Raw genomic sequence first — 71,224 nt, 5'->3', positions numbered from 1 at the left:
CACACGGGCCTACAACATTTCCGCCTCCATCGGAAATGCAGCCACCGCAGCCGGGATTCGAACCCGCGCCCTGCGGGTCAGCAGCCGAGTACCTTAGCCACTAGACCACCGCGGCGGGGCAGAAAGAGTACATTTATCAGCAATTCGAACAGGGAAACGTTGTGTTGGGGTTGTTCGTAGATTTTACGAAAGCTTTTGACCACATTAACTACAATTCACTTATAGAAAAACTGGAACGGTACGCTATTCGGGGAACGGCGGAATCATTAATACAGTCTTATTTGCAATACCGTAATCAGATTGTTAGCCTGGGTGGTTGCAATTCTGATTCTTTGTCAATCGTTGCAGGAGTTCCACAGGGAAGCATTTTGGGACCTTTCCTCTTCAATATTTACATTAATGATATCGTGAACATCTCCTCTAACGTAAAATTTATAATATATGCAGATGATACGAATATATTTTAACAGGAAAATCAGTGAACGAATTAATAACACATGCAAATCTACTGCTGATTAGATTAGAAAAATGCACAAGAGAAAACGGTCTAAAAATAAATGTTCCAAAGACTAAGGCTATGGTATTTCACGCTAAAAATAAAGCGGAAATTGTAAAACAAACGATCTTTTTAAATTCCACCCCTGTCGAGATAGTCCCTTCTCTTAAAATATTAGGAGTAATATTTCAAGAAACATTATCATGGGATCACCACATACACTTCTTAGCTACGAAGGTCTCTCAGGTAGTCGTCTTTGTGTACCGAAACAAGCACTTGCTTCTTCGGAATATTTTGTTGTTAATTTACAATACCTTATTTTTATCAAGAATCAATTACTGCCATCTAGTTTGGGCTCTAACTTCTAAAGAAAACATAAACAAACTTCATATCTTGCAAAAAAGGTTTGTACGGGCGGTAGAGAACGTGCCACGTACTTATCATACTCGTTCCTTATTTGAAAAATACAGCCTAATGCCAGTAATAAAAATGTATGATTTTCTTCTGTCCAAGAAATATAAGCAAGACATAAAAAACTCTAACCCGTTTTTAAAGCAGTTGGCAGATTTAATACTCAACCAGCCTAAGTATAATACCCGGAAAAATGAAGTGTGGGCTGTTCGAACCTTTAGAACCACATACGGTCTTCAATCGTTGCGAAATAAACTTCCAAGGTTACTAAATGAACTTAGGGTAACGAAATTGACTTAGAAAAAATCACCTTTTACCAACTGCGGAATCATTTCCTCCAGACGTCATGATCACTCGTTTCTGTTACTTGCAATTTTCTAAAGAATGTATTTTTGTATTTTGTTTTTGTTGACGTGTATTTTGTATACTGCTTTGTGTTTTTTTTTCACGATATGTTTCTTGATGTCTTGTTTGTTTTTTTCTGTTTTAGGAAATGAGTATGCATTTGTGGTGTTGCCAAAGCAATAAATTAGGCATATTCTTTTATGATGCTTTTTTCTGCGTTTTTGCAAGGCAAATGCGCCTGTATTTCACATTGCGAAAATATTTGTTTATAGCATTATATGTACCAATATGTTACACCTGTACAGTGTTGATTGCTCATTTTTGCCGTATACATGTTTGTATGCTTCGCTCGGATGTATTACGCAAATTCTTCCTTTTTTTAAGGCAAATACGCCAACATGTTTTGCATCTTTTGAAAAAGATTTTTTGTTGTTGTTGTTTAAGCATTAGACGTTTCGTTTTATCACACATGTGCAGTGATGATTTCTTTCTTGTCATAGACCTGTTTATTTAAGCGTATGATCCCGAATGTTTTTATGAAAGTGTTACCGCTGCTGCGATGTGTTGGGGGAGGGGTAAGGGGGGCCTGCGGCCTTGTCAAGCTGGCATCACGTCAGCTTTTTCTGCAGGTCTCCTGCATCATGTATCCTTGATGCGAAATGAAGTCATTATTATTATTATTATTATTATTATTAGTATTAGTAGTAGTAGTAGTAGTAGTAGTAGTAGTAGTGGTGGTAGTAGTTGTAGTAGTAGTAGTAGTAGTAGTAGAAGTAGAAGTAGAAGTAATAGTAGTAGTAGTAGTAGTGGTAGTGGTAGTAGTAGTCCCCACCACGGTGGTCTAGTGGCTAAGGTACTCGGCTGCTGACCCGCAGGTGGCGGGATCAAATCCCGGCTGTGGCGGCTGCATTTCCGATGGAGGCGGAAATGTTGTAGGCCCGCGTACTCAGATATGGGTGCACGTTAAAGAACCGCAGGTGGTCAAAATTTCCGGAGCCCTCGACTACGGCATCTCTCATAATCATATGGTGGTTTTGGGACGTTAAACCCCACAAATCAATCAGTAGTAGTAGTAGTAGTAGTAGTAGTAGTAGTAGTAGTAGTAGTAGTAGTAGTAGTAGTAGTAGCAGGAGGAGGAGGAGGTAGCCACCTCTCGTTTAGTCCTCAGAATATTCGCTAGATGGCGATATTCCTAATAGTGAATATTTCGGGCGTGAATATTTTCAGTATTTATTGGTGTGACAGTTCTGAACGAAAGGGGGGTGATGTCTTGATCGCGATAAATAATACACTGTCGCCGTTTCTGATTGATACTCACTCACCCCTCGAAATAGTTTGGGCTGCCTGCTTTTCCGCTTCATCAAAAATACCTATAGGCGCTTGCTACCGGCCACCTGACGCAGGTCCATCCTTTAGCGATGAACTCAGAGAGAGTATAGCGGCCGCTGTGCAAAGCTATCAGTGTGAAAACATTTACCTCCTCGGCGACTTTAACTTTCCCGATGTTGATTGGCCGTCCCTCTCTTCACCTAGTAATGCTTCTGTAGAATTTATAAATTTAACTCTGGATTTTAACTGTTGACGCACCTACACGTGGATCTAATTTATTAGATATAATTTTAAGTAACGCGCCTGAAACTATCGGGTCAATCACTTATCGGGACGGTCTAAGTGACCACAAGTTACTCCATTTTCCTATAAGTGTGCCATTTAGCCACACAGGTAAAGATAAAAAGATTATACGAGATTATAACAAGGCCGATTACGCAGCAATTAACTCAGACCTTGAAGTATTCCTTGTTGAAGGGATGACGCCCTTGTTCATTACTCGCACCGTCAACGAAAACTGGTGTATTTCCGGGACAAGGTTTGCGGGCTGGTCGATAACTTTGTTCCCATAGTTACCATAACGAATGACAGGTTGAACCCGTGGTTCACTAAGTCACTTCGTCGGCTCAGAAACAAAATAAAGCGGTTGTACAAAAACGCCAAAAATGGGCAAACTGAAGCTGCATGGAAAAAGTACGACGAGTGTGCGGAGAGCTACTGCTCTGCTATTAAGGATGCGAAAGGCAAATATTTTTCCCATGATCTCCTGTCTCTTTTGAAATCAAACCCTCGGAAGTTTTGGCAGTCGTTAACCCCAGGAACCGACCGACAGCATATCTCGTTACGTGGTGATGACGACAAACCCCTCTCCGATAGTGATTGTTCACTCGCATTTAACAGGTTCTTTTCTTCAGTATACACAAGAGAAGACCATTCCAACATACCATTCATCGCAGATTACGACAGGGCGTTTATGCAGCCAATAGCTCACACAGTCGAAGGTATTGCTTCCCTCATTGACCAACTTAAACTATCTACTTCATCGGGGCCCGACAACATTAACACAAAAATACTAAAGAACACAAAAATCGTATCGAGCAAATTCTTACTTCTCATCTTTCAACAGTCCTTTATGTCTGGTCAACTTCCAGATGATTGGCACATGGGTAAAGTGGTTCCCGTTTATAAAAGTGGAGGTAAACACTCACCTGATAATTATAGACCCATCTCGCTTACGTCAATCTGCTGCAAATTGCTGGAGCATATTATCGCTTCCCATGTTCGCCGCCACCTTGAATCAAATAATTTCTTTTTTCCTCACCAGCATGGTTTTCGGAAAGGCTTCTCGTGTGACACTCAATTGTTTGAATTAACAACCGAGGTCCATTTCAATATGAATGAAAATAAACAAACTGATTGCGTATTCATGGATTTTTCAAAGGCCTTTGACCGCGTTGCCCATTGCCGCCTAATATCTAAATTATTCGCACTTACACTCGATTCCTTAACCCTTTCGTGGATCCGCAATTTTCTTTCTTTTCGAAAACAATTCACTACGGTTAATAACTACGCCTCTACTCCCTCTGATGTCATCTCGGGTGTTCCACAGGGTAGTGTTCTCGGACCTATATTATTTCTCATCTACATAAATGATTTGCCAAATAATATATCTTCCAATATAAGACTATTCGCTGACGATTGCATAATATATCGAGCTATTAACAATGATGGCGACCACCTTACCCTTCAAACAGACCTTAACCTAATTAGTGACTGGTGTGACGTGTGGCAGATGTCTCTTAACTCTTCCAAGTACCGTGCTATGACCTTCAGTCGTAAACACAAAAACTCCAATTATTCCTACTCTATTAAAAATGATACAATAGTGCAGTGCTCTTCTTACAAATACTTAGGCGTCAATCTAACACCCAATCTTTCATGGTCGGCACACATTAGTGTTATTTGCGCGAAAGCCTCAAAAACAATAGGTTATCTCTGTCGTAATCTGCGAAAGTCTCCAACAAGCATCCGTAAACTGGTCTATTTCACTTATGTACGCCCCCAGCTAGAATTTGCATTTTCAGTCTGGTCCCCTTTCCAAGAATACCTAACCACATTGCTAGGGTCCATACAAAACAGAGCAGTCCGGTATATATCTCGCAATTATAGCACTCATTGCAGCGTAACAACATTAAAACAAGAACATTCTATTTCGCCATTGCATGTTCGTCGCTCTGTTGCACTGTTAGGTTTGCTGCAGAAATATATTCACAGCACAAGACGTTCTACGCTACCCCTAACAGCACCATTGCGTATGTCTAGACGCCTGCACAATCACCTTAGTTTCACTCGCATTTACGGCAAAACGAAGGCATTCAACTTATCAGCGCTTCCTAAGGCCATATCATTGTGGAACGACTTTCCCGACTGCATCGCCTCCATCACCGATCCAGATTCTTTTCGCGAACATGTTCGTAATCATTTTTCATCGCACAAATCGCTCTAACTTCACTGATGTTTGTAGCTGCAGCTGTGCCACTCACTTAGTTTCACACTTCTCTTTGGTTCTCTTTAGTTTTTGCAGTACCCACCGTTGTCTTGCAATTTATATTGGTAAACGCCTTCGTACGGCTAGCAGTATGTGTTTGGAAAATGCGTGCGTATGTTGTACACCTCGGCCATGTACCTTGAATTCATGTACCCTTAATTTCTTGTTATTCTAGCTTTTTGAATATCGGTAAGCATTCGCGTATTACATTTGTTTGAGTGTCAGTGACTAGACACGCTTTGTCACGATGTTGTGTTATTTTCTGTGTATTCCTTGTTATTGATGACCGCCCTATTACTCTTTGAAGTTTGTACCCCCCTTACTCAATGCTCTCATTTAGCTTGTAAGGTATCATAAATAAATAAATATATGATAAAAAGATGCGAGATGGTGGCACTTGAAGTTTTCACTAGATGGACGGGCTGACGGATGGACGCATGGACGAATAGACAGACAAGTAGACGCCCGCATTGATGGACGTGCGGCGAACGGATGGACAGACCGACAGAAAGACAGATGCATGGACCAACAAACGGATGGAAGCATGGACAGACTGACAGACACATGGAAGAAGGCACAGACGGACGCACGAATGGACGGGCGGATGAACGGGCGAATGGACGGGCGGATGCAAACACGGATGGTCGCACGGATGGCCGCATAGACGGGTGCATAGACGGATGGACGGACGCATGGATGAACGGACGGATGCGCGGACAGATGCGCGTTTGGATGCGCAGACGGGCCGACGGATGCATGGACAGACTGAAGCAAGCCACCGTTTCACTAGCTTCACATGTACCAAACTCGGGGTTACGCGACGCGAACGGTCGACATAGGTAAACGATATCTCCAAACATGATAATAGAGAGTTATAGTATACCGGGCTTACCGGGTTAACGGGTGTACCATGATACCGGAATCGAAGTGCGCATGCGCAGATACGTACGTCACCCTTACAGCTTCCCGTACGCGCGGTATTTTTCTGATTTCACGTTACCGTGGTAGCGTAAGTGTACGTAGTGTACGTAAATATGGCGGCGCTCTCAAACGCACGCTTCTAGGGAGCCTACATGAGCAGCCGTTTTTAGGGTGATGACCCACTACATGCCGCCAACGCACCGCCGCCCGCCAAAACACAATGTTGCCAGACAGCAACGCCGCGCTGTCACCCCATGTTGGTGCTCGCACTGCGTCTACGCCCAGTTGCGTTTAGTTCTCAATAATACGGCGTCGAACATTGCGGTAGCGTGTTAGACGCTGCCGGTGAAGCCTTAGAATGCCTGGATGCTGCGTACCGTTCTGCACTAACCACAACAGAAAGGGGGTGTGAATGTTCCGCTTCCCAGCGAGCCCTGGCCGACGACAACTATGGCTGGCTCAAGTGAAGCGAGACGGCTGGGAGCCCACCAGTGCGTCTCGTATTTGCTCTGTGAGTACTGCGTATTTCGTTCACTGTTTTTTTCTGCGGCACACGTATATGTGTTTCGCGGTGTTCGCGAATGAGTAGATAACCGAAGTTGTCGTTCCTGCGTCCACGCATTGCGAGTACGAAGCCCGCAAACGGGACGCGTCCGCGCGTTCGTACGGAGACGCGCTCGCTAGTCTGAGCTGTTGCCACGCTTGCGTTCGTGTCAGCGTAACCTCAGTATTATGACGCAAGTGTTTGTGTGTGGGCTGCGAATTTCTTCGTGCGCTCACTTTGAGAACTGGATCGCTTACACGGTCGGCTCCTTTTTGTTGCGCCGTACTTCGCGTAGCTGGAGGGAGCGGCGGCTGGCTCCAAAATGGCGGCGCACAGAAAACTATACTGAATTTGGTGGGAACTGGCAACAGCGTGCCCCGTTGCCTGCTGGTTTTGGCTGAGTTTCTTGAAGGCACTTATTAAGATGTCTCCACCCTAAAAACGGCCGTTCATGTAGGCTGTCTACACGCTTCGAAGTTATTTTGGCATAGTTGTTGAAAGATTCACTTCGCCCGCCGCAAACGACTGTTCAAAGTGGCTTCGCTTGCCTTCAGTTAGCTTCGATGACCGAGTATTACGCATAAGCTGGCTTAGTTTTTCATATAGTTTCCCACTTCGAACGCGCCTAAGCCTAACTACAAGATCGATGTAAACAAATCGGCAACGTAGATGTTTTCGCGTTTGGTGCGTGGTTCATATTTATTTACTTTGATTATCACTAAAATAAACTTCTAACAATGCTTCTTGCGGTGGCATAGGTAAACATTCTCGTTTTCGTTCCATTTTCAATGTGTAACTTATTATCCATATAATAGGTGGCACCACCATCCCAGCTGGGGCACGTAAACCACGTAAGCGCTATTCCGCTAAACTATAAGACGCTGCCCACAACGAACGGTTGCTGCACGGTAACGCCATTCCCTTAACCTATGCTATCACGCTAACGATAAACTATAACTGTCTAATTACGACTTGCGTGCCATGTAACATCACTACATGACACACTGATGATGCGCTCGCGGCGGTTTTGCTAGCTTCACATATGCCGAATTTGGTATTACGTAACGCCAATGAATGAGGAAAGTATGTGACTAGTGCAAACATGATAATCATGGGATCCTTGTCATGTGAGAACATGAATACATGCCACAGTCAAGCGCCAATACATATCGACGTGAGGCGTTGCGCATGCTGGCCGGCGTTCATTTCGTCGCGTCACGCCGGCGTTGCCACGCCATGCGCCAGTCCTTCCTTATACTCGAAGGTGCGCGCCGCGCTGCGTTGCTTTGCGGCATGTGCGTTTTAGCGCGTCTGGCGTCCCTCCGTCACGAAAATAGAGAGTCGCAGTGTTTTCTGGGTAACGCATCGGCGAGATATGCAGCATGTCGCATTTCGCGCTGGTTGCCGTCGGGCCGCACCGACAGACGCTGGTCGTGCCTGGCATCAGACTATTAGGTGCTCGCGTTTTTCTAACGTAGCGTCGTTGTGCCCAGCGTTCTGCGGGTCAACGCTACATCAGAGTATATGGCCTCTTCATGATGCACTCGCGGTCGTTTGGCTAGCTCCACGTGTACAGAATTTGGTGTTATACGTGGCGTCAATGAATGACGAAATATATGACTGGTGCAAACATGATAATCCTGACACGCGTGTCATGTAAGAACATGGCAACATACCACGCTCATAGCATGCTTCAGCCGTTTCACTAGCTCCACATATACTAAATTTGGTATCACGTGGCGTGAATAGTTGATGAAGTAAACTGCACATCCGAACATGATACTCATGTGACGGAAGCCATGTACTGCATTATTTAGCACCACCTCGTACGCTTGTGCTGATTTTGAAGTGACTTAACAACATTTCTAATTCGTGCTTCGCATATAATCGATTCCGACTGTAGGTGGGATCTGCCAATTTTTTTCTTCCATGGGAATCGCGCGCAGGCTTAGAAACGATGCATGAAAAGAACTAATTGCGGATGCCATGGTCATTATGTATTACTGCACTTTACCGAGAAGCCCGCGAAAGGACAATGGCTGATCTAAGAGGCGTATTTTGAAACTCCTGTATGTATGTGCCATGCCGCAGTCAATAGCGTGCCCAGCATTTGTTGTCCCTGGCCCAGAGGTGGTGGGTTTGACTCCCATTGATGGAACGTTTTCTTTTGTCTTGTGATCGTGTGTATTTTCGAAGTGATTTTTTATGTAAATGCATCTCTAAAGTCTTGGTGGACCCCGGCATGAAATAGCATCGTGTTTAAAGAGGTCGTTTGATATGAGGCACATTGTAGCAAAATATTTTTGTGGCACCAGCAGAGGGATGTTTGTATCTGTTGTGAAAACTTACTTGAACACTTACTTTCGTTTGACAGAGTGACCAGAAAAAGGCTTGTAAAAAGTACATCTGGAACGATATGTAATAGGAGTGTGCGTATGATGAATATTGGAACGGAATTGAGTACGAATATCATAATGATTACAAAGACAAGAATACTGTTTGATTATTTCTCGAAAAGTAAGGCAACATTTTATAAATGTAGGCTGAGGCTGGAAAAGGAACGATTTAAACGTGTCACATCTCATTTGAAAGAAATATTGACAAGTTCCTAAAGGGGGCATTACGATTACTTTTCACTGACAAAACATAAAACAATCTAAAATAAGTAGCAACTAGAGGTTTCAGAGTATTCTTTAACTGAAGGCGCAAATTTAGCAATGACTTAGGTATCCAAATTGTAATTTGTCCGCAGCTTTTAATTTCAATTTCAAGAACCTAAACGGGTATTAAGCCAGTTTCATTAAATATAAACTATTTCTATACGTTTTCCACATTTTAATGAGTTAGCGTCATAACCTGTATCAAAGTGAATATGGTTTCTTGTTTAGACTCTTGCTTCGGCAACGCTGCATTTTTAGGCAAAACGCATTCATACTGTGATAAATGTATAGTGGATAGTGGCACAAGGGCATGGCCTACATACGTTTGTCGAAGTCGATGATGACAACAAAAAAATTACCCCTCGTGTTACCACTTCTCATTCTATCGAAGATTTTTGTCATTGCTACTGTTGGAAATACGCTAAAAATATTCAGCATTTCAAATACGCGTCAGTCAATTCTAGCACCGAATCAATACAATGCTATTGGATTCGTTATTGAGAAGTTTCGAATATTACCACACCCTTAAGATTTCTAGTTTAGGTTCAAGATAGCAGTCTTGTTGGAAAAATATTGTTTTAAGGTCACGTCAAAATGCAGGCGCGAGGGGTTCCAAGAAAGACGACCTGATATTGGTGTGAAGGGCGTGCTCTGCTCATCCATCTTGGCTTACGCTTTGCGCTGTGCAAATATAATATAAGTACGTCTTGTTCTCCTGCATGAACCTACCCAAATATACAATGTCGAAGAAAACCTTTCCTTTAACTACGAGATATTTATTTGTCAGAACATATAGTGAAAGTATTACAGGCAATTTGTAGAAAGGGCAGATGCTGTTGCTGTGAGCAGTCAAGATCGCTGCGACACCTGGTGGAACATACATTGACCAGGCGCTTCATTTCCGCTGTCTTAGAGATCAGTGTGAGGATACACAAAGACAACTGAATGATTACACCGGGGCATCTGGGTGGCGAGAGACCACTGCCAGTGCAAGACACCCAAGTGAGCGATTAGTGTCCGCTCCCGTGCTTTTAATTTTCGAAGTTGCAGGGAATGTTCTGGAATAGCAAACTAAAACCGAGATAAGTGCTGCATGTGCAAGTCGCCTGTCTGATCCCGGTGAAAAAATATTCTAAAAGCTTTTGTCGCATCACCCACTGCGAAGGAGTCAGCTTTCGGTAACGTTGTGCATCCACCTGAAATTTTCAGGTTGAAGGCTATATATGTAGGTATATTTTGACTGATATGACATTCGCCAAATGTTCATCGTGATTGCAGCAAAAGCACTGAAGTCGTCGCATATTTACACGTGCTCTAGGAAGATGTACCCACCTTGTAAAGTATGTCTTTTTGCTCTCCTCTTATTTTACCCTTTCTTTGGTGTGTTTCTAGAATGACAGTTTGGCTGTGCTTCGCGATGTGCACAAGATGGGTTTCTCTATGCCTATGGCGATCTCGTTTAGTTTGAAAGGAATATATTATTCGCCGAAGCTGTCCGATTCATCGTCGCCTAGTGTGGACGAGCTTCAGCTGTTCAAGCCGTGCCAAGATTTTAGTACAGCGAACTACGACGACCCCAAGGAGGTGAGCACAGCTAATCTTTAGGCCGATTTTGCTTAACAAACAAAATGAACCTTGTATAAAAAGTGTTGCTTCACAGCTCTGGGTAAACGTGAAAGCAGGAGGGGAAAGTTTTGGTGTGTTGCTTCAAGTAGTTAACAAAAACTTCACACTCTGTTATGAGGAACGACTAGTGCTGGAGCGAAAGTAAATAAGGGACAGGTTTCTTGAAACTTCGAAAACGGGGAATCATCGAATACACATAAACACGTGCACATGATTATGATAGTACACGCGGACGAAGGATGGACTTAGAACTTCGCTTTATCTGAAATCAAAAATCACAGAAGACCTTTCACACTTGTGCATTCCGTCACTTCATACGACAAGTCACACTTAAACTTAGTTTTCTGCTACGTTGGCACACCCAGCAGAAGCACTCGGGCTCCTCATTGACGAGGTGCAGTTCAGCTGCTCTCAACGTTTCACCTGTGCCCTGAATTTGCAAACCGAGCAGCTGATAGCTGCAGGTTTTGCTTTCTCGGTTATTAGGTCTGGGGTGGAATTCGCACTGAAGATAGTGAACTGCATGAAGTTGGAAAGCTTTCTAAAGTATGAATCTTTTCGAACTCACACACTATATTTATAAAGTTTCTTTCAACATTAGGACTATTGCGCAGAAGCCAGCATCATTGTGGTTTTTTTGCACCACGCAAAATGGCAAGCTTGTGTGCGAGAATTTGTAACTAGGTGAAAAGGAAGAGTCTTGTGATGTTCAGCAAGTGAAATCTCTTGTTGAGACATGTGACTTCGTTCCGATGGTGCGTGTCAAAGTTTGTGTTTCGTAGACGGGAAAGAGTGAATATATGTGGTTTCAAAACATATTACATTTTGAGGCAGGATTTGAGAAGCACTTTGGCTGTTCATTGCCGCAGTTGTATGAAATGCAAATCTTGTAAGCCGATGTTCAATCGCACGACAATTTCAAGTAGAAGAAAGACTAGGTATGAGCGGGAGATTTTAGAAGCCTTTCAAACTGCAAATCATAAAAATCACCGTGCCAGTTAAACGTTGTTCTCTATGACTCGAACGAGTGTGCCTACTTAGCAAGAAAATAAACTTTATTTGTTTCGTGTCACGCTTAGTTACAGAATGAGCATGCCTTGTGCGCGGATGTGATTTCAAATAGAGCAGAGAAAGGAGCGCCATGTTCGCCTTTGTGTACCGCCTTCTTGTACACGTCTTGTGTGTCCGCTGGTACCCAATTTTTGACGCACTAACTGGCCCAACAGCTAGCGTATATTGCGTAGTTACTCATAATAGAATTACAAGTGGTGTATTTTCAGCTTGAAATGTACAGATATTACACTCGCAGCATCTTCTTTCTATTCAGGCATGTTTCACCGTCTATTAGAATTCATTTGGTCATGCTACGGGATGCACTTTCTATGCGGATCTTTTTCACATATGTTGAAAGAACGTGGCTTCAGCCATGTCGTAGGTCAATTTAAACCTCAAGATCACCTTGACATTATGACGCCTGCATGCGAAGTTTGTCCAGTCCAGACGACGTAGTCTACATACCATTGAACATTCTTGATTATGGCATTTTTTTCATTACTTTGTTAGTTAATGTTAAATCTAGTTTGTTTATTTACATTTTTTACTCCGAAGTTACAGATTACACTTCCGAGAGGAACGGTAAATGCACAAAAAATTGAAAAAAACAAGGAACACAAAGTACATGCCACAGAAATATAGCAATTGATTGAGGCACAAGAATGAGTACAACAAACAAATTCATAAAACGTAATAAAAAGTTACGAATGAGCAATTTATTTTTATTAAAGATGAAGGCAATAAGCAAATTATGTAATTGTGGAGTAAAACATGAGAGGCGATAATTAGGTAATGATTGCTTGAAGATTATGTAAACATTGTGGAGTCAGTGATGCTTGTTAACGATGCAGGCACAAAATTGCAATCAATAGGAGCTCTTGGGAGATATAATGGGGCATATACAAAAGTGTGGCAATGCGGGAGTGTGATCTTTCGTTGGTTGTTGCGACGACGAGAAATGAAGGTAGCACGTTCGATTAATCGGGAACAGAGAATGGGACTGTGATGAAATATTTATGAAACCGACAAATGTGAGACTACTAAGGGTGGGCAGCTAGAGGGATCAGGTTTATAGTGATGCCTTCATTTGGGTGACACAGGCTGATCGATGATAATTAGTGGAAATGAAACGACCTGCATGGTTCTGACCAAAGTATAAAACTTGATTTGTTACCTGAACAGCGTCCCATGGAGATGAAGCGCATTCGATTTCAGGCCAGATGTACGTAGTATATAGTATGATTTTAGTGACGACGGAGCATGAAAGAAGTTTCCTCGGAGGTAATCGACAGTTTTACAACCCTTACATTTGATATGTCCCGTATGTAGTTTCCAAGACACAGTGCTAGCTGTGAGAACGCCCAGATATTGGTAAGATGTTACACTATCAATGGGGTGACACGAAGAACGTAATTTGGGCAAGTTTCGATCAGCCGAGAGATCCTCATAGACTTGCATTTTAGTGTTTAGTTCTATTTTTCAAATTTGACACCGATTAGGTATGGTATTGAGGGTAGCTTGGAGAGATTGAATAATGTTGTCATTATATATTTTAGAATATATTATACAGTCATGAGCGACAAAACAAATTTTAGAAGTAACAGTAGTAGGAAAATTATTTATACAGAAAATGAATAGCTGAGGGTCAAGTACTAATCTTTTAGGAACCCCAGAACCAACCGGTGCCATGCTAGAATCAACTTCGTTAGATCTAACGAATTGAACACGAAAAGAAATAAATGCACAAATCCAGTGAAGAACTGCCAATTATATTTTGGATACTTATTTTATATAAAAGCAGTGAATGGTTAACATCATCAAAAGCTTTAGCAAAGTCAAGAAATGCACAGTCAGCTAAAGAAGCGGATTCCAAAGAAAAAAAAACAAACTGTTAATAAAAGATATTAATTGAATATCACAAGTGAAATATTTTTGAAGCCATGCTGAGTTGAGGAGAAGAAGGTGTTATATGAACCATTTATTTATCTTATATACATGCCAGAGATATGGGATGATAGATAGGTGAATTATGTTTATCGCTGCTGTTTTGTACTAGAATAAAAGCAGCCGTTCCCCGGTCTTCCGTTACTACACCGGCATAATAAGACTGTGATGATATAGATTCGAGGATTATATAACTGTATTGTTTGGTGTTCTTTAAATTTTGCTATTAACTTCATGAATAATTTGAGAAGGCACTACTTCCAAGTTATTGATAATTGTGACAATGCCATGCGAATCAAACGAGATTGAATCCATTGCGAAATGATTTGATTATTGAAGCTCTGGACGTAGGGTATCAATAGATGAAGAAAACGACCTAACGAATGTATTGTTTGATACATAGCAAAAAGAAGGTCTGGAAAAAGGTTTCCAGTGGGTGCAAGCAATGACACTTACTGATGTTAGATAGTTTAATTACACCTCAAAAGCGTTTAGGATTAGTCTTCAAAATATTCGGCAGTGTCATAGTGAAGAACGAGGATTTAGTTGGCTTTAGTGCTCGCAAATGCGCTGAAGGAGCTGTCTTGTACGTTGCCAGTTCAATTGAATACTTTGTGATTCTAAAAACATTTTCCCGGTTAAAAAGTCGGTTTAGGTATCTCCTATACTTGGAGCTTGGTTATTGGGGTACACCCGGCGGAGAGATTTAAGGAGGTGAATCAACTCAAGCACTCTATTTCGGAACAAACACAAAATATTTTTGAGTGATTGGGATATTCAGAGAAGGTAATGTCTAAAAAAGAGCTTTTTATAATGATCGGCCGTATAGTTATCCTTGATATAGTCTCTAATGTTCTTGTGCTTTGTTGATGAAGCATGCAACAAAAAGAACGTGAAATGCGAAGGAATTATGGTTGCTGAGGCCGGGCACGAGAAATACGGGTGACGTGAGAGTCATTGATGATGTTAGTACGCCCCACCATGGTGGTATTCGGACTAAAGTACTCAGCAGCTGACCCGCAGGCCACAGGATCAAATCCCGGCTGCAGCGGCTGCGTTTTGGATGGAGGCGAAAACGCTCTGGGCCCGTGTGCTCAGATTTGGGGGCTCGTTAAAGAGCCCCAGGTGGTCAAAATTTAAAGAGCCCTCCACTACGGTGTCTCTCCTAATCATACGGTGGTTTTGGGATGTTAAACCCCACATATCAATCAATAATGATGTCAGTACTAAGTATATATTGCGAAGAAGTAGTTTGAGTAGCACGCGTGGGTGAGGGGACGGTTTGTGATAAACCCAAATCCATGCAGGTGGTAAGTAAGTGGTTGGCCTCAGCAGCCGGTTCCTATGAAAATGGGCATGCGTGCAACCAAATAAGTCCCCATAAGTTTTACTCGTGCATTAGAAAAACGAATCGTGAATTTATGTAGAGAGTCATGGAAGCAATCACAAAATTACGTATCGCTTGAAGGGGAGCAATAGCAGACGCGAACAATCCATTTCTTAAAATTTACGTTCAGGCAGCCCAACTTAGATTCAATATTCGAAATAATTGGTGTACCGTAGCAATGAAAGCACTCGTCCAAAGCCTAAAATACACCACCACCCCACCCTGTCAGTGAGGCCACTGCAGTAGACTACATTCATTCACAATGAAACGATTCGGAGTTACATAAATTGTTGCTGTGCCATTTTTCAGTACTGTGATGAGATTGATTTTCAGGTCGTTAATTAGTGTACCTAACACAGCGTTTTTGCGGTAGACTCAAGGAATGTTAGTAAAGAAAAATGAAAAATTCTGATCTCGAGCGAGTCGCACTTTTTCCACTCACGTGTCCACTCACTTTTTCCACTCACGTGTCAAACTTTATGCTGCAAAAGGCGGCCAAATTAAAGTGCGCGAGGGGGTGTATCATGTCACAGGATCCGGCCTTCGAGGTACTGATCTCAACAAAGGTGTCCTCTGTATCCTTGTTAGCGAGAGATTTACCACCAACGTGGAGTTTTTCAATGCGAAACATTTCTTAGCGAACTTCGGTTAGTTTGATTCTATCTATCTATCTATCTATCTATCTATCTATCTATCTATCTATCTATCTATCTATCTATCTATCTATCTATCTATCTATCTATCCGCACATAATTTCTAGCTCTCCTGGCCGTTTCAATAAAGATATTGGTACTAAAATATATATGGCATAACATGACTGTATGGCGAGCATAAACGGTGAGTCATAACATTCAAACTAAGATAGGTATGTCATGAATGTCATAATATACATGTCATGGTCTTGCTGCTCCTGAGGTGATTTTGTTCACATGTCATATCGGAAAACTCGTATGCTATGACATGACTGCTTGATGAACATCAGTGACAGCGCTTCTCGTAGAAGTTATGACATGCATATCATGTTAGAACATGACTACATTCAATGCTTATAATGCGCTCGCGGTCGTTTCGCTATAGCTTCATTTACACGAAATTTGGTTTGCGTGAAGAAAATGACTGACGAAGTTATATGACTGTTGCAAACATGATAATTGTGACATTTGTGTCATGTAAAAACATGACTACATGTCACGCTCATGATGCGCTCGCAGTCGTTTCACTGGTTTCATATACATCAAATTTGGTATTGCGTGACGTCCATAGATGACAAAGGTATGTCACTTGTGCAAGCCAGATAATCATGACATGCGTGTCATGTAAAAAGGTACTACATGCCATGCTCAGAATGCGCTCGCAGCCGTCTAGGTAGCTTGACATAAAACCAATTCGGTATTACGTGTCGCGAACGGACCACCAATATAAATTATATATCCATCAGGATAATCATGACATGCATGTCATGCAAAAGATGGCCACCCACTACACTCATACTGCGCTCGCGGTCATGTCGTAGGTTCACATATACCAAATTTTGCGATACGTTATAAGAGTAGAAGACGAAGGTGTACGACTAGTGCAAGCATGATAGTCATGATATGTGTGTCATGTAAGAACATTACTATATAAGACGCTCATGATGCGCTTGTGGCTGTTTCACTAGCTTCACATAAATATATTTTAGTATTACGTGATGTAAATATTACGTAATTACGTGACGTGAATACACAATTAAGATAACTGACACGTCCAGACATGATACTCATTACATGCGTTTCACGTAAAACATCACTACATGCTACGTTAATAGCGCAATCACGGCCGTTTAGATAGCTTCACGTATTCTGAATTTTCTATTACGTGACGTTAGTGGGCGATGAGCACAAATGCCATACGCAACACGCTAATTATGACATCCAAGTCATTTACAGCATAATTTACGTCCGCCTTGTAACGTTGTGCTGACTTTAATGGTAAAAATAGACTTTCCTCATTCGTGCTTCGCATATTTATTCCCACTGTTCATTGGATCTACCAATTATTTTACCCATGTTTATATGGCGTATGCAGCCATTTGGCATATTCTCTTAGCTTGTTTCTTTTTTGATTTCGTTCGTGGCAGGGCATAAACTCTCACTGAGGGTAAAGCCACTATACTTACGGAAAAAAACACTTAGGAAGCTTATTTCTTTGTGCTATGTTTAAGAAATTTGCTAATAATCGACCTTAATTTCTGTTTCATAAATCGACCAATCCTGTGAGCGCATATAATTATATCACTGAATAGGATCCGATTCAGTTTCCAATAAGTGACGATCAAATTCTACCATCGGAATCAGTATAGGCCATATTTTCGACCTCTGTTATGCATGCTATAGAAAACTGTATTGTATCGTCAAGAACGACCCTTTGCACTGTCTAGCCCATGCTACAGTGCGTAGGCAGCAGACTCAAGACGAGTAAGTTAATGATGCAGCTTAGTGAAACCCGCCTCTCATTGCTGAAGTGATGTAGTCTAACCTTCAACAGCTTTTTGATGGGTCATTATATCAGATATGGCCTGCAAAATGCTTTCCTGCTGGGTCTTTTGCTCAGACACCATCTCAGCAACTGAATTTGTACCATTTACATTTTGATTGATCTCTCATTGAGTTCTTTGAAAGTTTGAAGGACTTCTGTGAGAGCAGCCGTTGATTCATTGGGACCCGGGTTCCACTCTACATGCCCACACATTAGTATTAGCAGCAAACAAAATGGCTCAAACCATGCTTCAGTGCTTGAAAACTCGAATAGAAACGAATAGTCCGATTTTAGATAATAGCGAGGTAGTTGGAACTGGCGATGAACATGTAGAATGAAGAGCAGCACGCTTGAGCCTCCAAGAGATATCGTGCCTTCAAGCACACTGCGCGGCGGCTGCGCTGCGCTTGGTATTAAAAAGGTCGTTGATGGGGCTGTCAGTGTTCCTGCAGCTTCCACGAGTAGAGGTAGAGCACAATAGGGCAGAAAATTTTGTAGCTGGTCGTGACTTCAGGAAATCAACCAGGTAATCCAGGTGAAGTCCTATGGCTGGACACCTTCGGGGCTGTAGGTCTGATGGCAAACGCATCTGCTGATGGTACTTGAGAACACTTTCCGCAGCCACAAGTGGTAATTATTACCTGTAGAGTAAATAAGAGCGCGCGTGAGCCTCCTATCAATATTGTGCCTTCAAGGCCATTCAATTGCGCACTACAATACCTAAATACGACCATAAGGCAGCGTTTATAACCCATAATTTATGATACTGACTTCATGGGCTGTTCACCACTTTTCGATATCACCGATGTGTTTATATATGTTTGGTTATTGTTTAACATGACTTTGGAGTGTTCATCCGGTCGCCGACCGCACCTCACGCTGCAGTTGCATGTTAAACTTTTTTGCATCCTATCATCGACACACTCTAAGAATAAAATGAGCTCTAACTCTTTTTGCGTAGTGTTTGGTTGCCGCACATGACTCAATTTGAAAATGCGTGTTAGCCATCTTTTCAATATTCGAGTCTACCAAGGCTCCCCGGATATAGTACAGCGTTTAACAAAAGACTAGAAGGTGCATCTTTGAATTTTTGAAGTGAATGCCAACACTTGCGCTTTCCTGACCTTGTGTCCAGTTTTTTACATCAATAAGATCGGTCCACCAATATACTGTGCTGAGTCTAGGTCCGAGTGCATTCGCGGATGGTCGTCTTATACCGAAAAAGGTAATTACCCATGCCGAAGAAAAGAAGCAGTTACATGCGACACAAATAAAGATGAAATATTATGCTTCGCTTGCGATGGAAAACCTGTCAGTACATGTTATTGCGGAACAGTTATTCTCGACAAAGTTCTGTGTTTGTTTGTTTGCACTGATTTTACCTTCTCCAGCTGTGCGATCAGGCGGGCTGGGTGGTGCAAGAGCCGTTTCCTGAGCTGGCCTACAACTTGGACGAGAGGAGATCGATGACGTACCTCACGGAGGAACGCATAACGACACTGGTGAGTACAACGGGACAAGTTTCATTTCTGTGATTGCTTGTTATTCTTCTGACAGCAAAAAAGAGAAAGCTCATGGAAGCAAATAATAATTCGTTCATGACGACTTGAAGCTGAAAGATTTCTTCTATGATTTTTTTCTTTTCAGTCAACGTATTATTCTTCCACCCTCCTTCCCCTTCTGCCTCCGAAAGCTTCCTGAAGCTGCGTGGTTTTGCATTGCCTTGAAGATTAGAGGCATTGCAAGCTTTTTTCAGCTCGCATATTCTTGCACAGCCTCTGTGATAAACTTCAGATGGGTGCCTTGGGGAGCAAGTTGGAAATATGCCATTATACACGTAGCGCAAAAGACGCCGACTGGACAACACAAATTGACCACTATCAAGTCAATTCCTTTCAGGACAATATATATATATATATATATATATATATATATATATATATATATATATATATATCGATTTTCAATTTCTGTTATCAATCTTTATTCCTGTGAAAATAATAGTAATGCATCTTGTTACACAGTAGCGTTTTTGCTACATTTTTGTTTTGCGTGTGATTTGTTACATGCGTTTGCTTGAATGTTATTTGTCATTGTTGTTGCGTTTTAAAACTAATATTCATGCAATGTACTTCATAGAAGCCCCATTGATGTACTTACACCATTTTGGTAGAACGTGCTCCCGTCACCGTTCATTACTCGCGATACTGCAGTAGCTGTGTGATGGCGATAGTTCACGTGCTAGGGGCCCCTTTTATTTTATGTATACTTATTGATAGCGTGTTTTTGTATCGCATTTCTCTGGTGAAGACCGGTCCTCGGCTGAAACGTAGGAAAATTAAGGAGTTTTTGTTCTGCCCATCCTCTAGTTTATGGTAATGTTTCACTGGTTCTAAGGACACCTGCTTCATACTCTACGCCAATGAATCCCGAATGGTCGGCGACGAAAACTGTACTATGGTAGTACCCGAAGACCGCCATTTGCACTGTCATTGTAGGCGACTCCCAAGCTAGGTGCCTTTACCAGCACTTCGACCCTGCTCGAGAAGGCACTCCCGCCGTCGTTACACCATGCGGCATCGATGATATGCGTGCGTTACTGGATTTCGTGCTGCCGTTAACTACAAAGCTTATAGTCAGCATCGGGACTAATGGTCTCGCCCACAACACTGGTCGTGTGACTTTTGATAAATACAAAGATCTGCTGAAACTCAGTGTTCCGCAACGTCCGGAGAAACACCGGAAACATGCAAGCCTGGTTCTCCCCGAAGGACGAATCGCCCCCGTGGCAGGCGCAACACAGCGTTTGTACAACACTGCAACCGTGAGGCATGTGACTTTAACAAGCGCCAGCGAGATTTTCACCGCCATTCTCGCCTTTTATATTTCCGGACCATGGTTTCGAGTGGTTCCCACCTAGGCGTGTCCTCCCTGCTGACGTGCTTCATCCCAGCATTTAGGGCATGGAACTATTGGCAAGCTATATCTGATCACTCTGTCTTCGTTACGCGAGCAACGTCCTGCCTTGCTCGTAGCTTGATCTTAAACCATGCCGTTCTCGGAAGCAGAAGTCTTCCGTAAAGTGCCGCCACCCCTGTACCCACAAGAAAGCGAACCCTCAGCAGTAGACAGTTCAGTGCATCTCCAACGCAAGCTGCGCCCAACTTCACATCGGCCGCCCAGAAACAACATCCGAATGTTCCCTCCTTCAGTGGGCACTTTAACAGTCCTTCAAAGCAAGCGCACGCCACCGGGTGATCTCCCGCACAACACAAAATCTTTGACTCCCCCAGTGGGTGTCGAACGACAATGCGCCAGACTCCTCACAACAATGACTGCAGCCTTCAGGAGCGGCCACCGCAAAAAAGGTCGGACGCTCTTCCTGCTTAGCGCCCATAGAAGCTTGGAAGTGCAAATCCTTGCAAAGTTTCGAAGAATTGACTAGTATTCCAACTGACATCTGATGTATCACACTGTTCGGGTTCTTGTAAAATAAGGAAACTTATTGAAAAACACAGCCGTCATGATCTACACGCGTCCACACTTGATACCTATGTTACTTGTTCAACGGTAACTAAAAGGCTTTGAATCTCCTTGAAAGCAGCCACTTCCACAATGTCGTGCTACAACAGCGTCAAGTGGAATGCAATCTTAACGAATCGGCCTAGCACGTGTCGTTTTCAACCATTAGAGATAACCTTGCAAAGAAATAGTTAATACTGAGCGACAGCTACGTGCCTCGCACCCAATGAACACTTCAGTAGTCGGTGCCCTCAATGAATACGAACGAAGTCAATATTCTGAAATCCACTAAAAAAGATAAGTTGCTCAGGCAAGAAATACCTCCTGAAACAGCTCTTAAGAAAATACTGGCTCCGGAACACGCAGAATTACATTAGTCCACCACCATTGCAAATATATCTGATGTCGTTGTTTCCGAGTCTGAGTTGGCGGACTTCGTTCGTGGTTCATACTTCTATCCCGCCACTCGTGGTTAGAACAGTTTCCAGCTGGTTGAGGGTTCAGATAATTTCACACAAAATTCACACTTAATAGAATCTTTTCTCGAACAGCCATAATATTCGAACATGTAATCCCACGAGCACTGGACGCCTCCAATCCAACGTGACAAGTTTCTGGATGTGTTCTATTGGCCTCAAGTGAAACTCGAACAGCGACAAGCCTTCGTGATGGTATATTGCGTGCCGTCCACTTCTCACCATGAACAGACACACACTTATGCGCAAAGATGCCGAACAGGATGCACGTGCCTGTCAAAGGCGATAACTGGATGGCACGCACTAATCTATCACGAAGGCTCACCGCTGTTCGGGTTTCATTTGACACCGATAGTATATCTCAGCAGTAGAAGGCAACATTATGAATGCCTACAAGAAACGCACACGCTTTTCTCATAGTCTGTTTATTTCTGAAAAAAAAGCCCTTCATAAAATACAAGATCCCAGAGGTATAGTAATCAAGCTAGCTGATAAAGGTGGAGCTGTAGTGATAATGAATAAGCTTGAATAGAGGGCGGAGATTTAAAACAGCTAAATGACAACCATTTATATAGGCGCTTTGATAATGATCCAATAGAATGGAACAAGAAGATTGTTTCAAATACTATAAAGGACCTTGTCGAAAATGACAAAATTGGTGGGAGAGCTACAAAGCAATTATTCCGCCTTAGCGTCATCCCAGAGCTTTGATATATCCTGCCGCAAATACATGAACCAAATAATCCAGGCCGACCGTTTGTATCCGCTATTGGCACCATCAGTGAACCAGGGTTTAGCTTTGTAGATACTCTCAATGTATACTACCGGCTTTTAATTAATACCTAAAAGATACAAACCATGTTTTGCTCAATGTTCGATGTTCCATCAATGTTCCATCGGGTTCTTTACTTGTAACGTTAGACGCGGCCTCGCTCTACACAAACATCCCGCATATGAATGACATTCAAGCAGTACAATGCAGTCTTATGAAGTTTCTAACAAAAATGTTGAGAGCACTACTCTAAAGATGCTATCGAAAGAAATTCTACCGCAAAACTATTTCGAAAGTGATGGTGCTCACATTATTTGCAGGTTAGTGCTACTTATATGGGTACAAAAATACGACTAAACTATGCAAACGTCTTTATGAGCCAGCTCGAAGATAAATTCTTAGACACGTGCAAGCGTAAACCGTTTTATAACAGGTGTTATATTGATGACGTATTTGAGATACTGAAGCAAAGGGAGGTACAACTTATGTTTTTCGTTGCAGACCTTAACAATGCTCATCCAATCATCTCTTTTTCAGAATCATACTCAAGCACGTAAATACCTTGTTGACGTCAAGGTTACTATACGTGCTAATCAACTGATGAATAAACTGTTTAGACAACGCACCGATAGGCAATCCTAAGTGCAATATGAACATACACATCCGAAGCACTGCAAAACGACGACCTCATATGGTCAAGCACCGCATTCTAAGAAAATATGTTCAAAAGATTTAGATTATAGAGACAAAACTTCGGGAGGCTCTAAAAATGAAAAAAAGTACCCACCAGAAACTCTAACGATGCTAATCAACGGGCTAATGACATTCACCGTAAGGAGCTTTTCATTGGGAAGAAAAACGTCACACCCTCTAATACTAACCTCGTTTTAACACACTCCGCATCGGAACCTAACATCAACAGCATTCTTCAGAAGCATCACAACATACTCTTTTAGAATGATCACGTTAAAAGCATCTTTCTTGAGCCTCCACATGTGGTATATTGCAGATCCAGGAAGTTACTCGACTTACTAACATTTTAAACATTACCCCTCCACATATCTTGCTTATCGACCTTGCAAGAAACCCTCCGGCAAGGTTTGCAACCACAAGACAAACATGACTTCCATTAGTAGGGTTGAGAGCTGGGCTAGTTGGTGAGACATCATTTAACCATATGATGTAGTAGCGCAAATTTGACGGGGACGAAGAGGACAAGAAAACACGACACTCGCTACACTCGCAACTAATTTTTATTTCAGAAGCAGCACTTCATATATAACCCAAAACCCTAGCGACATAGAAAAGAACTACGAACACTGAATCATTGCCAACAGAAGCTTTTGCGCAGACTCAAGCGATAGTACACGGCAGTTAAGCTTAGACACTTTTAGATGACATAACTAAAATAGCCCTGGGTAATATCAAATAAAAAAAAAGATTATGCGGGAATTCACACGTGTTTGAAACAAAATTTTTGAAACGACAAGAAGGAGAGTATGACACATGCAAACACTGATCTCAATTAAGTCCTTCGAGGTAGCTGGCTTTTCAGTTACTTCACGAAACCGATGACTGACTAATGCATCCTTCTTTTCTTTTTTTTAGTGTGAAAGGCTTCGACAATTTCTCTGGTTAGTTGGTTTCCATGACGGAAGACTACGGTTGTGTCACTGTACAGTGTCACTGCACATTCTCACATAAAGAGACACTGTTCCCAGTGTGGCTGCTCACCACTGTACAGTGACACAACCGTAGTCTTCCGTCATGAAAACCAACTAACCAGAGAAATTGTCGAAGCCTTTCACATTAAAAAAAGAAAAGAAGGATGCATTAGTCAGTCATCGGTTTCGTTAAGTAACCGAGAAGTCAGCTACCTCGAAGGACTTAATTGAGATCAGTGTTTGCATGTGTCATACTCTCCTTCTTGTCGTTTCAAAAATTTTGTTTCAAACACGTGTGAATTCCCGCATGATCTTTTGTTTTTTTTTATTTGATGTTACCCAGGGCTGTTTTAGTTATGTCATCTAAAAGTGTCTAAGCTTAACTGCCGTGTACTATCGCTTGAGTCTGCGCAAAACCTTCTGTTGGCAATGATCCAGTGTTCGTAGTTCTTTTCTGTGTCGCTAGGGTTATGGGTTATATATGAAGTGCTACTTCTGAAATAAAAATTAGTTGCGAGTGTAGCGAGTGTGGTGTTTTCTTGTCCTCGTCGTCCCCATCAAATTTGCGCTACTACACCATATGGTTAAATGATGACTTCCATTAAGAGCACAGCTTGAAACTTTCATCTTGAAATAAAAGACGATTGTGACTATGGCAAAAGAAAATTTGCGTACATAATTGAATGTTCTGTGTGCAAGCTTTAGTATCTCGGGCACACTGAAACCCCCTTATAGAGTGCGTTTCAGTAACGATAAGTCGCAATCCACATGACTACCCAGTCTAACTTTGTCTAGGCACGTTGATGTTCCTGGTCACTCCTTCGATAAACTAACAGCAACAAAACCGGATCCAGGTTTCACTTAACACCATGATAGAGAAATTCGTGCGTCATTTCCCAATCACAAGTTTAACGCTGTCTCATCTGGTATTTAAATAAAAATACAGGCAACCTCACGTTTCTTTTGGCACAGAACTAAGTCATCATCATAGCCAAATAATGATTTCTATGCTCGCAGATTCTCGCTACACGCTTTCAGTGGCTTGTTTTTTCTAACTTTGGTTATAAATTTTGTGCCCGGTGAAAATAATAGTAATAACTAAATATGAACGTAGAGCGCAAAAAAAGACGGGGCACGGGAAACACGTAGACAGAATAGAATGTTCCATGCTGGCTGCTTGTTTCCTGTATCCCGTCTTTATTTGCGCTCTATGTTTATTTTTAGACATGCACCAACTCGCCCAGCAATGCATTATAATAAAGCATAATAACATGCCTTGTTACATTGTGTCATTTTCGCCATAATTTCTGTTTTGTTTGTGACTTAGTATATCTGTTTGCTTGAATGATATTTTTTGTCCATATTGTCGTGTTTTTAAACTGCTATTTATGCGATATACTTCATGGAAGCACCAGTGATTTCTGTACACCATTAATCAATGACATGCTCCTCTCACCGTTCATTACTCGGGATACCACAGTAGATTGTGTGTGATAGCGATAGTTCATGCGTTGGGGGCTCTTACAGTTTAGGTCTACATAAGAAAAGCACATTTTTATTATGTTCTCCCTGATTAAGGCCGCTCCCATATATATATATATATATATATATATATATATATATATATATATATATATATATATATATATATATATATATATATATAATAACGATGAAAAGTCGCAACGGCCTTTGGCTCTCACGCTAGCCCAGAGCGAGAGGACTAGGACGCGAACGGCAGAATAAGATTGTGCCTTATTTCTCCATGAGAATGGCGCAGTCAAACCGAACTTTGCTGCTGACGCCGCCTGCACGGGTCCTTGGTAGTCGTCGACAGCGCGGGTTTCTCCAACTGGGCTTTCCTCGTTTATGGACTCCCCGACACGATCGCTGCAGCACCTACCCATCGAACCATTCGCGGACGGCGTCAATAGCTCTTCGGTGGTTGCAGGACGCTACCTGACAGGTACTATCAGCATCAAATGAAACCCGCACAGCGGCAAGCCTTCGTGACAGTGTAGTGCGTGCTCGTAGTCCAGTTACCACCGTTGATAGGCGCGCGCATACTCTTTGGCAGCTCTGCACATATATGCATGCCTGTCCGCGGTGATAGCTGGATGGCACACAGTATACCATCGCGAAGGCTGTCTGTTGTTCGGGTTTCGTTTGACGCTGATAGTACGTGGCTACTACCTGCATCTGAGAAGGCGTAGAGGCTCCGTTCATTAGGGAACGTCACGTGATCTCCCTGTGACGCGAATCTCAGCCGTACGACTCATTCGAACAGTTAGCTTTCAACGAATGCCTTTCAGGCTTCTTTGGCGCATATCACTGCCGCCGAGACACCACGCGGCTTCCTGTGGCCAGGCGCTGGTGCCTACGCTTCTCATCCTGACAGCCCCTCACTGCGGACTCTATCCGCACCTGAGCTGCAGAGACGGGCAGTTCAAGCTCCTTCTGATAAGGATACCGCAGCAGTCAGTACGGTAATTGAGGGCTGTACTGACTTTGGACGTCACCACTGGCTCCACAGGTGGGTTGCCCGAAAGCGCCGCCGAGCTTTCGCGCACCATCGCATGACTCCGCGTCGCGGTCAGCGCCTTAACAACATCGGGTTCGTCACTCTTCTCTGTGGCCTTGACCGGACGGCACGTCATCGATGAAGTGTCGGCCACAGCCGCCTCCCAAAACCAAGATCAGAGCTCACCACGGAGCCGTAAAACGCTTCAGCGTACCCTCGCCGAGCTTTTCTGTCAACTTGACTGGCTGGCGTTACTATGTTGCAGAGGTTTGCCTGCCGTGTCACCACCACCAGCTGCCTTCGATCAACCAGTGCTTCCCGGCTTTCAGGATGGCGCCAAATGATGGGTGGCGACCTTCAACGCTCTTGCAGATCACGAAGCTTGGATAGACGAAAAGAAGTGGTGCATGGCCAAAGACCGCCTGAGTTAGGGCAGAGTGAGTTAAGGCAGACTGAATCAATGTCCTCAAGTCACCCTATACATTAATTATCCGCGGAACATAGTGGTTGGGACCGAAAGCAGGTTTGTGACATAAATGGTTGTGCAGGAGTTTTCGATCGTGATTAGAGCTAATGGGAGAAGAAAGTGCTTATGGGAAGTGAATTTCGCTGACGCCATCTACAAAGCGGTAGAAAGCATAGTCGCAGGAGATTGGCACAATAACAGACGAAGTAGGTGGGACGTCCGTGTCCTCGGCGATGACGACACTAGAAAAAGATGACTTGGTAGTAGCGATGTCAGAGATTGCTGATAATGTTTGCTCGGCACGAGAACAATCGATAATCACTTGATGCGTGGAGAGAAAGTCCCAGCTCAATATAACGTCATGCGAGAAGTGTGGAAAGACGACGAATCCAACCACATACAAAACGCTCTGAATGAGTAGACGAGCTATGCACGTCAGGGAAGGTTGTATTTGATGTGTGATCGCCGTACGGAGAGAAACACCAGAAAGCGAAGTCGTAATCTTTTAAAGAAGATAGTCTTTCTTGGGGACCTTTGACGCAAAAATTTTGGTCTGTCTGTACATTTGTTTCTTTGTCTACTCTTAACAGTACCTCGTACTCTGACGCACCAGCCGATTTCGCAAACGACTAACCTCATCCGCAGCGCCCACCAATATCGCTCAATATTCAGCGTGGGTACTTCTGCGATTATCAAGTAAAAAGCAAATATTGCGCATATCTTAGACACCTTAACAACAGTTCAATATTATGTATGTGTATTTTTTACTCGAAAAGGCAGAGATATGTAATTTTAAAGATCGTAGCCTTTATAACGCTGTGCTGGCCATACAATGCTTGCACGAAACGGCAAGTGTTTCGAGCGCTGTGCTAAGGCGACATGGCGGTGGCACCTTTTTAGCGTGTGGCACATTGTTTCGCTCAACACAGACACAGCAACTCCAGTATCGACTAAGGGACATGGTAACAGCTCTATGAAGACTGTGATTTTGTTTTCAGGTGGGAAACGAGGCGTTGTAGATTTCGACAGTGGCGCAGTTTTTGCCTCGGGAACTGTGATGGTCAGTTTTCGGTGTGGACGGGCGGGGAACGACGCAGCATTGGCGATAGCGCGCGCCGGCGCGGGGAGGGTGATCAAGACGAGTTATAGAAGCGGCGATTCGACGATGAGGTGTGTGAAGGAGCGTGGGAGGGCAATGGCTGTTGCGGCTCTGTATGGTCGTGGTGTAATTGGCGTCAACGGCAGTTGGATGAGGAACGCAGTGGCGGCAAAAACGCTCGACATGACTGGGTATACCACTGTAATAGCACATTTGCGGGTTACCCAGTGTGCGCCAAGGATTATTGAGAAGGGTGGAAGGCTGACAATAAAGCAGAACATGCGTGCTTGTCGGTGCCTGCGGTTGTAGAAGAAATGTGGGCGTCGAGGACAGTCTGTGCTGTGTGGCAGTGCATGCGACGGCCTTCTCGCTACGTGAGCATATGTCAACGGCGCTGATACAGGCAGTGGCTTGTGCGCAGGCGAAAGAACTTCGACTACTTGCTCATCAACAGTGTGGCACAGTGACGAGGGGAGTCCATGACTATTACTGGGGAGATAAGGAGCAAGGGACAATGGTCGGGCAACCTCCTCACGGATGATTTCTTTTACTTGGTGCGTCAATACCATTGGGTCCGAAGAAATGGTGCCAACGGTCAGTGCTGACGTTCTGGTCGTGTTGAAACTCTGACGTTGCGTGGAAATGCGCTGCTTTCGCAACTCGTAGCTCTGGCAGTCCCGAGTGACGTCTGTGATGGTTCGAGGAGTTTTCGCCACAAGCATGTGGAACGCATCGTACTCGATGCCCTTCATATTATGCTTGACTCTGTCAGAATCGGACATGGCAGATTTAAAGCATCGGCAAAGGTCTACGACGTCCTCGATATAGGACGTGAAACTTTCGCCTGCCAGCTGAGCAAGATCACGCAAGCGCTGCTTCAAGCGGAGCTTGCGCACTGCCGGTCGCCCGGATACATCCACGATGGTCATTTTTAAAGAAGCCCAGGTGGTAATCACAGCCTCGTGGTTTTTGAACCAAAGCTTCGCGACACTCTTCAGGTACAAGTGGATGCGGCCGAGTTTGTCATTATCGTCCCAACGGTTGTTGACGCTCACTTTTTTATACGAAGCAAGTAAGTCTTCCACGTCCTCCTCCTCAGTGCCGTTTAAAAGAACAGGGTCGCGCTCTCTCGGAATACCAGGACAGGGGGAGTTGGGGATGTGGCAGCATTTGGCTGTGCTGCAACGTCGTCAGGCGTGATGGATGGCGGAGGTGGGGTCCTGCTACGGAGTTCCAGGCTGTAAAAGTGAACCAACACTCTCCACCACTTCCTAGTACGCGTTGAGCGTTGAGTCCGTGACGCGTTCATTGAACAACGACCACAGGCCAAGCGTTCTGCAAACTTGAACTTGAAAAAAAATTATAATATAAACGATCTATCTGATAATAATACGTTGTGTGAAAAATGGTGTTCGAACGATGTAAGCACATTCATAATACCGCAAAAGAAGCCTTTTCACTTTAACACAACAACTCAACGCGGTGCTGTGGTCTCTCTGTTGGTGAAAACTACTGTATCATGTGGTATAATGGAACAGCTTACGACAATTTCGCCAAATGTCAAGTTATTATGTGTCCTGGTTGAGGGCGTTATATTCGCTATTTGCTATTGCCCACCTGATGGAATTGTTGATGTGTTTCTTACACTACCTAATCACCTGTTAGCATATGCGTGTTAAAATCGGAAAAGGGGGATTATCGGTAATGACTTAAATATTGCTATGGGCTCGCATAACACTAGACTACAAGATTTATTGTGTATATTTGCTTCTAACAGATTTATAAACGTGATAGGTTCTAGCAATAGGATGACACATTCTTTTAAAACCATTATAGCTTTATTTATCACAAACTATGATCCAACAGTAGTTAAAAGCGTCGTACTGACCTACCCCGTTCGAGATCACAATCTGATATGCATACTCATTGACCTCATAATAAAAACTTCTAAGATAAAAAAGAATAAGAATTTCAGGACAGCAATGAATGCAGTATGGCAGCTTTCCAAACAGAGCTCAAACAATTATGTTAGAAGGGCGCATTTAAGGAAAACGATAGCAATAAAGCATATAATACCTTCATCGAGAAGTTCCTGGTAGTATACCACAAACATTTCATGACAAAACAATGTAAACCGGAATCAACTCGTAAACCACTGGTAACAAAATATTTATTAAAGAAAATACGAAATGTGAACAGTTGTATGCCGGGTTCTAGGAAACTCGTGAGCTTGCTGACTTTAAAAAATTCAAGGTGCATAGAACTAGACTAAACAAGAAATTAAGGAAAGATAGTAATAACGTCTTACTATAACTCTTTTTATTTTGCGGAGGAAACTAAAAAGAGGTTTTGGAGGATTCTGAATATTATTATTAAGCTTCTGCAGACTGCAGGACCTATAGGAATAATTGGCATAGGTGGCCAACCAGTATGCGGCACTGATATGGTATATGCTTTTATTGAATATTTTCTCGACAGGGAGACACAAACACAAGCGCACGCAAACATTGCATCCAACCCACCTTTGTGCTCAATCAGAAATAGAATATTTTCGCGTCCAACTAACGTTGATGAGATCTGCAAAGTATACAGGGCAATGAAAAAACTCTAAAAGCTTCGATTCTGATGGCCTAAAGATCTGTCCAATTAAACATGGAATTCTCAATGTAGCATCTGTTCTAGCACACATGTATACTACAGCAATCACTACAGGCATTTTTTAATAAAGAATAATGACAGCCATTGTCTACCAATATATAAAAAAGCAGACAAACTGAATATTCAAAATACTGCCCCATATCAATTTTTCCATATATTTTTCAAAAAGTTTCAAAAAAAATCATTTTAGCTCAGATGTCATCCTTTTGTGAAAAGCCTCATATATTAACGAAAGCTCAATAGGAATTTTAAAATGAAAAACTAGCCCCGTGTGTGCATTTAATCTGCAAATGTCGTCGAAAGAAGATAGTCGCGTGTGGAGAAAGTAGAGTAAACATTTATTTTATGTTCTCCACAAAAAAAAAAATCAGTGAATGGTATTCTAGAGGCGCTGCGTTAGAGTGCCTCGAGTGTGCAGCGAAGGCGAACAAGCGCATCATGTCACGTCACACGTGAAACATGAACGCCATCTGGCAGTTTTTTTTCTCAAAAACAAAGCGCGTGACTTTGAGACGGGTGTGCGTGCCCGTCTCAGAGGTGATAAGATGTAAAACGCCAGGTGACGGGTAGGTGCCACCATCGTCTCATTTTAGCGAAGCGTTGAAAACACGCGCTTTTCTGTGCAAGTGTGGTATGGTCAGCGCAGCGGATAAGCGCTAGGGTCCTTAAAATTACTTATGTATGCCTTTTCTCGTTAAATGCGCACATGCAGAATATATACGTGTTGTTATGGTGCCCCAGACATGCTCAATAGTTGGCTTTTAATTGACGATTGCACAAGTATGAACGCTGAATCTTGAGCAACATGGTGGGCGCTGCAGAAGGGGTCAGCCGTTTCAAATCCCCGATGCTGTTAAGAATGGACAAACAGACAAATGTACAGACAGACAGACATACAAACAGACTAACATTTTTGCGTCGAAGGTCGTCAATAAAGACTATTGTCTTTAAAAAAACGAGTCCACTCTATTAGCACTTGTAGATCAGAAAATACACTGATCAGCAACTTCTAAAAGAAGCTCTTTGTAATAGGCATATTTGTCGACTATACTCAGACATTTTATCTTATTCATATGATATATTATTACTTAAGCTAGAGAGCTATCGAATCAGGGGCACTTCATTACAGTTCATTAGGACATATTTACCTCAAACGAGGCAATAAGTACAAATAAATCACTTTATTTCATTGACTGGGAATATAAACACTGTCCCCTGCTCTTCATTTTATATAGAATTGACGTAGTTTTAGTATACAAGAATGCCAAGTATCCGATGTATGCAGACGACGTGAGGGTATTCATTATATCTTCATGCTACGCCACACTAATGAACAGAACCAATGAGTTTCGCCGAAGCATGTGAACATGGTCAATCAAAAATGATCTTAGAATAAACTGCAACATAGCGAGAGCGGGAATTTTTTCACCTCAAAACAACAATCATACTAAACAATCTCACCTTGGTGTTGATCAACAGAAACATAGAAATAGTTAATCAAGTTAAAGTACTAGGAACGTATTTCTGCCGCACATTACATTGAGTCCAACACGCGCACTTTTTATAAAAAACTTAGCCTTATCACAGGCATGATTTGTAGCAATGGGTATTGTCTATAACATCCATAAAACTATTAATACATCACTGACTATTGCAACACGCATATATTATGCTCAGCTCGTATGGGCTACTATTACTGAATTACTGCAGCATTAGAGAAATCAACTTATTAAAAAAATTTATACATACAATAGCAAAAGTAACATACGAACATCATATTGAGGACCTCTTACTCATCTCCCTACCTTTTTCTTCTACAACCATTTCCTACTTCGTGTATAGTACTAAAATATGTATCCAGAAAATAGCCTATTTATCAAAATATTTGATTGATTTGTCGGGTTTAACGTCCCAAAACCACCATATGAATATGATAGACACCGTAATGGAGGGCTCCGGAAATTTTTACCACCTGGGGTTCTTTAACGTGCACCCAAATCTGAGCACACGGGCCTACAACATTTCCGCCTCCATCGGAAATGCAGCCGCCGCAGCCGGGATTTGAACCAGCGATTGTTTATCAAAATAGCCTGTCTATAGAAAAACACAGTGGCCTATAATACCCGCCACAGTGAAGCATGGTCTGTACCCCACTTGCGCACAAATTATGACATGCAAGTGTTGAAAAACAGATTACGCAGATTGCCTTACTTACTCTAATATGCTGGTTTTAACACAATAAACAACGTTGTCTCAACTAGCTTCACTTATTCAGTTAATCTCTCAGTTTCTTTTCTTTTTTTGTTTCTATAAAATAACACTGCCTTTGAGAAGAACGTGCTTGGACATGTATACAGTTGCATTGCACACAAGACGTTGTTTCTTCACGCACGCTTATATTTATGTTCTGCCCACTATATTGTAAATTTTTGTTTCTTTATTTTTTGCTTCTTTTGTCTAAATGTTATTTTCGCTGATGTCGTCCTGAAGGTTATTGGCATACTGAACGTAAGCACGTCTTTTGCCACCATCGCCAGCTGCTGGCACTACAGAGAACTAGGGCTTAGGACTACTCAAGCTGCCCAGAGCAGCTTTTTCCTTGGTCCCTGCCATCGTATAAAAACTTCTCCAATGAAAATGAACGAATATATGAATGAATTAAAGGTATAACGTTTGCAGCATTACCAGCAACATGGCGCAATGAGCGCGCGGCGGCGCGCATTTCATCTCCCACGCGTACTCTGTCCCCCCGAGCGGAGGAGGTGGACGACCGCTTGCGTGCCCTTATCTCGCGGTGGGGACGATCGTACGTCTTGGCTGGCATTGGGCCTTCGCTAGAACGTTTCTGTTGAAGTGATCGGGTGCACACAAAGGTCTCTGCAATTGTTGCACGCTCCGTATGCGAAAAAGGCGTGCTTTTCAGACTCAGCCAAGTAACAACTGCGAAGCTTATTCGCCTTCATCTGTACCTCTGAGTACGTTTCATGCGTAATTTATGCGTGACAAATGCGGGGCAAAATTCAATGTGCTTGCCATTTGGCACGTGACATTGCAATTTATTGCTACCGCGTTCATTTCTTCACCTTTGCGGCAAAGCTGTGACACTTCTTATATATATATATATATATATATATATATATATATATATATATATATATATATATATATATATATATATATATATAATCAGAAGAGCCACAACTCAGCTTTTGTCTTAATTTTATTTCCAATTATTTCAACCAGTGGACCTGTCTCCGTCAGGGTTTGCGAATAAGTGCGAAGCTATGTGAACATGCCGCAGCAACATGATGGTCCAAGAATGAAACGGGAGAGAGCGACAAATTAGTAATATTTCACAGTGGTGACATATGCTGTGCCATACAGTTCTTCTCTCATTGGCTGGAGCAATCAAAAGAGAGAAGGGGTAAGATAGGTCCCATTTGGAGTGGGGCAGGTGTCGCACGGTGGGGAAAAACATAATTAATAGAGACAGCAGAAGCCGAATAAAAGAACTAAAAATTCAAAGGAATATCCCCCAAAAAAGGGAAGAAGAGAGAAAGAAAAATGAGAGGGATATGGCAGCTTACAGGACGCACCATTGAAGGTCGTGGAAGGAGATTGTTGGTGAGCTTGGGTGGCAGGCAATTACGTGTAGCGAAAGGGGCGACATCAGTTATTGCGCGAAACAGAAAGTTGACACAGAGACAAAAAGTACACGAAGGATTGGAGGAAGGTGTCTCGTATTTTATTGAATGAGTGTTCTGGCAAATGCAGATGCTTGGACAAAGGAAGATTTCGCAGTGCGCGTGCTTTTCTTCCGTGTACTTCTTGTGTCTGTGTCGTCATTCTGTTCTCGCGCTATAACTATCGCCATGTCATACCAACTAGGCCAAGTTGCCCCACTTCTAAGGGGCGACTCCGGCAGCGAAAGCCCCCAAGGCAGCCCCCTCTGTTGTAATCTAGGAAAAAGGCGAAACAGGTGTTTTGTTTTTGCTGAGAACACACTGAAACGTTCCATATGTGTGTGTGTGTGCGGGGTGGGGGTGGGGGCAGACGTTGGGACAAAGATGGTGAAAACACATGAAGTCGTTTGTAAAGCACTGGCTGAATTTCTGGCCGGAAGACACATGTTGGTAAAATGACAGCGTGCATGTGTCCAGCCTGTGTGTACCACTCCCCTAAGCGCCCTTGATTGAAAACGGCTGACAGTGGTTGGGTTCTCTCACTTAGGAATAATAGGGCACACATAAGTAACGGAATGGCCGAAAATAGAAAGAAATGTGAAATGTGAAAATGGAACAAACAATAACAAGACCGAAAGGAACCAGCGATATTGTGCGAGAGATATGTGCACAAATCTAGTAACTGAGAGAAACGCAAACCGACAAAACAGCCATACAAAATAAAAATAGTAATATTATAATAAATATAGGTTATATTAAAAAGAAATCAAAAATAACATAAAATTAACGAAAAGCCATAAAAGGAAAATACATAAGCGAACAGAACACGAAAACATATTTGGTTGGTCTATTCCTCCAGCTAACTATTGGGCACTTGCTTTGAGCATGTCGTAAAGTAATGTATTGATTATGTCAGACTCAATTCGTGTCTCGTCTCACCTTTGCAGGCCTTAAGGAACGATAGGTTGCAGATGCTTGCATTGATGCCATGTATTAGTGTTTGAAAGTTATGGATAAAGTACGACTCCTTTTGTTTCTGTTCACGAACCCTGCGGAAGCCAGACCTGTGGAGGGTGACTCGTATTTTATCGAATGAGTGTTCTGGCGAATTCAGACGCTTGAAAGAAGGGAGATTTGGCAGTGTACGTGCTTGAGCTTTGTGGTTCTTTAAACGTAGTCTGAACGCCCTACCAGCCTGACCGATATACTGCTAGAGGTATATACTGATAGTGGTTGTTTCCATAGCGCCTTGTTTTTGAACAAGTCGATATGATGTCTCTTTGTATTGCAGATAAATACATGCCAAGATGTCTGTCTTGCTTAGGTGGTGGCCATGTTTTTGCTGAAAAACCAGGGAATGCTATTTAGCTCGGTTCCTGGTCAAAGAAGTACTCCCGTAGGTGCATATTTCTCGCAAAGTTATCGAAATTCTGATACAACTAGAATTCATTAATTTTTCACTAGCCGATCCAAATGTGAGGCCCTTTGAAAGCAGTCTGATTTCGGTCGCAGATAGCTGTGCTGAAGAAAGATTAATTACACTCGGAGGTGCCGTTTCCACATTCCGGTTGATATCTATCGGTGTCGCTGGTATAGGTGTATGTGTAGTAATTGTCTCAGATAACCCATCCCGCTCTAACTTGCGACACTTCCGCTCTTTTGTCACGGCTGCTATCTGATTACCATACTTCTAGAGATCGATAATGTCTTCCTGGCTGAGATGAGACTCACTTGTACGGACAGTTCTTTCTCCTTGTGAGCTTAAGGACAAAAAACTGTCATTAAGTTGTGTCTTCTCTTCCAAAGTACGTTTGGACCATTGGAAAAACATCATATATATATATATATATATATATATATATATAAATATATATATATATATATATATATATATATATATATATATATATATATATAGTTAAAAACTTCGAGAATAGTGCAGTATAGGAAACAAAACAATAAAATATTTATTCCTAACAGTTTCGGCTGGTGGACCAGCCTTCTTCTGAGGATGTAAGTGAAATGATACAAGTTCCCGTAGCAGAGGGTCACCCTCACAGTTTAAAGACCCTTCAAAAAAAAGACAAATGGGGGCGAACGAGGTAGCAACAGACAACAAGAAGCAGAAGAAGGAGAGGAACTAGAAAGGAGCGACGGAGAGCCGCCGGAAACGAGCGGGTAATTCTGGCATTGTTACTGGGTATAGGTAAGACGCGCCGCCAGCGAAGGCGACCAAGAAAAACAGAAAAATGTGGAACATGTTGCCGCTTACTCGAATCCCACACATGGATCGAGTTTAGGTTCACGTGGTTCGGCGGCTGGCCCGCGGCATCAGGCCACACACACACACACACACACACACACACACACACACACACACACACACACACACGCACACGCACACGCACACGCACACGCACACACACACACACACACACACACACACACACACACAAGAAGCATACGACCCGCTCCAGCTTTCGGAAATAATGGCCACGTTGGAAAGCTAATGTGCCCTCTCCCCCTCCCTCCACCTGCCCTCTCTTGCAAAAAAATGTACAGCCAGTCATACTGAAAATAAATGAATGGGTATTCTTGTAAAAGATCAACAAACAAAAACGTAAACAAAAAATATATAAAAATAAATAATACTTAAAAAGTACTCAGAAATGAAAATAAAGTCTAATAATACTAACACACGCCGTTTGGTTCATGTAGCATCGAATTCGTTTAGTTTCACGCGCTATATTGACCAACTTGCGTGTGCGATTTCACGTATGTATAAATAAATAATTGAGTAATTCAATTTCTGTGTTTCACGAAACGTCGCGGAGGCACGTCAGTCGCCCAGGGCACTCGTTGATTCCGTGGGTAAGTGATCTGAATTTCTTTATAAAGTATGACTCCCGCTGTTCGCGCTCCCGTGTGTTCTGGAAGCCGGATTGTATGACACTTACGCATTCGAAAGAGTGACCAGGAAGATTGATATGTTTGGAGAACGGCAAATTGGGAAGGCCCTTTACGTGTGCCCTGTGGTTGTTGAAACGCAAACGGAACGCGGTTTCCGTGTGTCCAATTTATTCCTGTTTGCACACCTCACAGCGAATTTTGTATACCACATTGGCTGAGTCACAGTTAAGGTCGTCTTTAATTTTGTACACATAGTCTGAACAGGAGGCTTCGGCCGTATCTGTGGTCACCATGTGTGTGCACACCCTGCAGCGAGGTTTCCCGCACGGTCTACAGCCCTGATGGTGGTCGGATTTGTGTGTTTTCGCCCTGACTTGTAAGTCTCTCAGGTTCGCGCTGACCAGTAAGTCTTTCAGGTGTGATATATATATATATATATATATATATATATATATATATATATATATATATATATATATATATATATATATATTGTAAGGGAGTTTAATAACAACGCCAGGTATAGGCAGACAGCAGGTACGGACACATATACTCGAGTAGTCTAGCGTCCAAACGCTCGCACTTCGCACTCAGAGATGGTCCCACTGCTCATTGTCTTGCGAATCCCCTACTAAAATTACCCGGTGATGAAGACGAGCCATCCTGGCGACTCCAGGTGACGACAGAACAGGAGGGTCATAGCAGGATTTGAGGCGACTAGCGTGGACCGTCTCACAACCAAGGCGGCGCTTCTACATGGACGGCTTCAGTGGTTCAATCACATAGGTGACAGAAGAAGGGCGCTGTATGATGCGGTAAGGGCCAGTATACTTCGGTGCAAACTAAGGAGTCGGTCCAGGAGAGTGGCGAGGCAGTAGGAGCCACACGAGATAACCGATGTGGAAAAGTGTCCTGAACGAGATTCTGGTCGTGGTGATCTTTTTGGAGGGCTTTTATTATCAGCTGTGAAGGACTGTGCAAGCTGACGACACTCTTCGGCATGTTGGGCTATACCAGAAACTGGGCTGAACTCGAAGGCATCAGAATTGCATGGCGGAATTGCGTCGAGTGTGCTGCATGGGTCACGACCACATAAAAAAATGGAGAAAATCCTGTTGTTGATGGAATCGCCGTTTTGTAAGCGTACGTCACGAAAGGAAGAAAGACGTCCCAATTGAAGTGGTCGGAATCAAGATACATAGCTAGCATGTCTCCCAGGGTTCCATTGAAACGTTCCGTTAGGCTGTTCGTCTGAGGGTGGTAAGTTGTTGATGTGCGGTGTACCATACTGCATGAATGTAGGAGCTACTGCAGAGCTTCGGACAAAAATAAACGACCTCTGGCACTCAGTCACTCCCGTGGTGCCCCATGACGGATAACGAAACGATGCAAAACGAAGGTTGCAACGTCATGAGCACCAGCCGAACGTAGCGCTGCCGTTTCGGCGTACCCGTTTCAGATGGTCGGCAGCCACAATCACCCATCGATTACCATCAACAAAGCACTGTAGCTGGCCGTATAGGTCAATCCCAACACGGTTAAATGGGCGTGCAGGACACGGTAAAGGCTGCAGTTGACCAGGTGAATGAAGAAATGTCTTGCGCTGCTGACACAGGGAACATGAGCGAATGTGTTTGCTTACATACCCCACAAGTAGTAACGTTGGCGTATCCGCTCATACGTCTTTAGCACCCCGGAATGTGCGTGCTGATGTTAAAATATTCGCAGATATCAGATCGCATATGTCTGGGTATGACTAGCAGCCATTTACGACCCACCACTTGATAGTTGCGACGGTAAAGCAGGCCATGCTGTATGGCCAAATGCGTTGCTTGGCGGCTAAGAGCACGCGGGTAACCTGAAGTTGATGTGTAAGAGAGCATATTCAACCGAGAGGCAATCCAAGCGCCCTTCCGCTGTTCAGATGGCATGTCTGCGACACTGACGGCAGAGAGCGGAAGGTCAAGCGCCGATATTTCCGATTCATCAGATTTCGTGGGTGATCGTGAAAGCGCATCTGCGTCAGGGTGCTTTTCCCCGATCAGTAGATGACGCGTACGTTCAATTGCTGGAGGTGTTGTGCCCAACGTCCGAGGCGATGACCAGAAGGATCTTTCAGTGAAACCAACCAACTAAGTGCGTGATGGTCTGCTACCAAATAAAAGTTTGACCGTACAAATAGGGGCGAAACTTCCTTAACACCCACACAATGGCGAGGCACTCTTTTTTGGTAACAGAATAGATGGCTTCTGCTTTAGTGATGGTGCGACTGACATAGGCAATCACATACTCCGTAAAACCTGGTTTGGGTTGCGTGGGTACTGCGCTAAAGTTGATGCCACTTGCATCCTTGTGTACTACGGTCGGCGCATTGGAGTCGTAATGACGCAGTACTGGTGGTGAGGTAAGAAGTTGGCGCAGTGTTGCGAAGGATTTGTCACAGGCTGCTGTCGAATTCAAAAGATCTGCAGGACCAGCAAGGAGTTTGGTGAGCGGAGCGATGATAGAAGCAAAGTTCCGAAAAATTGCTTGAAACAGGAACACAGGCCCACAAAGCTCCATAGTTCCTTAAGTGTGATGAGCTTATGAAATTCGGCCACAGCATGAAGCTTCATGATTTGATTGATTGACTGATTTGTAGGGTTTAACGTCCCAGAACCACCCTATGATTGTGAGAGACGCCGTAGTGGAGGGCTCCGGAAATTTTGACCACCTTGAGTTCTTTAACGTGCACCCAAATCTGAGCACACGGGCCTACAACATTACCGCCTCCATCAGAAATGCAGCCGCCGCAGCCGTGATTTCAACCCGTGACCTGCGGGTCAGCAGCCGAGTACCTTAGCCACTAGACCACCACGGCGGAACGCACTAATTGAAGCTTGTCAGGGTCGATAAGGATGCCGGCTTTCGAGACGACATGACCAAGTATATGGTGAGTTGTTCAGCCCTTATGTGACATTTCTTCAGATTAGGCTGAAGCCTTGCGTTTGTAAGGCACTGTAAATCTTACGCAGACGAATGAGATGCGAAGTGAAATCGGGTGAAAAGACAACAACGTCGTCGAGATAGCATAAGCATATGTTCCCTTTGAGGCTACATGAAATTCTGTCCATCATTTGCTCGAATTTGGCGGGTGGATAGCAAAGTGCGAATGGCATTACAGTTAGTTCATAGAGCATTACGGTAAATTCATTCTGGTGTGATGAACACTGTTTTCGAATCATCAGACTCAGCCATTGGAACCTGCCAATAACCTGAGCGGAGGTAAAGCGAGTAAAAGATTTCCGCACATTGGAAACAATCGAGAGCGTCGTCTATGCGGGGACGAGGGTAAACGTCTTTCCTCGTAATGTTGTTTAGGTGCCTGTAGTCTACGTAGAACCGGATCCAACCATCTTTTTTTTGACGAGTACAACTGGAGAAGACCACGGACTACAAGAAGACTTGATAACTCCGCGCTGTAGCATGCCGTCTACTTGTTTTGTGATTACGCGATGTTCCGCCGGTGACACTCGATAGCGGCGCTGGCGCAAGGAGTACTCTATCCGTGTCAATTGTGTGAGCAACGGTGTTCGTTCTTCCTAGCACCACTTTGGGAAAGTCAAACAAACGCCAGCATTCGTGCAACAGGGTAACAAGTTGCTCTCGTTGAGCCGGGGCGAGATGGCTGTCATTATGAACGGTGAAATGCATCGGAAGACACGCTGTATTAGGCAAGGCGAAGAAACAACGCGTTAAGCTCCATATTCGGCTTGATGTCGAAGAAATCGGCAGGCACGAGAATACCTTCATTGATAGGCTGAATGAGGCCGAGCGTCTAGTTGCGGCGCAAACTGAGGCGCACAAGCTTAGATTGGAAATAAATATTCCAGTAGTGTCTTGACAAAGTGCTAAAACGGCGACTGGCAGCGATGTGTGGTGGCGGCTACCGAAGATGTCAGATGGCGTGAATAGGACGATAGCGTCAGAAAATAAAGAACAGTAGGCAGGAACAAACTTGGCCCTGAAAGAAGGAAGGTCAATGTCCGTTGCGACGACAACGTTAGCCACTTTAGATACGGCCGCATCAACAAAAGGCGTATCACGAAACGGTAACAGCTCCACTTCGGCCCAAGCGCAGTCTAAGACGGAGTGATGACGTGATAAGAAATCCCATCCAAGGATGACATCATGCCAACATGAAGCCAACACGCGAAATTCAATGGTGTACAACACGTCTTGAATACCACTTTTGCTGTACACGCCGCAATGGGCTCAATTTGTTGGGATCTCGCAGTGATAAGAGAAACCACGGGAGAACGCATCATCGCTTTACAAAAAGAGCGGCAGAGTCTTTGAACTATCACAGATATCACGGCACTGGTATCGATGAGTGCAAATATTCGTACATCTTCGACGATTACATCAATAAGAATGGCGGGGGACAGGCGAGGACTTAAACGATTAGACGATGACGAAGCTCGTGTCTCCGGAGCTGCAGCAGTTAATTTTCCGTCTCAATAAAGGTGGGTTGTTGACGCATAGGTGATACAGAACGACGACTTGTTGAGGGGGAAGGCGAGCGGGAAGTAGAACGTCGCGAAGTGAAGGTTCGGGTGCCGGAAGCAGCTTGAGCGCCACGTTCGTAAACTTCCGGAGGTACTTGAGGTACGTGGTATTGAGGCTAAAACGAGTAGTCAGGCTCTCTTGGTGCGTTCACTGCGAAGCGCGGACGACATAGACGTGCAAAATCTGCAACAGTAACATGTGGGCCGGTTGTCAGCAGTGCGCCAAGGATTTTCGAAGTGCTGCTGTGTTACTGAAAACGACGCGGTGGGGGCTCAGATGGGTTGGGGAATATATAATGGCAGATGAGGCGGAGGCATTGCCGCGATGGCCGCATAAGTCAGGGACGCGGCAACAGGTGCTGTTGGAGAGGCAGACGTACGTAATGGCAACGTTTAGGAGACCTGCTTTTGAATAGCCTGTCTGATGGTCGGCGTAAGACGGTTTGTTGGTGTTTCGGTGGTTGGCAGATACGAGAGACACGAAAGCGATCGTGGGTACTCTTCTCGTACCTATTCTTTTATCTGCTCCAGCAGGATGCTATCACCGCCGACGGCCAGGGCAGCGAGAGAGTCGTCTGCTGTCGTTGACCTCCAAACTGATGCACGTTGTTTGCAAATCTTTTTCAAGCTCTGGCAAAAGGTCACAAATTCGGATACGGTACATGTGCACTTCGCCAGCAACATTTGAAAGGCATCATCATCATCTATGCCTTTCAAGATATGCCTGATCTTGTCTTGTTTGGTCATCTCAGGGTTAAAGCGCCGGCTCTTTCAATATAGCTTGGGAAGCTTTCGCCCTACCTTTGCGCCCATCCGGGTAGGCGCAGTTCAGCACGCAGCTTGAGCACTGCGGGGTTATTAAACACAACTAGAAGGGTGGTCTTGAAAGCGGCCCAAGTGACAAATTCAGCACGATGGTTTGTGAACCACAGGTTGGCGACGTCTTGGAGATAAAATGGGACATACTTCAATTTCGAGAGGTCGTCCCACTTGTTGGCGGCACTCACTTTTTCAAACAGATGAAGCCAGTCATCCACATCTTGGTCCTCGGTGCCGCTGAAGAAGGGGGATCGCAATGGCGCAGAGTGGTAGGCACAATGACCAGTTGATATTGGGCTGTGCACTGCTGGGTGGCGCCTTGCTCAATGGTCTGATGAGGCATTGCTGCTGCAGTGGGCAGCTTCCATGTTTGAAGTTCCAGATTTGTGTACCTAGCACACTTCCACCACATTGCAAAAGAGTGTTTAATAGCGACGCCAGGTAGTAGGCGGACAGCCAGTACGGACGAAGATACTCGAGCAGTTCAGCGGCTACAGCTCATGCATACAGTCGCGCTTCGCAATCAGAGATGGCGCCATAGGTCATTGCCTTGCGAATTTTCTATGGCAAAACATATAGGGAGACGTGGCCTAGCTCATACCCCATGCTTATACCATAATCATCAGTCTCTACCACCGGCAATCACTGCTTTCCCAAGTCAGTATATATATATATATATATATATATATATATATATATATATATATATATATATATTAGAAGAGAAGTTTTTCAATAGCATAAACGCCATTCGAGCTTGCGAACGCTGGCACCACCACCTGCTACGTTAAATATTCTGTCACGTACAAATCATGATTCGGGAAGCTAACAGCGAATATTCGCCGATGATGGTGCACAGATCTTGGAGGTGCTTCGGCTTGTTCATTCGTTAACGGCTGTTGGAGAAACTATGCCTTCTGCCAGCACGCAATCTCGGAGGCCATGCCTCCTGCCTTGTGCAGCGACCGGGTGATGTGTGAGACCACTCAACTCCGTACCCTCAGTCACGTGACATAACCGTACCGCTCTATCACGTGACATCACGGCTTCTTGGAGGCAACTGATGGAGCATTGTTGTGTTTGCAGGGGGCTGCCGTCGGAGACGCTCGCTTTCGTACCGAAGGATGAGGGTAAATTCAGAGGGTAGGGTAGCGCGTTCGCGGCTCACGTCCCAGGCATAATATTTTTAGGAGGCGTTGGTTCAGTATCACCTGTTGGGCGGTCATAGATCTTGTGTGAACTGCTGCTTAGACGCGCAACAAAAAGTGGCTATTGCAGAACACATTTGCAATGTAGAACGCTGGACAAGCAATGCTTTGAATGCCGAAGGCCGCGAGCTGCGTAGAGTGGTCACATCACACGCGGCAACATTCAACAAAGAGGTGCTGGTACAGTCGCCACTGGCAGCTTAGCTGATCAGAGACGGAGAAGTAGCACCCGTGACAGCAGTTAGTTCGCGTTCCTCAGGTGAAAAATGAGGCGTTCTTCTTGAGCGCCCTGCTTTTAATCCATCCGCAGCCATTTCTCGAGTGACAGTCATTCTTTTTGCACTCACAGTTTGCATTTCGGGCACATCTCTCTACGCAGAACGTGCTTCTGCAGCTAATGAATGAGGTTTTGGGCCCTCCGTCGCGTGCCCAGAAAAGACTTATCTCGCGCTTGATTTAAAAGGAACATTTGATAACGTGGCATATGGATTTATCCCACAGAATTTCACAGAATACCATTGCAGCAGCCGCATATATAGTTACATTCGTTCCAAACTGTGTGATAGAACAGCTGGTATTTGGGATAGGGCCACACCATTGGGACACGATTCGCCTTACAGGTCGCGGCACTCCTCAAGGGCCAGCTCTGTTCGTCATCCTGTTTAATATTGCCCTGGCAAAACTAAAGCAGCTCGATCAGATCCCCGATGTCACCCATGCAATTTACGCAAATTACATAACGATCTGAATGCTGCGAGGCTCAGACGGGGCTAATCAGGACCGCCTCCATAGGGCAGCGGACGTCGTTACCACCTACGCACGACAATGCAGCTTGACTTGTTCCCTTTAAAAGTGCGTGCTGGTTAATATCCGAGCGCGTAGCATAACGCTGCTACCCCAGATCGTTGTGCACGTGAATGGCGTTGCCTCTTCAGGCGGAGCGCGCTCGAATACTTGGCTTGCACGTTCAAACCAACGGAAGGGCGGACTACACTTTTTTCTTCTTTGTCCCGACAAACTGAACAGATTCTTGCCTTAATCCGACGGGTATCAAACAGGCGCGCGAGACTGCGAGGACCTGACCAGCTGCGGCTGGTGCAGGCCTGCATAATCAGTCGTATCACATTTTATCTTCCTTTCTACTAACTTACTCAAGCGGAGCAGGCATGGGTCGACCTAATTCTGCGAAAGGCGACCAAGTTCGCCCATGGCCTTCCACAGTACACTGACACGACTAGAATATTAGCCCTAGAGACCCATAACACCCTGTTTGAACTATTAGAAGCTCAATGGACCAGCCAAAGGCAAGGGATATTGCTACTCCCACTGGGCTGCACGTGCTTTCTCGACTGGGATACCCAGTCTTGCACAATCACGTCAAAGACACCGGTATCAGAGTCCCACTTTAGGTACGTCAAACTTTGAAGGTGTATCCGCTCCCCCGGAACATTAGTCCTGAGCATAACGCCGGATGCCAGCACGTCCATATTGGGTACCTGATGGGCATGCTCAGTGACATCGCTGAAGCGAATAAATAATACTCCGATTCTTCACGATGCCGCAACAAATATACCGCGCTGGTGCTGAATGGCAGTGTACCAAAACTTACAGCTGCCTCTTTGCAGAGGTCTACTTCTGTAGACGGCAAAGTACTTGATGTTGCGCTCGCTGTCCGCCATGCTGTTGACATTCTTTGGCAAGTTTATATAACAACCGTTTTGCAACATGCATGCCGAGCCTTTTTGATGGAACGCGGTTTTTCCAAGGCGGCCCTCCACATCCTGCTGAAGGCACCAAACATCGACACATCCAGCCCACAACGTATCCGCTTGCTCTTTACTCCTGATCACGCCTCCATGCCGGGTAATGATCGCGCTTACGCGGTCGCTCGAGAAGTTACTTACCGAGCCGCCCGGTATAGCGAGTTTTGAAGTCCAGATAAAGTGGGCCCTCCACTCACATATCGAGCTATATTGGCATATTACACAAGAATTAGGCACACCATGCACCCGCCCTCACCGTCATTCTCACGAGAAGAAAACGTGGCATTCCGCCAACTCCAAACGCATACGTTCCCCAGCCTCCTCTCTATGCCGAAATTTAAGCGTGGCTGCTACATAAACTTTTGCCCATGCTGCGCCAGCTCCCCAACAGTATTTAATGAGACGGAGGAGTGCGCTACAAAATTATTTCCCCCGCTTCCCGCTATCCTGTGCCCATTTTGCACCAAAGAGCTGTGGGACGATGCGGTGGGACGTCGCCCGAGTGCGTCGTTAGCGCTTGGGTGACGATGAGCAAGTATCAAGTTGCGTACCGTTCATTGTCGAATATTGTAGCTTGTTGCCATCGCAAAGGGGCAAAGCTGCTGGTGAGGATCAGGTAACATCAGATCTGCTGAAAGATGGAGGACAGATTGTGTTAGAAAAACTAGCCACCCTGTTTACGAGGTGTCTCCTGGCGGGAAGAGTACCAGAGTCTTGGAAGAACGCTAACATCATCTTAATACATAAGAAAGGAGATGACAAGGACTTGAAGAATTACAGGCCGATCAGCTTGCTCTCTGTAGTATACAAGCTATTTACAAAGGTAATTGCTAACAGAGTAAAGAAAACATTAGAATTCAATCAACCAAAGGAACAAGCAGGATTTCGAACAGGCTACTCAACAATTGACCACATTCATACTATCAATCAGGTTATAGAGAAATGCTCAGAGTATAACCAACCACTATACATAGCCTTCATAGATTACGAGAAGGCGTTTGATTCAGTAGAAATATCAGCCGTCATGCAAACACTGCGGAATCAGGGCGTAGATGAAGTATATATAAACATTCTGGAAGAAATCTACAGGGGATCAACTGCTACCATAGTGCTTCATAGAGAAAGCAACAGAATACCAATCAAGAAGGGTGTAAGGCAGGGGGACACAATTTCCCCAATGCTGTTTACCGCGTGCTTACAGGAGGTTTTCAGAAGCCTAGAATGGGAACAGTTAGGGATAAGAGTCAATGGAGGATACCTTAGTAACCTGCGCTTCGCCGATGACATTGCATTGCTGAGTAACTCGGGGTACGAATTGCAACTCATGATTACGGAGTTAGACAAGGAGAGCAGAAAAGTGGGTCTTAAAATTAATCTGCAGAAAACGAAAGTAATGTACAACAACCTCGGCAAAGAGCAGCGCTTCGAGATAGGTAATAGTGCACTTGAAGTTGTAAAAGACTATGTCTACTTAGGGCAGGTAATAACCGCAGAGCCGAACCACGAGATTGAAGTAACTAGAAGAATAAGAATGGGGTGGAGCACATTCGGCAAGCACTCTCAAATTATGACAGGTAGATTGCCACTATCCCTCAAGAGGAAGGTATATAACAGCTGTATCTTGCCGGTACTTAGCTACGGAGCAGAAACCTGGAGACTTACAAAAAGGGTTCAGCTTAAATTGAGGACGACGCAGCGAGCAATGGAAAGAAAAATGGTAGGTGTAACCTTAAGAGACAAGAAGAGAGCAGAGTGGATTAGGGAACAAACAGGGGTTATGGATATCATATCTGAAATCAAGAAGAAGAAATGGACATGGGCAGGGCATGTAGCGCGTAGACAGGATAACCGCTGGTCATTAAGGGTAACTGACTGGATTCCCAGAGAAGGGAAGCGGGTTAGGGGGAGACAGAAGGTTAGGTGGGCAGATGAGATTAAGAAGTTTGCGGGTATAAATTGGAAGCAGCAAGCACAGGACCGGGTTAACTGGCGGAACATGGGAGAGGCCTTTGTCCTGCAGTGGACGTAGTCAGGCTGATGATGATGATGATGATGATGCCATCGCATTCATTGCTTCAATCTACCAGTTAAACCTTTTTTTTTCGCAGGCATGTGACGGCAAGCAATTTAACCTGAACCTGAACTTCGCCTTGGCAGCCTACGATGTAGACTTCGATCAAATTCCGCCGTGTGTGAGTTTCGGCTTTTCACCCTTAGGTGGTAGCTTCAACCGACTCAAGAATATCAAAGATGTGATGAACTTCTATCGGACAAGCTACACCAAAGCTACAATGATCTACGATTGCCTAGCGTTGTCTGTAAATTTTAATTTACGTTGATATGGAAGGAATGCCACCTTCAATGGCTGTTTTTTATACTGTATTACCGTGTGAAAAAAAAAGCTTTTGCTTCTCTGGCTTCACCATTTGTGCTTCTTTTTTTTAGCGGATGATTGGAAGTTGTAAGCCGTCTGGTGAATGTAGAGAAGAAGGTATAGTAGTTTTACATTATACTCTCTAGTACAAGAAAAACGTGCCATGTAGCCGTCCTCGAAACAGTTAGATGTCACAAGCTGTAACGTAAACATAGCAGACACTGTAGTGAGGCTAGAAATCTTGAATTGTTTGGACAGGTGGGAATTCAACTACAATGCTGCCATTGTCGAATTTAAACGGTATGAAACCTACTCCTTGATGATAATTTTCTTTTTATATCACTAGTGGTAACCTGTGACGTCTACAACTACATCCTACTCACGCATGCTCAGTCGATGCAGGATAATTGTCAGTTCTGGCTGCCCCCCTCCCCCTCCCCCCGAAGTTGGGGCAAGTATGAAGCCAGAACAGATTGATACTCAGACAGCATATAATGGTAACCGTGCTTAAAACATTTCATTTCATCAAGAAAGCCTTGAAGCACTTGCTTTGCAGAAATTCCAGTTTTGTTGTTAAGAGAGAAAAGTGTTCAATTCAGTGAAGAAAAAATTTAGAAAGGAGAAAATAAAATAAAACTTCAGTTCGAGAGAGACTGGAACACAAGCTGTCTGCGTGGAATTGAAGTATTTTGATCACAGAACTGCTCTAATGCTTGAACAGACTTCATACAAGGCTTTTAGGGGTGAAGCGCCTTAAGCCGTGGGATGTGCAGATCTGAGGTATGTCGTAGTAGTAGCAGTCGTAGTAAACGAGAGGTAGCCACCTCTCGTTTAGTTCTTGGAATATCCACAAGATAGTTGTTATTCTATATGATGAATGTATGGTGCAAAGATGCGAGATGTTGGTACTTGGAGTGTTCACTAGACGGACAGACGCACGGACGGAAGCACGCAAGGACGTTGGTACTTGGAGTGTTCACTAGAAGGACCAACGCACGGACGGACGCGTGGACGTAAAGATAGACGCATGGACAGATGCACGGACGAACGGACGCATAAATGGATGGAACCAAGAATGAACGGATGAATTAAAAAACAAACCAACTGGTGGACACTTCGCTCCACTCATCATCATTCACTTCTAGGCATGCTGTGATTTTTTTGTAAATATAATCTATGAGAGCATGTTACATATGTATTATTAAGTGTGGGAGCATAGAAGCATGTCAGCCATCTAAACACGTGAATTGCGCAATGAGTAGATGCTTATAAAGACCACCTATTACAAAGCGCTCATACACCTAATCGTAATTAGCTGCAAAAGCAATAAAGTGACTATACTCGGCGACAACTTTCTGTGACAGCACAGCCAATGCTATGAAGCCCTAGCACGCCCTTTTTTACTACGCTTCTGCGTGTTGTCCACGAACGCTAACGTTCGCTCACTGCGTAGTATAATGAATAATATCAAAAGAAAAGATGTAAATATTATGTTTAGGATTGTTCGCAATAATATTAAGAAGCATCAGCCGTGTAGGTTTTTAGTACTTTGCTGTTCCTAGTTTTCTGGTTTTCTGGTGCCACTTCTTTTTCCTGTCCTAGTAAATAATGATGGCGTCGCTTGGTTCCAGCAAGTTCATAACGAAGTCTCTAAGTGAGTATGAGTGAGTGTTCTTCAGACGATCTGCATTCATCGAGCAGGTAGAAACGCACTCATTGGTGCGTCTTAAATATTTTGTTTCCCGCACAATAAATCACCGGGTATCTGCGTGCAAATGAGATCATCAGCAGAAGTAAGGCTCTAATCGCTATAGCCGCCTTGAAAGTGACACCGGAGACCTGCCAGTCTTCAGCAACATCAGCTGCTTGGAAGAAAGACTGAGATTGGAAACTGTATGTAAAACCAATGAACTTTTTTTCTAAATTGCATTACATACGTGGTCGGTGTTTCAGCTGCGTAATATTGTTGATAGGATAACGAGAAAGACTGCGTACCGTAACACGGCTCCCGTCGGCGTATACAGAGGGACTGGTGTTCCTCGCGCATTTCCTGGGTAACAGACGCGTTTATGTATGTTACCCTGTTGACTGTACAAAACAGCATTCTTGGCCGAGTAGAGAGACAAAACATCTTTACTATGTAGGTAGAGCAAAAAGCATGGGAGGGACCCCTAGTCCGGGGTCCCTAGGACAACTCTGGCGACGTGTCGAGCCCGTTGTATGATGGCTCGCAGAACCTCGGGAGGTCTGTCGCGGAGGGCATCGTCCCACAGCTCTTTTTTGCGCAGTGGGCGGATGAGGGGTGGTAAAGGAGGGAAAAGGTTTGCCGTGCACTCGATAGTGACGTGGAAGATGGAGGGTGACCTGCCGCAGCCCGGACAATTGTCGGCATAACAGTGTGGCCAGGATTTGTTCAGGGAGACAAGATTAGGAACAGTGTCGGTTTGCAACTGGCGTAGTGCCACTGCTTCCTCTCTCGAGAAGGATGGTGGTGGCGCACGGTGAGTGCAGCGAACGCTTCTATAATGACGGAGAATCAGGATTTGTTCAGGGAGACAAGATTAGGAACAGTGTCGGTTTGCAACTGGCGTAGTGCCACTGCTTCCTCTCTCGAGAAGGATGGTGGTGGCGCACGGTGAGTGCAGCGAACGCTTCTATAATGACGGAGAATCAGGATTTGTTCAGGGAGACAAGATTAGGAACAGTGTCGGTTTGCAACTGGCGTAGTGCCACTGCTTCCTCTCTCGAGAAGGATGGTGGTGGCGCACGGTGAGTGCAGCGAACGCTTCTATAATGACGGAGAATCTCTCCGTAACGCAGCAAGAGATCCCCCCACCCTGAACTGGTCATTTCACCACGCCGGGCCACCCGGAGGGAAATATCGCGGGCTACTACATGTGCGCGTTCATTGCCCGGCAGCGAAGCATGACCAGGGGTCCACATTAAGTGGATGCTCGAAGGTGTGACTGAATCATTTTTCGGGATCTGTTTGAGAATTTGTTTTGCCGCTCTCGGAATGCCATGTCCTGATAAGAACGCCCGGCATGCCTGTTGCGAGTCCGTCAGTATATACACTTCCCCTGGGACACGAACGGCGTGCCGAATGGCGAAAGCAACGCCGAGAATTTCTCCGTACGTGACATTAGTGCCGCGCATTGCAGCAGAGTCCTTCAGAGATTCAGTGCCATCCAACACTATGGATGTATAGCCCTCTTGAGTGCGCGCCATGTCTGTGTATAGAGCCTGGGATTCTTGGATGTTTTCGAGCATGCGGTTAAGGTATCGCACACGAGCTTTACGCCGTCCTTTGTCATGCACTGGGTGCATATTACGCGGCAAGGGATGAATATTTAGTACCTTACGTAGGGCGGGTGATAAGGTCGTTGGGCGGGCTTTAGGTTCAAGTGGTGAGACAGAGTGCCCTACCCGTGCAAGGAGATAGCGGCCAGTACATGTGAGCAAGAGGCGCTGGCGGTGACTGACCCAATGCGCCTCTAGTAGTTCTCCTAGTGTGTTATGCGTTCCTAAATTAAGGAGACGTTATGTGGAAGTATAGTGCGCTAGGCCATGGGCTAGCTTCGTCGCTTTACGAATGAGGGCATCAACGCGAAGTTGTTGCGCTTGGATCAACCGCTGAAAGGGAAGATGTTATGTAAGACGGCTGATGATGCATGCCTCCACCAAGCGCAGCAGGTCCTCTTCTCGAAGACCCGAGCGCCCTTTAGAGACCCGCCTGATCATGCCCAGAATTTGCTCAGTTTGTCGGGATAGAAGGGAAACAGTATAGTTAGACCTGCCATCCGCCTGGACGTGTAGGCCTAGGATGCGAGCACGGCTGACCTGTGGTATGGGTATACCATCCACGTGTACAGTGATGGGCGGCATAGGTGAGGGGCTGCGGGAACGAATGATTATGAGCTCCGACTTTTGCGCAGCACAATTTAAGCCCCCTTTTCTCGCATACTCAGAGACAGTGTCGACTGCTTGCTGCAGTCGCTCTTGGATAGCACCGTCGCAACCGCGTGATGTCGTCCGCATAAATAGCGTGAGCGACATCGGGGATCTGATCGAGAAGCCGGGGGAGCCCTGCAAGCGCGATATTGAATAGGGTGGGGGAAAAAACAGAGCCCTGTGGTGTCCCACGCCCTACAAGGCGGATTGTACCTGATCGATGCGGCCCGACTCCGATGATAGCTGTGCGATCTCGAAGAAATGCGCGGAAATAGTTGTACATACGAGCCCCACAATGCGACTCTGCAACATTGCGAAGGATAAGTTCATGTGCAACATTATCGAACGCCCCTTTCAGATCTAAGGCGACAAGTGGTCCCGTTTGGGCGCGCGACGATGGTCCTAAGACTTCCTCCCGTAATTGTAAAAGGACATCTTGGGCAGACAGATGAGCTCGATATCCGAATTGAGTGTTAGCAAAGATAGAGTGTTCTTCCAGGAAAGGTTGCAGGTGCCGCAAGAGTACGTGCTCCATTATCTTACCAATGCATGATGTTAGAGAGATGGGCCGTAGATTTTCAACTTTTATAGGTTTACCCGGTTTGGGGATAAGTGTACTGTCAGCATGTCGCCACGCTTGGGGAAGTGTGCCTTCGCGCTAGTATTCATTAAAGATGGGGGTAATGTGGTTGATATCCGCGTCACTCAAGTTACGAAGGGTGGAAAATCGAATTTGGTCCGCTCCTGGAGCCGTGTTTCGTTGTAGGTCTTGTAGAACCACCCGCACCTCGTCCGGGGTTATGTCGGCATCCAGCAATTCATTCTCCTCACCCACACACGGGTAATCAGGGAATTGTGTGGTGGCGGGCCTATGGGATTGAATTGATGTTCTAGTTCCGTGAGGAGCAAGTCAGGATCATCCCGGTACTCGTGCATTAAGATGTGCAGCTGCTGAAATGTTTTTCTCTTTGATGTGTTGGGGTCTGTGAGCGAACGTAGAATCGACCACGTGTTAGCTGTGCTTAATGTGCCTGAGAGGCGGTAGCAAAATTGTCGCCAGTTATTACTGGTGAGGGACGCTGCGCACTCTTCGTATTCCCGTGTAATTTCTTCTATACGTTTCCGAATTTTTCTGTTGAGGCGTTGTCGCTTCCATCGCCGCGTCAACCCTCTCCGGGCGTTCCAAAGATGAAACGCGGATCTATGTCTGGTGTCTCAGTTGTGGTACGCACTGTACGCGTGGTGGCCTCAAGATTGTCAGCGAGAGACTCAAGCCATCGATCGTAGCCCTGGCCCTCAGGCGGGTCTTGGCGGTGTTCCCTGAATTTTGTCCAGTCTGTAATGCGCATTTTTCGCTCGGGCCTGCGAGTGCCTCGTAACGACAGGATGGTTGCGACAATATAGTGATCACTGCCAAGGTGCTCTTCTAAAGGCCCGTGCACTTCGACTGGGCCAGTATTGCGGACAAAGGTAAGGCCAGGACAGGTGTCGCGAGAAACACTATTGCCTATACGAGTGGCGTGCTCTAGGTCGGTGAGCAATGTGTATCGTATGTTACAGATGGAATTCCATAAGCGGGTTCCCTTGGCTTGCGATTTAACGTAACCCCATGCGACATGTGGAGCGTTGAAGTCACCACATACCACACAAACCCGTCCAAGGCTGCCAAATTCTTTTACCAGACGGTAAAAACAGTGTGTACGCGAACGAGGGGAACTGTATACATTGAGGATAAACAAATTGTCGCCGCGTTTTCCTTGCGTAATAACTTCCAATATTTGATGAGGAATGTCGCTACTCGTCGTATGCATGCGACATGTAACGCGTTTCGAGGCTAGGGCTCCCACAAGAGGTGAGACACCCGAGAGCGGGCTGTAACCGGATAATGAAGGTGTGCAATCGGGTTCCTGTAAGAGGATGACATCAGGAGGGTTTGTGGATGTGGCAACGTACTGTTGCAAGGAACCTCGTTTTTGACGGAATCCCCTACAATTCCACTGCCACACCACTAGCTGTGGCGGGTCACGCGGCGCCATCATCATCACGAGAGGAAGCAGAGGGGCGTGTATAGGGATGCGTGCGTCGGTTACCCCCGTTAGAGTTACCCACGTTTGAATGTTGCGGCCGAGAGATGTGGTCGGGTGGCAGGCTGGCGCTGTAACTGCTATGTTCAGGAGTTTGTATGTTATTATCTCGCGCGAGAGTACGTTCTATACATAATTTCACTTGCTCTGTAATTCCTATATGAAGTTCTTTTATGTGCCGTTCGATTCGGTCGAGGGCCGCCTGCATACTTGTACCCTTGTCTGCAACCAGCGCGTTTATTTGTTTTTGCAAGTGCTCACAGCGTGCCTTTATGTCACGGCTTAAACGGGCGATTTCTACCAGGGGATCGGGAGCAGAGGATGAGGTAGTGAGAGGGGACGGAGTAGAAAGTGAAGTATGGGCTATAACGAGCTGTGGGAGATCCGCCGCTCGACTTACCTCCCGAGGTGCCTGTGTGGATGTTTTTTGCGCCGAGATTCTCTGCGTCTCCGTGGGGGCCTGGGCCACCTTGGCAGAGGCGTTGGTAAGCAGGGCCTTCTTGTAGGGTTGTTGTGAGGGTGGTGCAGTTTGGTCAGGAGGGCGTTTCTCGGGCGGCTGCATTGATGCTCCGCGGGATCTGGACCGAGACTTGGAACGGGTCTGGGATTTGCAACGGGATTTCGAGCGAGACTTCGAACGCGCTCGCAGTGTCCCCTGAGTCGAGACTTGTGAGTTTCCAGTCGTTGCTATATCTTTGGAAGCAGTAGATGTGCTGGGGGGCTGCAGTTCATCCTGCTCTTTCTTCAGAACTTTACGCACGCACGCCTTGTTCGGTGTCTGGCGAGTGCACCGTGGGCAGTTTGGGTCGGATGTAGGATGGCTTCCGTCGCAGGACCTGCAGTGAGGGGTGCACAGATGCGACGGGGCTGGTTTGTCAGTCCCGCATGTTGCACAAATAAGCACGTGTGGCGTGGGACAGTGGTCAGCCCAATGACCGAGCCGGTGACATATCTTGCGAACCAGTTGGCCAGGGCGATGAGGGTAGCAGCGGAGTTTGGCGCCGTAGAATCGCACATAGCGAGGCACTTTCAATCATTCAAAGGTGACTAATGCAAAGTTGGTCTGCCCCATCATACGTGCTTGAAGAATCTGGTTTCCAAGTGTCAAAAGCTCGTCCACTAGCGTGGACGACAGCGTGCCGGGTACAAGACCGGGAACAATGCCCTTGCATGAGTTGTCTGGGGCAGCAAAATACGTTGTGATAGGATACACTCGCTGACCAAGCCTCAGTTCCCGCACCTTGAATAATGCGTCGGCAACATGTGACTTGGGTGTGCTTATGACTGCCAAGTTCTGCTGGGGCCGCAGGCGGAATATGATGTTCTGACGATCTTCGGTGCTCAAGCCTGCTGCGCTCCATAAAGCGTTGGCGAGTTCTGGGCGCGTCCAACTATCGAGGCAAAGTCCGCCTTGGGGTCGCAGAATTATGTTTTCATCGTGTAAAGGAAGCGGAGGCGGATTCTGATTCTGGCTACGCTTGCGTGTGGTTTGCTGAGGGGCATAAGGAATGCCCGATGTATCTTCGGGGGGTTGCGCCTCAGCGTGCATATGGCGGGCGCGTCGCCTGTGTTGGACCGTCTTCCAACAACCTCCCGCGTCGTTGTCCGTGTTGTCGCAAAGAGTAGTGTCCTCCTCCATCCTTTCTCCGGGTGGAGTGTCGACTTCAGGTTGTTGGGAGAAAGAATTGGAGACAGCAGGATCAGTTGCCGGCCTCGCAGTATTCGCCTCGGGTGTCTGCGCTGCTACCGAGGGACGCGCGTCGGCGTTCGCCGTCAACCACGGCGTTTCATGTTCGTTGGAAACTGTCGTGGAGGCTGTCAAATGCTCCATCGAAACAGAGCGGGTAATAGGCCGAACGCCCTTGGCACTCAGGTTGAGAAAACGTACCTTGGACGAGCTGGTGGATGGGCGTTCCTGGCTCATGGTAGGAAAAACACGCCTGGGCAGCTATGGCCCCAACAGGGGCGGCTGCCTGGGAACCGCTTCAGAGCTGCAGAGACGTGGGCAGCGGCAAAAAGCAAACGCACAGCAGCGAAGTCGTTGGCTGCTTGCGACGAGGAACGTGGCAACGTCGTAGATTCACAGCTGGGGAGTGGGCACGGCGGAACTCGCCGTAGTCGAAGGAGCCGAGAGACGAGCGTCCGCACTCCACGGTTGCCAGGGCTAGCTTGGCCGAGTAACTATTGCGTTTCCCTCATCGGATTCACAAATGTCAGACGCCCGCTCATGACTGACCGGTGCCAAAATTTCTGCTTCCCATCGTTGCCTTCACATCCCCTAAAAAAATAACGTGAGCGTCTCTAGAAAGTTCTCGCGTCTTTAAAGAAGAAATAATAAACAATAATGCCTACCTAGTATGCACTAAAATTTAGCAAATAATTTCTTGGCTTTACTTTGTTCCAATCGCGCCGCACCTGCTTGGCCGTAGTTCTTTTTTTAAAATAAATCGCAACGTTTCATAAAAGCTTCATGTTCTTTCCTTTAAAAATGAACATTTTATTTACTTCTTCTCATTTAAATGTAAGATTTTGCATAGTGGTCGTGCAAAGAAGTACATGTTAAATACGCTTGTGAAACCGAGACCTAAATTACTCGAAAACAGATTACTTGGCGTGTTAACACATGTGCACGAGCTCCGCCCTCGTAGCTTTGGCTGTGCTGCCACAAAAAGTTGTCGCTGAGGTTCACGTGTTGCTAGGATGATGGCGTAGAGGGCACTAAAGAACTATGCTTGCAGAAGCAGAACAATATTCTGAAACGGCCAGTGTTACGTCACACTCGCTCGTTTCTTTACGGCAGGGTTGCATTCATTCTGAACCCAAGCCAAGTTTGTAGTTGAGACGGTGGCTAGCGCGGGGCCCGGTTACGCTATTGCGTCTTGCTATGGCAGCTGAAGCTAAGTCGTCCTCCAGATCTTCTAATGCTTTTCATAGTCGGGCTATGTCAGACATCCTGGTTTGTCCGCGGTGATGTCTGCGAGCCGGCAGGTGTTGTATCTCCGCTATCACTCACTCTCCCGCAGCAACAGGGCGCAGGTTCTTGTCCTCTACCCTGGAGCATGTGGTGCGAGAAAGTGTAGGAGAGGGTAGGTGCAGTGCATAGAGCTAAATACAATAGTACCTAGAGGGGAATCTGGCGCTAGTGTCTACGCGGGCTCCTTCAGTGGCGCTTGTACCCTCATGGGAATTATGGGAAGTACAGGCTTCAGATCCGCTTTGGATAGATTACGTTCTTGAGATTCAAAGCGCTTCTTTTCCAAGTGTAAAACAAAGTGACATAAACTTGTATTTATTGAAACTTGCTTTGTTTGTTTGTATTCAAATTTTATTGCAAATGTTGTGGTGACGAGGCGGCAACCTGGGCAAATTTAGCCATCACGGTATGCATTGCTCTGCCATTGCGTTCCAGATTTAGCATCAAGATTTAATGATTTATTTTTTCCAACAGTTGAAAACAAATATGCTTTGCTTCCTCTCGAATGTACGAATAATCTATTTATGAAAATAACAGTACAATATTAAATGATAAACACTTGACGTTTTGTCTTCCGCAATTCTAGGTGTGTCTGACCAAGTGGTCCACCCCCAACGCACCTTTGATTCTGTTATGAAGTCAAGTCGGTGGAGCATGACGGTACATCTACTTAGCTTTTTTATTGTTTTTCAGTCGATTTAAAACGAGGTTAGCCAAGTCTCGCTCGTGAAAAAACATGAACTCGATGCAATATCATGCAATATCGATGCAATATTGATGCAATGGCATGATACGCTCTATCTATGCGCAGCGGTGAGTTGACGACACTTCGTTTAAACTGTGAAATACGACTCGTAAAGCTCCAGCGTCACAGAAAGCTTCAGACCTAGTGGTCTTTAGCTTCTTTAAAGAAAAAAGACGCTGCTCCAGTGCTTTTCACCCCACCCCACTACCTGCGCTGCGCGAAGAACGAAACTGAAACTGTAGAAAAAAGTGTGTAGACAGTTCATCACCTAACGCTATCCAATCTGAAGCCTGTACTTTTCATAATCCCCATGAGAGTACACGATCGCGGCGCCAGATTTCTCTCTAAATATTATTGTATGAAAGTCTATGTGCACTGCTTCACCGCTTTTCTCGCAACGAGCTCTCTCTTTCTCTTTCCTGCGTCCCACTTTCTTGTCCGGTCGAGCCTTACTATAGACCATTCACTGGCTTGGCGCCTGTGATGAACATTCAGAAATGTGAGTTCGAGACGCCGCTGTGAAACGCCAACGTAGAGCCGAGAACGCTGTTTGTTTTGTTCTCGTCATAGTGTTTTTCAACCCTGCAATCTAGCTACTAGAGCTGAATAGGCCTACCGCGTTTCTCGTGACAAAAAAAAAAAAAACATGCGGCGACGGTGTTATCCGCGGCACGTATTGGCGCTATTGGCTGCACTAAGAACAATATTGAATTCGAAAGCATTTCTTAAGGCCGTATCACATGAGAGAAAAAGTACCTATTTTCCGGCTGCGAATTCACTCGCAGCGAAAAAAAAAGAGCAGTTTCCTCCCGCCACAACAGTCGGTGGTCAGCTTCTAATATGTTAGAAATTCTCTCTCTGATCGCAGCGGCGGGGGCGATTTCTGTACGGGACCCATCAAAATAGGACCAGGCCAGCCAAGCTGTTGAAGTAGCGTCGACGTGTTTGTTTTGGTAATGGCCCCTGTTGCGCATTTCAAAGTGAAGTTAGACTGAAAAGTGTTCGTAAATGACGAAACAATTAGGTGCTGTTCGTTGCGGTTCATGAAAATTGAATAATATTATAACACACAGACTGTTACATTATATTTTTGCCCCAGCAAGCGGTGGCAAAACAAAACGTTTCTCGCCGCTGCAGTCACAGAGTGAAAATCGCAGACCACTCGCGAAACCGCCATTGGCGGTGATTGTGAACAGAGCGATTAGAGCGAACAAAACGATTTTTTTTTCGCTGCAATCGTGGAATGTGAAACAGTCTTTGGGTGGGCTATGTCAGGCACCCGTCGGTACCTGTTCACAGCCCTCTCCCGGCAACAGCTGTGAGCGCGCGCGTCTTTAGCAACTGCAGCCTCCACATTGTCACGCTTCGGCGTCGTCAGCTGTCAGCAACAGCTGCGGGTGCGCGCGCTTATTTTAATTGTGCACGCTCACGACTAAAACTGGAGACGCATACCACGTTTTACTACAGCTGGAAACGCATAACACTACGTGCTGAAAATGGGTGCTGTTGGCTGCATAATGTAAGAAAAAATGTGAACAATAGTCCTCTAACGTGAGCTTGCAACGTGCGAAATGCCGTTACGGACGCCACGCCATGCATTCGCATTTCCTCATGATTCCAATCGGGGAGGTGAGGCCATTTTTTTTTTATCTAATACTGTAGGAAGATGATAAACAGACAGACAGACAGACAGATAGATAGACAGATAGATAGATAGATAGATAGATAGATAGATAGATAGATAGATAGATAGATAGATAGATAGATAGATAGATAGATAGATAGATAGATAGATAGATAGATAGATAGATAGATAGATGGCACGACACCGCTGACCCGATCGTTCGCTTAGCGGTCATGCTAACGCAGGTTGCATTCCTTCTCGGATCTGGATCATGGCTTTTCGTGCACTATTCCTGCACTCAGCTGTACGGGTCAACACTATCTGCCTCGGCGCGCATCATCTCGCTCGGCGCTGCTGGTCTTGGTGATCAGCCTTGAGCACGTCGGTCGACAACGGCCATCAACCAAGATAATGGCGTGGGATATAACCACCTACCTCTCACTCTCGCAGTGGGACACGACACCGCTGATACGATGGTTCGCTTACCGGCACTGCTAACGCATGTTAGTTATTTGAATCATGCCTATAGTGTTAGGACCTCTGACCGTTGTTTCATTGCGGTGTCGTGCCGACCTCATGTTTTTGATGTCACCAAGATAATGTTGTTCCTTCATGCCTTGATGTATTCTAGTATAGTTGATCTGCTACTTTTAGTCAATGGAGACGTAGAACTGAACCCAGGTCCCGCTATTGTCGATCTGTCGCACTCCCTGGCTTTGGTTCTGGAGAACGTGCGCAGTATTTAGTAAGGTGAGAACGCTATACTGCGGGAACTTTAGGGCATAAAAAAACAGGTCGCGACTGACTTTGAAATCAAGAGTTTAAATGAAAGGGTCGGTACACTGGAGGTAGCCTATTCTTCAGTTGCTCCTAGTGAAACGAACGCCTCGAGTGTTTCTGACATCGCCAATCAACTAAAAAGCATAACGTCCCGGTGCGAAGATACCGAAAACAGAATGTGACGTTCTACTATACTTTTTTGGCGTTGAAGATGATGACAAAAAAGATTGGACATCGGCTGAACTAAAGATGTTAAGTTTATGTTCCCAAAATTTTCCCTACACAATGACTGGTTCACAATTTGATAGGGTACATAGATTTGGTCGCTTCGCCCCAAACAAGTGTCAGCCTATAATAGCAAAGATTACTGCCTTCAAGGACAAGCCAAGAATTATGGCTTCCACCCGCAAATAAAACAGTCAAAATTTAGAATAAGCGAAGGCTTTTCACCCTCAATACGCCAAGCAAGAAAGCAATTGCTGGAATTTGCCAGGGGAAAAGCTAAACCTTATATACTATTGGTTGATAAGCTCCGAATAGATAGAGAGCCATACGTTTTTGACTCCTTCACGAACTCTGTTGTTATATCTTCACGAAAGCTAGAGAGAAAAAGGAATAAGTGCGGTCGTAGTGGCTCTTCAAAACCCACCTTCACATTTCTGCTAATCATTTTTATTCACTAACATCAAAAGCCTTCTGCCCAAATGCGACCTAGTTTCATTCTTCCTTGATCACAGCTGTCCAAACGTCGTAGCACTTGCAGAGTCTTGGTTGTGCCCTAATATCAGGGACAAGGAATGGCTGTTTCATAAGGAGTACACCATTTATAGGCGTGACCGCACACAAAGGAGAGGTGGAGGGGTACTGGTGGCCATTAGGAACGGCATCGCTTCATTCGTAATTGATACGTTCTCTGATCTCAAAATAGTATGGGCAGCATGTAGGGCTCACACCAAGAACATACTATTAGGCGTTTGCTATCGTCCACCCGATGCTAGTTCCCTATTCCAAGATGATTTGCGAAAGAGCATCTCGGCCGCAATCAGGGGATGTCCTACGGATCACGTATACTTTTTGGGTGACTTTAACTTACCAAACGTCGAGTGCCATCAACAATTGACAAATTTCAACTGATTTCAATAACCTTTCGCTGGATTTAAACTTTTCAAAGTGGTAAACAAACCCACACACGGTATTAATATTCTAGATTTGGTGCTAACCCACACCACTGCTAAGATAGGCACAATTGAATACTGTAATGGTTTTAGTGACCAGAATCTCCTACAATTCGCCATCCACAAATTTGTACCGAAAATTGGTTCCATGGCTACCAAGTTCATTTGTAACTACAATTGAGTGGACTGCAGAGGCATGGACAAAGAAAAGCGGTCTTCTTCCATCAGTCTTTTATACAATATTTCTGTCAGCAGTCGGTGGCGGAAAATTGGCTTGTATTTAAGAACAAAATGTCAGATTCAGTGGACAGGTATGTGCCTCTTATCTCTATTGCTCTCGATGACCAAAATCCCTGGTTCAGTTCATTACTGTGTAAACTGCGAAATAAAAAGAAGTGGTTCTACACAGCAGCCAAACTTTGATCCAGTGCGTCTTCCTGGGAAAGGTAGAAGCAATGCCTGAAAGAATATTCTTCAGGAATAAGTTCTGCCAAAAATGAGTTCTATTCTTATGACCTATCCTCCCTCTTGCACTCAAACCCATGAATGTTCGGGCAAACCATATATCTTGGAAATGAATCGCCACAAGTCTGCCTTTTCAATGACGAAAAACACCACTAACAGATGAGCAACGCCCACACGAGATCAACAAATTTTTCTCGTCAGTATTTACTAAACAGGACCACCTAAACGTGCCTTATGTTCCAGATTTAGGTTAACCTTATATGACACCAATAAAGGTGTCACTTGATACCAAACTTAGTATACGTGGAGCTAGCGAAACGGCCGCGAACTCGCTATGAGCGTGGTGTGTTGTCAGGTTCTTACATGACGCACGTGTCAAGATTATTATGTTTGCACCGCCCACATAATTCGCCATCAATTGACGTCATGTAACACCAAATTTTGCATATGTGGAGCTAGCAAAACGGCCGCGAGCACTATATGAAGGGATGAATACACTCCAATGTAGCGTTGACGCGCGCGTACGCTGGGAGCAGCGATGCTACGTTAGCAAAATGCGAGCACTCTATAGTCGGACGCCAGGCGGGACCTGCGTCCGTCGACGTGGCTGGACGGCAATCAGTGCGAAATGCGACATGCTGCATTTCGCACCGGTGTGTTACCCAGACAACACTGCGTCTCCTTCTTTTCGTGACGGGGGGACGCATGCGTCCGAGCAACGCCGCCCGGCGCGCGCCTGCGAGTATATGGCAGGACCGGCGCCTGGTGTGACAACGCCGGCGCGCGCGCACCGCGTCACGTCGAAATGTATTGGTGCCTTCACTGTGGCATGTAGTCATGTTCTCACATGACACGCATCTCATGATTATCATGTTTGCACTAGTCACATACCTTCGTGATTCATTGGCGTCACGTAATACCAAATTTGGCATACGTGAAGCTATTGGAACGGCCATGAGCGCATCATCAGTGTGGCATGTAGTCACGTTGTGTCATGACACGCAAGTCGTGAATATCATGTTTAGATGCCTCAATTACCTATGTCGTCCGTTCGCGTCACGTAATACCGAGTTTGGTACATGTGAAGCTAGCGAAGTGACCGTCCGCGTATCATGAGCGTGGCATGTAGTCATGTTGTTATGTGACAGATCTCTCATGATTATCATGTTTCCACCAGTCACATACCTTTGTCATCCATTGAATTACTCTAATACTAACTTTGGAATATGTGACGCTAGCAAAAAGGCCGCGAGCGCATCATCAGCGTGGCGTGTAGTCATGTTGTTACATGACACGCATGTCATGAATTTTATGTTAGGGTCTGTCACTTGTTTTTGCCATGCAATCATGCCTTACCATACTGGCTTTGCAACATGCCATGTGAACGAAACCACCAAAAGAGCTGCAGGGCCATGAAATGTAAATCACGACATTCATGGCATACATATTACGATTTCAATGTTATGAGTAGTCGAATATGTTCTTTGTACAGTTATGTTATGCCATACCAAGTTTGGTGTTGATACCAGTATTGAAACGGCCACTAGAGCTAAATGTCGTAGATGACTACATAGATAGATAAATACGCTCAAAGTCGCCGAAGGTCGCCAAGAAATGCTTCGCATTTAAAAGAGGTAGCACAGATTCGCCTGCAGTTATTCAGATTAAACGTCCAAACATGAGAATCATGGCATGCGTGCCATGTGAAACATAACTACATGCTTCGGTCATAGCGCGCTCGCGTCCGTTTCGCTAGCCCCACATTTACCAAATTCGGTGCCTTGTGACATGTATAGACGGTGAAGGTAAATGACACGTTTAGACATAATAGTCACGATATGCATGTCATGTAAGAACATGACTGCATGCCACGCTCATGATGTGCTCGCGGCCGTTTTGCTAGCCTCACATATACCAATTTTGGTATTACGTTACGTCAATGGAGAACAAAGGTATGACCAGTGCACTTATGATAATCATGGAATGCGTATGATGTAAAGTATGACAGCATACCGCGCTCATGATGCGCCCGCGTTCGTTTCGCTAGCTTAACTTATACCAAACCTGAATTTACGTGACGTTAATGCACGACGAAGGTAAATGACACGTCCAAACATGATAATTATCACGCGCGTGTCATGGTAACTGTGACCACACGCTACGCTCATAGCGCACTCACGGCCGTGTCACTAGCTCCACATATACAAAAATTCCTATTGCGGGACGTGAACGGACGACGAACACAAATGCCTGGGGCAAACGTGGCATACATTACATGGAAGTACATAATTTTCATCTGTCTCATAACGTTGTGCTGATTTTAAAATTGATAAATAGACCTTCGTCAAATGTGCCTCGTACATCATCGATTCCCGCTGTACGTGGGATCTGCCAATTTTTCGCTTATTAGAGTAACGTGCTGAGCTTTTGTCGTTAACAGGACGTACAAGTGACGACAAGCAATGCATGCGATCAGCGGTACCCTGAAGGTGGTGTTGCCAGGTCGACCTTAGTGGAAAATTTCATATGAACGGAGTTCGCAGATAGAGAATTATTGAATTACGGAAAGCCGCATCGAGCGTTTTCCATGCGGATGCTCACATTTATGGTAAACCGTATATCTGTAAGTGATATCGATATCCGCATCTTACATACAGCAGTACCAACAGAAAATCATGCACATTTTCACATTTTTATCAAAGTCGAATATTGCAAAAACTGCACGGAAATTCGAAGCTTTCCCTTCCGAAAATGATTGGGATGGCGCAACAATCATGATGCTTTAGTCGTGAAAATAAATCGCGTACTGAACTGCAAAATCAATAAGCCTAAATTGAAATAAATTTTACGGTGTCTCTCTTAACAATATCTTTATACATGATACCTTTTTAATGAAGAAACAAGCGTTAAAAAACAAAAGCGTACGCCCTTGCGTTCATGATATCTCAAAATACCTAATAAGCAGTAGTAAGTCGTAACTGTATTTTATGCGATAAACTGCATCTCAAATGTTTATACGGGTACGCTATCATTCATATGTTCTTCACTATTTCTCGAGCGTCTTTGCTCAGTTGCTGCTGATAGTAGAACCCGAGCCTAAGTTTGGTTCACATGTGCAGTATTGGTGACATGTGACAAGATTACCTTCATTTTTAAGCAATTCATTTTGCTCTTCCGGACATTGATCAAGGCACTTATTTGTTTGTCAAACGTAAATTTTACCTAAGGACAGTGGTTCTCGATAAACTACCAACTGTTTTTATGCAACTTACTTGGCACTCTGGTCAGTGTAGAATGTGGAACCTGGCAGGAGGGAGGGGGGGGGGGTATCTATAAATTTGCACATTTGGGAATGATGCTGGGGTAATGCTTACGGTGTAATGCATTTCGTCGAAATATATCTGTAAACTAAAATGAAACGTAAGTGAAATCTGCCGCTCAAGACAGCGTCATTCAGACACCTCGATCGCGGCATTTATACACTTTCGTTTGATACATCGGTGACTTATAGGTTTCAGATATTAGTTGATGTGCGTTTGTTAAGGAGTGTTAGGATCCACTCAACAGTTCAGCTTTGTTTCACTTGATAAAAGTTACAGTCGTAAGATCTACTTTCTTGCAGGTGGCACAGTGAGTTAGTGAGGCAGTAATAACTACGTTAAAAAAGCATGGTGTTCCAGAGGGTGTGAATGGGATATTTTGACTTAGCAAAAAGTTAAGAGACACTCTTCAGGGGCCGAATTCACAAAGCTTTCTCTTTGGCTACGCATTTTCTTACCCAAAAAATCTCTTATCTGGAGGGATTACTATAGCGCGGGTATGAATTTAACTTATTCGGCACTTAAGAGGGCAAGGAGGACACACAATAGCCGATGAAACGACAAGGAAAGAAAGAAGTGTGTGCCGATAATATCAAGGTAGCACGCAAAGCGTCTAGCATCGAGAGTATACGATGATAGCCAATGATTTGCTGCATCTAAGTTTCAGTTCCGTGAGCGTCTGCTACAGCGCTTACGGGATGCCGCGTACGTTGTAATAGACGTTTTGGTGGGCTGTGCAAAGCCAAGCACTCGCCTTTAATCAACGACTGTAGCTAAAAAAATAATTGCTCGATGACCTTAAGCCACCGAGCAATCCATACACTATCTCGCCAAGTACAAGTAAACAACACTCCAGGTGCATCACATAAATGAAACCACACATAAATCGATGCATGCAATGTTTTAAAATGTGCCTCGAATGCTTTCCCCTATTTAACCCGAGCAGTTACCTTACATTTCATTGAAGCTGCGCTGCTACTTAACTAATTCGGTGCAATCTAGCACGGTATAGTGGTGAACGTAAGGGTGTTTTGTACCTATAGTCAAAGGTAGCCTTTGTTACAATATTCTTATTACAAGACACGTGAGCGACTTTGGTGCCTGCAGACGAATTGTGCGGCATTAGATAGCAGCAGTAACCAAATGAAATTGTGAGCACGATTTCGCTGGTTTCATGCACCGCAGCATGTTTATAAAGTCGGAATGCGAGAACGTGCATACGCTTACGCTAAGGTATATGTCTACGTAAAATGAGGGAGACTCGTCGGGAGGTGTCTGAGTGCTAATGATTTTCACAAAACACGGTGCAAATATTTCGTCCAGCGTTGTTTGAGTGCGCAAACAAAGCAAGGGACGTGTATACGAGTCTTGCGGTCGAGAGACGTTATCACACGTGCGAAAAGGATGTAAAGAGAGAGAGAGAGATTCTATTTTCGGCTTCGCGAAAGCTTGAAATTGATAGATAATAAAGACAATTTTCTGGCCCAGCAGACGTCAGGGAAAGTCTCCGCAAAGCAGCGTCAGATGCTCGGAGAGCATAAAAAAGGGGAGTACGCGTTATACGAGAGTGACAACCACTCAGAAAGCGAGATGAAGTGTGACTGTCCTTAGATGTGAGAATCAATGCTAATTAGGAGAGTTGAGTTAATGAGCCAAAACTTTCCTAAATAACGATAATGGAAGCAAACTGAGCATTCATCTAGTGAAAGCGACACTAGTGACAGTGAACTCATAATAGTTGATTAGCGTTGTCACAGGCCGATATATATTTTCATTTTCTTATTTATATTTGGCAAACTATGAGAAGGTAGCCTACGTTAGAGCCGGCTATCCCAACGTCATGATAGTAATGTACAAGAATAAATAGCGCACGGTTATACATTCACACGTGGCGGTTTCTATCTTCTATTAACCTTGGGCAAACGCGTTCTAACTATTTTTTTCTATTTTTGACAAAGTTTCACCGGACGTTTTTGCATTTGGCTTCATTCGAAGGAATGACGATATATCAGCAATAGGGTGAATGCAAGCACTGCTGCAGTGGACGAGCGGTTACAGCGCTCAAATACAATCTAGGAGGTAGTTGGTTCGATTCGCAGAATCACTGAGCACTTTTTTTTTCAAGAGGTTGCCCGGCCTGACATTATGCGTGGTGGCGGGTACTAATTTTTTGAGAAGTAGGCTTTCGCACTTGCTTCTTTCACTCCCCTTTTGTTCCAAAAGCGCTGTACTGTGATCCTTCAAAAATTAAACAATTCAGGGTTCATAATTTTCTCCTTCATCCTCTCTTATCGCAAAAGTGTCCAGTACTGAAATACCAATAACATACCTGGTATATCACTTTTCACGTGTTCGGATATTCGACCAGCAATCAGTCTTCACGGTGTTTTGAAGAAAATCTACACATGCAGTGAGCTAACTGCTTGCAGCCAAGCTGACTGCCTTTGTAGGGACACGCTTTCGTGCTAATTTGGTGGGCATCATCACATGCAGCAAGACCAAAGAGCACGGACAGTTAGAGCTGACGCTAACAGAGTGATTAGTTTGTGTCTTCTCTCCCGCTATTTGTCATGCTGCACGCTTCAGTGTAATGTCGCTGTCAATGGTTAAAATGAACTATAGCAGTTAATCGAGTTCTGCTGAGAGGGTCCCCTATTGTCCAGAATGGAACAGAACAATGGCAATTTGATTTTTGTGATAAAGAGATACCCTGCTTTTGGTTACTAGAATAAATTTCTAAATGCTGAAGTTTATTTTTTATTAAGAACAGTTCCAGTGCAGATGAAAGGTGCATGAACAAAACTCGTGTATTCAGCTTGACTAGGTTTGTGACCTTAACTGTCATTGTGAACCGGTATCACAGTATGCATAAATATCACACACATATACAACCACGGGTGATAGCTTGCTTATTCTGATTAAAATTGAAAGGTTAAAATCGACATATTCAACCAACGCAATGTGTACGAGATCTGCCATGTAGAGTAGCTATGCTCTAAACTAATCTTCGCAGGTTCGTTCCATTTTACCCAATTTCTTGCCCATGACTGTAGGTTGGTAAATGAAACAACTTTTTGAACACACATATTCTGTGTAAGGTTACATTTATTTTTATGCAGTACAAAACGAATTGAAATGTATAATGGCTCAAAAGAGAAATAACTAGAAACAAATTCAGTCAAATAATTACCAAACTTACTCACCAATGATAAACGGATTCTCATTTAAAAGATACATACATACATACATATACGCACACACACATATACTTATGTACACCTTTACATACATACATACACTCAGGTGTAAATAATAAAATGAATGGCTATAAAACAACAATTCTAATACACTCATTTTGAATATACTACAGAAAGTAACTTACGAGAGAAATCCACCGGCACTGTTATTTATGAACACGGTGTTTCTCGAACCATCTGGCAAAAGCTTGATGCATAGTTTTCCGCTGCTGCCCAGTGACAAGCAGTTTTTATAAAGAAACACAAGAATAAAGCCCTTGCCAATGTCATGCTAAAGAAAAGGGCTGTGCATCAATATTTTGTACATGTCTGCAATATCGCTCTGTTTACTTACATAGCTTGGCTCATTCACAACCCACTAACAAAGCATGTTAGGACACTTGGGCTGAAAGTTGGCACAGCGCGAGTGAATTATAGACAATACATGAATAATACAATTATAAGCTACTAAGCTCCATGGTGCAAACAGTGTTTATATTGACAGCTAGAGTTGCCATTTCGTTTCTCCAAAACACATCTCAAAAGTAGAATCAACTTTATTTAGCTAAAAGTTTCTATTCTGGCGCGTCGTGGTGGCTCAAGGGTGGAAGTGACTCTATCGGCCAAGAAAACAAAGACCAATTATTTTTCCAGTTCGTGAATTCACCCCATGCTAACATTGAGGCAGCTGGTAGGAGTGCTTTTGGAGAGAGTAAACCACCACATTCCCACCAGTTGTGGCCTTGGGTAGCTACTTCACTTGGACAAAAATGATGAAAAACACTCCTCAAGAAGACTTCAAAGTTTGCACACCAACACAGTTCCCATACAGCTGTCTATTAGTCTGCTTGAAAAATATTGAGTTTTCTGGTGGGCAAAGACTGTACACTATGTGAGGTGATGCTCCAGTGCACAGCATGTATGTCTTGCTGCTGGCCTCAACTGCGATGTTGCTCAGCATATATGTGTAAAATAACAACTAATACTATGCCACTGCAAAGTAATTATGTGTCATTTGCATGAAACAGGGACCACAATAAAAGAACATAACAACATTTGCCTTTACAACGTTCAAAAACTGTAAATAAATTTCCATAGAATTTTCACAGTTCATCTGAGGATAGTAATATTGGTTGTAAACACATTCTTACTTCCACTAACAAACTATTTTAAGATGCCAGATTCAATATTAGAGTATACCAGCACTTTTGTAGGGCTAAACAATTGTACAGGCACCTAGAAAAACACAAGTGAATGCATACTATAGCTACATATAAAAATAAACACTTTTATTTCTAGTCTGAGTAGAGCTGCATAGATGATAAGTCACTTGCATTACATTATGAACAAACCTATCCGAGAAAAGTATACATTTAAAAAGTTACACAGTAGATAAGTAGACTGTTGAAGGACGGACAGGCAGTGGGATAATACCCAAGCACTAAAATCTACCGTTAAGATATACTAGGAGTAGTGATGATCCCCTTCCTTCCAAATAAAATAATCCACATAGATTCACTTCCTAGAGCTTATACACTCATGGCATCATTGCTGCTATACAAATGAGTGTACACTGAAGCATTACATCGACTAAGTACATAATTACTGCATCCATGCTTTACTTCTTGTACTACAAAGAATGCAAACACAGTTACCATTGGCGACCATGGATGCTGTGATTTCTGGCATGCAAATGTAGAGGCACGCAGGCACTTAACACACATGTTAAAAACTTCAGCTCAAAAATATTTGCCCACTAACACTACAGCAGCCTTTAAATTAGTGTCATAGTTTGGTGTCTTCCATGCAAAATTTAAATAATTTCAAATGCAAGCAAAGGAACTGCTGAATAATGCACTGCTAAGAAGTTAAGCAGCAGCTGCTCCTGACATCACAATGTGCTCTTTCTGCTGTTGTAAACTTTGAGCAGGAGAACAGTCACTGGCAGTCCCTTTATACTTGTTGGTCTTCTGTGCTCTGTTCTTGATACACTGTACATGACTGTGGAGCACCGAACCACTTGTTACTGCTGGAACTTAGAAAAATACAGATCATTGTTACAACCATGCTACATGCAAGAGTGTATAGTTGTCAATTATGTGCTCATATTTACAGATATTGTATTTTCAGAAGCCAATGACAAGCCTACACACACACACACAAACAGTGAGGGCTGAAAATATATTTATTATGATACAAGAGCAAAACCACAATGTTATAGATGAAGGCATGAAACTTCGGACAGGCATAAAAAGCCAATAGAGTTTCTTTTATTTCGACTTTACGCTAGGTGCGAGAAGTAGACCACAAATAAGTTTACTAAGAAACACAAGTTAGACTGCATTACAACACAACAGCCAAAGTTGATAACTTTAAGGCTCACATAGCCAGCTCACCATACCGCATATAGGAGCTAATGGGCAGTCTAGAAGACACAAAGAACTTGTGGATTATGAGTGTGCTTGTTACTGACATCTATTATTCTAAATGAAGAAAACCTTTAAAAAATGCACTTCATCAGGGGAAATAATCATACGCAACAAACACAACGGGCTCTTACAGGTGCCACCAACACTTACCATTATTGTTGATACCAGTGTCTTGCCG

The 71,224-nt window shown here is 44.4% G+C and overlaps 2 protein-coding genes across 3 annotated transcripts in view; one reads left to right on the top strand and one right to left on the bottom strand.

The window, feature by feature from the left end:
* The first annotated feature begins 10,652 nt into the window (after window positions 1-10,652).
* Window positions 10,653-48,275, top strand: LOC142768746 (uncharacterized). The gene is made up of 3 exons (XM_075870746.1): window positions 10,653-10,838; window positions 19,173-19,283; window positions 47,998-48,275. Exons 1-3 carry the CDS (start codon window positions 10,683-10,685, stop codon window positions 48,226-48,228), a joined length of 498 nt encoding a protein of 165 aa, XP_075726861.1. The 5' UTR covers window positions 10,653-10,682; the 3' UTR covers window positions 48,229-48,275.
* Window positions 48,276-68,468: 20,193 nt separating this feature from the next.
* Window positions 68,469-71,224, bottom strand: part of LOC142769391 (uncharacterized) — a 5,315-nt gene continuing 2,559 nt past the window's right edge. For both annotated transcript variants that reach the window (XM_075872607.1, XM_075872608.1), the window contains exons 3-4: window positions 71,197-71,224; window positions 68,469-70,652 (exon numbers count right to left, since the gene is read on the bottom strand). The exon at window positions 71,197-71,224 is cut by the window's right edge. In XM_075872607.1, coding sequence (XP_075728722.1) covers window positions 70,486-70,652; window positions 71,197-71,224 — 195 coding nt within the window. In that variant the 3' untranslated portion in view covers window positions 68,469-70,485. The remainder of the gene's footprint in view (window positions 70,653-71,196) is intronic.

The sequence above is a fragment of the Rhipicephalus microplus genome, chromosome 8 (assembly GCF_043290135.1).
Source record: "Rhipicephalus microplus isolate Deutch F79 chromosome 8, USDA_Rmic, whole genome shotgun sequence".
NCBI lineage: Eukaryota > Metazoa > Arthropoda > Arachnida > Ixodida > Ixodidae > Rhipicephalus > Rhipicephalus microplus.
The sequence above is the reverse complement of the archived record's forward strand: the minus strand, read 5'-3'. Positions and strand labels throughout refer to the sequence as shown.

Excerpts from the sequence above, each read along its gene's own strand:
- LOC142768746 (XM_075870746.1), top strand. The coding sequence starts at position 10,683 with ATGGGTTTCTCTATGCCTATGGCGATCTCGTTTAGTTTGAAAGGAATA. Across the intron at positions 10,839-19,172 it reads ACTACGACGACCCCAAGGAG|CTGTGCGATCAGGCGGGCTG; the intron begins GTGAGCACAGCT and ends TACCTTCTCCAG. Across the intron at positions 19,284-47,997 it reads AGGAACGCATAACGACACTG|GCATGTGACGGCAAGCAATT; the intron begins GTGAGTACAACG and ends TTTTTTTCGCAG.